The sequence below is a fragment of the Pezoporus wallicus genome, unplaced genomic scaffold (genome assembly GCF_028554395.1).
Source record: "Pezoporus wallicus isolate ANWC-B61680 ecotype Strahan unplaced genomic scaffold, APGP_CSIRO_Pwel_v1 contig_6658, whole genome shotgun sequence".
In the NCBI taxonomy this organism is placed as follows: domain Eukaryota; kingdom Metazoa; phylum Chordata; class Aves; order Psittaciformes; family Psittacidae; genus Pezoporus; species Pezoporus wallicus.
In genome coordinates, this window is record NW_026642312.1 from 1,328,797 (window position 1) to 1,400,885 (window position 72,089).

Here is a 72,089-nt window from a genome sequence, read left to right on the forward strand (position 1 = left end):
CCCATCTGTATCAGCGTAGTAATAAAACAATGGAGAAAATCTACACAGTAACAGGGTAAGAAAGACACCCATTGCTTTCACATACCAGGTGAGCTGAATCTTTGGGAACCACCCATGAAAAACAGTCCAGATTTTGTGGAAGGGCATGGCTGATTACTCAGGAAATCCAGCTTTCATTACAGAAAAGATGTTCAAGCATCTTGCCCACATGCAGTTGTTCCAGCTGAACAAACTAATTTTCTTTTTTCCTTCATTTTAATAGCTTTAATTATTATTTTGACAGCATGATTGTCCTGGCTACAGTCATGGGAAGCTGTACATACAGTCTGGTCCTTAAGTTCACTGAAATGTGGATTAATTTAGCCAAATTAAGATGGGAGGAGTGGGGTAAGCATGGAAATTGTGGTGGTTTCCAATATTTTGATATAGAAACCAGCAGGTTTCGCAGATATTTTGCTCTGAGGTTGGGTGTCAAAAGATGCCAGGAGTCAAGACAGAGTACAGAGGGACATGAACACATGGAGTTTTCAACTAGAAAAAGTTTGAAAGAATCCTCAAAATTGTTAGTTCCTGAGTTTCAAATGAATCTAATCATTCTTATGCACATGGCTGAGTCACTGCAGAGCCGCTTCAAGTGCCCAAACATGGCTGTGTAGAGATGCACAATGACTTGAGAAAGTCTGACTTAGCTTCAGTTTCTAACCTTGTTTCTTCCTGCCCACAACAAAAATGAACAGTTTAGGAGATTGTTTTGTGTTCTGGATTAAAAAAAAAATAAATAAATAAAAAAAGAGCAGTGTAAAATGTTGTGGTTTCCCCTATGCCTATTCCAGCTCTGAATTAACTCAGTACTAGCATATCTATCACAGGCCAGCACAAAGGAAAAAGCAGAGAACAGCAATCATTGCTCAGCAGTCAGCACTGTACATGAAGCAGGGATTTTCCAGGTCATTTTTGTCCAGTTCATCACTACAATTTGCTGGTCCGATTCTGCCAAATCAGCACAAGTACTTCTTAAAAGAAAGCCTTGCCCAGTTTTGCGCAGGCAGCACTCTGAGTTTGCAGGGTTACTAGCACTTTTCATCAGAGATCCATTGTGAATTTCACTTTTAAATAAAGCACACACAGATAGAAAATTCTCACCACTGCTGGACATCTGCATATCCCCAAGTCAATTTATATCAGCTGATGCTCTCGCCCAGTTGAAATAACAATATTGTCCTTGCCAATAGCAGGCTGAGACATGAAGTGCTGCAAAAATATACCCAAGGGAAGATTGTGACCAAAACATATGTTATTATTTCTCATTTGTGGATCGATTGATTGCATAGGGAAAAGCAAACAGTTTTGCCTATTTATGGCCTGGTGGACAGAAGAATGGCTGGAATGAAATCGTGTAAGAGAGTGGGGAAAAGTAAAGTTGAGAAATATTTCATTCTGGGCACTTAGACAACACTTCAAAAATCCATTTCAAAAGGGGATACTCAGTATGCCAGAGTAACAGTCTACAGCTATTGAAGTACTGCACTATGGCTTTCATTTAAGACTGAATGGTACCTTGTACTTCCCTTAGTCTTGCGAAAGGTAATGTAGAGTGTATTATTATGCCATGAAAGTCAACATAATCTAGATCTTACTCATTTTAAGAAAAACTGTTCTCACTGAGACAATCTTTATTTATCACAGAACCATAGAAAACTTGAAAGTCTATGATTTTCAAGTCTTTTAGGGCTCCCCATTCCCCTGCCCTGAGGGAGATATTACCATACCCACTCAATTCCTGACAAATAGTTCTCCCCATTCCTAAGCTTCCTCAAGGCAGTTCTATGTCCTCGCCAGGTGATTTACTGTCTTCCAAGCCAAGTGCCTTCAGCAGGAGGCTGGTGCAGATACATCCCAGGCAGAAGTTGCAGCTGGTAGGCAGGGGCAGGCAAGAGCTAAAGGTGGGCAGCTCTCCTCGCCTGCACCACCAGTCTGGGTCAGGCCAGGCCTGGCAGCACACAGGGCAGCCAGAGAAGTTGCTCATAAAATGATCTCTCCAGGTTAATAAGACCATTGTTGTTTCAGGGAAGTACTAAAACACTACACACCCACCTGTACCTGCACAGTGATAAAACACTGGAGAAAATCTATGTGGTAACAGGGAAAGGCACATGATGATTTCAGATATCAGCTAAGTTGGTATGTCTTTGTTTCATACAAGATGCTTTGAAGGGCAAGGCTATACACGAAGTCTTTCCAGAAGCACAGGAGCTCTATGGAAAATATACAATGTGCATCACATTCCTTTTAAATAGGTGCTTTGGCCAATGTAGAGAAACTTGTTGACTGAAGCATACCTTGGGGACAAGAAAGAGATCTTTGAGAGAAAGGTTAGGCCTTCAGGAGGAAGTAAATATCAGTATGGGAGTGCTGGATTGAAAGGGAACAGAATAATACTGTGTGATTGTCTCTGTGCCTTTTCTTTTCCATTCTCTGCTTGTCTTGACCAAGGAACTGTATAGCTTTTTTCAAGTTTTCAGCTTTTCCACTGAGACCCAGATCAGCATGATAGAATGTATCAGCCACCCTTACTTTTTGAGCACAGGAGCAAGAGGGTGTCAGTGAGATGTGGGTCACCCAAGGCACATTAAAGTCCACTAACAGCTTTTCCCAGTCTCTACTGTTGGTATGGACAATCAAAGCCAAAGGTGAAGAGCTCAGTTACAATGCAGTAAGTAGCACAGAGCTCTGTCTGGGAGTTTGGGTCACTGCCTGTTCAGATCCCCACCAATATAGCCATGCTACTCCTGGCAGATTAAACTAGGAAAACTGGTATAAAAATTAGGTCAGTTATGGCTACAAAAATAGTGGCAGTGCAGTGAAAAGAGAGCTACTCTTTAGATCTCATTCAAAAGTCTAGTCCAGCATGTGTGTGATATAGCTAAGCTGGAACACCAAAATATGGTGCAAGGCAAAATTCAAGCCCAAGGTATTTAAGCACAGCATGATGCACCACCAGTTTAGATTTAACACCTATTAGAAAGTGTATATAACTCCTTCCTGCTATCATTAACTTTTCATCTCCATTTCATATTTACATGCAAATGTAGAAATGTACTATTCCTTATATTGTCCCCCTTGTTTCACAGAAACTGTGAAACATTCATACAAACTATTTGAAGTCTTGAATAAAGCCTTTAAGTTTACTGTTTCAGAACTGATACCACATTCCTAATTATAATTCCATTTACAATTCCTTAATTGCTTCAATTTAAATCCAAATTTGTCTGTTATTAGTTTATCACTAAGTTTAATAGCTTAATTCTCTCATATCCAATCGTTCAATGCTACCTACTATAATGTGACTTATTATCACTAAGTTTTTTTCAGATCTATATGGAATAACTGCAAATAAAATTGTTTTCATACAGTTCAGTGGACCTGAATCAATATTTTTGTTAGCTCGTGAACTGGCCTGCCATGTTCCAGGTTTTCTTTCCTTAGACTGTAATGTGTGACCGGACTCCATTAGACTGTCCATTTAGCTATCAACAACAATTATGCTATAAAACTATGCTTTTATGAATAGGTCCTTGAAAAACTGTCTATCTGGAAACTTTTCCTTTTAAATAAAATATTGGAAAAGATCCATAAGTGGTGTTAGAACTTCTTCTACTGGGAAAGGTTATGCAAGGTTTAATGGGATTGAAATTTTCCTTTGGAACATGCTCATTATGAGCTTCTGGTTTTTTGCCTTTTGAAACAAAAATGCTAGCTTGGGAATGCTGTCATTTATTAAGAAAAAAAAAGAATGAAATGCAGCTGACAAAGTTCAGACAATTGGACAGAGCAGCAGAGCTCAAACCGACAATGTACTCAGAATACTAACGTGATATCTTTTGAAACTTTCATAGGACCTTTTAGCTTGCAGTGAGCCATTTCAGAATCCTGAACCATTGCAGAATAAAGAGTTTGCTTTTTCAGGCTTGCACCAATTTTCAATGAGATGATTATTTCTTCAGCTGCTCTTTTCTACCAGATCAATTCATATTCTACTTGGTAAACACATACATTTTTACAGGCCCAGTCCAGAATCCTGCAAGTAATGCCAGAACTCTACAAAAAAATATTAAAAAACAGAAAAATGCTATTGATGGACCATCAGTGTAGTCTCATTAACACATAATAAACCTAAAACTGTTAGAAAGCCAATATGACAGGGACAGGGGAAAAGGAGTGCTAAAAATGAGAGCCACTGGAACAGATAGAACAGAAGCCCAGCAGCTTCCTGCCACACCTGGTATCAATAGTAGCCCAGTTTCTCAGGGAGGCTGTGTAGCCTGTGATTAAAACAACTATTATTCAGCTTTGAGTTTCAAAGTACTGTTAAGTTTTAAAGACCATTTTTGCAGCTAGTATGACTTACAGTCTGGCTGCTATGAGCTTTGCCCCATTCTCAAACTGAAAAGACCATCTAGGGACAAACCCCTGTATGGCATTGATTTTCTTGAAATATATAGAACAAAATGTAGGGGGAAAAAATGGAATTTGATTACTTTTCCAAATCCTAATGTGAATAGTTCTATTCTGTCCTTGTATTGAGCTCAGTACAATTTGTCTAATTTTCAAGTCTGAATGTCAGACTTCACCAAGTGTTGATCTAAAATTACTGGCCAGCTGGACCAGTAGTGATGTTTAGCAAGTTACTCATTTTGCAGCAACCTGACGGGGTTCCAAATAGCAGACTTGTAGGGCTTGTATGAATACATCACCTTAGCCTCAGCTGTAAATGATGTAGGAACATCATGTAAACACTTTGAATTTTTACTTAGTAAATGAAACAAAGTTATAATTCCATCAAATCTGCACCTCGCTTGACTTAACAACCCCCAAAAATTTCATCTTGGTCAAGCCAAGTCATCAAGAAGAGCAGTCAACCTTCTGATCTAACAGGAGACTCTCAGAGATGTAAGACATTCTGAAAGGAAGACAAGGTAAGGATGGAGGTAATACATTTGAACAGCTATGAGGGTAAGAGCTGGAATTAATGTTTGCTGCCCAGACAACTATTCTAAAAGACAGATAAATATCCTTACAAGGCTTGGTAACCCTGTGGTGGCCAGTTAACATACAATAGTCTTGTCTCCAAGAAACTAAAAGATTGTGCCATGTACCCCATGTCCCAACCCCTGTTTCTGTATTTTGAAACATCCACTCCTTCCCTCTCTCCCTCAACAACAAAGCACAAAAAAACTCAAAACAAGCCAACAGAAAATAACAAAACCCACCAACCCTAAAAATACATCTTTTTGCTTACTTGACTCTGTGACTAAGTCTTGCTCCTGCCATGATAAATGCAGCAAGCAAAGCCCTGCCGGTACTGGAGACAATTTTTTTTCACAGTAGTGAAAGAAAAACATGTTGCTGTTCCTTGTGCCGTGTTTCTCCCATGGCTAGAGGGCCATGATTTCAAAATCCAACTGCCCTAGCAGCTGATATGCGTTCATATTGCATGAAATGTGGTGAGGAGATTAAATATAAACAGGATGTAAAATTAAAAAAAAGTAAATGAAAGGCAGAAAGTCAACCAAAGCAGACACAGGATAAATATGGAGAGTTTGGTGCAGTGAGAATTATGCGGCCCCAAAAAAGAAAGAGCAAACCAAGTGATTAGCATTTTAAAAGGTGCCTTAAAGACTATGAATTCAGTGCAAGGAGACAACAATTAAAGTAGATGAAGAAACAAAATGTACTGTGATAAAATGCCTTCTGCAGCACTGGCAACAAAGGTATTTCTTTGACACACTCCCCAGTTTGGCTAAATAAGCATAAATTCACAGAAATGCAATCTAGTGATGAGAAGCTCCTGAAGCAAGGCTGAAGGCTTGATTCACCCACTGCTTCAAGTTCAGTTCAGTACACCGGCATCAAGCTGGAGTTCAAGCTGATCCAGTGAAGGCAATCGTTAGGTGAGACAGAGAATGGCTAGGCCCCCTAGCTAAGTTCTGGGACAAAGGAAGCAGCAGGAATCTGGGAGTCACCGACTGTTTAGGTACTGTCAGCCACACAGTCACACAGTCATGTGCCTAGAAGCATAGTCACATAAGACACCAACATATCGCACGTTTTATTTTAGTTCACGGAAGTGTCTATCCTGTACAGACTCATAGTAAGTTTATAGAAACCAGCTACAGGACAAGTGTTAAGCATTGCTCCTAGGAATATTTTAATGTAACGTTAGACGTCTCAAAGTGTCATTATAAGAATACCATCAGGTATATTTCAAATAGAGTAAAAAAAAAAAAAAAAAGGAATGGTTAAGTTGCTGTATTTCTCATTGCTGTGAAAGTGCAAGCAGTGTGAGCAAAGCCAATGGCACTGACTTTCCTATTGTCAAGGGAAAGCGATGGATTCTTGACAGTGTCCAAGGCAAAACAAGGGAGACTTTGCAAACATCTCTCTGTAGGGGCTCTAAACAATAGCAAAGGTTCTTTCCCAGGGTTGAATTTCTCTATTCCTTTGGCACACTTCCACAAAAGGGCTGGGTCCTTTGAGGTTATCGGCAATGTGCTTACACTCAAAGCATTAACATGCCTTTTAGCTCTGTACATACCTTAACAGTTATTAAGGAATGATTATAACACAGAAAAAGAGGATCTGACTGAGGTGAAGAAAAGCAGGGCTCCAGGCTCTAACCTGTTCTCATGCGACTTCAGGCAAGCAACATGCTTCATATTTCTATTAAATGTATATGCTTAGTTCACAAGTTCTTTGAACAGAGATGATTTCTTTACTTGCATATGTAGGCATAGAATAGCAGCACTCTTGAGCAATGGCCTAAGCCAGGATGCCTTGGCACTACCAGTTACACACTAAGCACTTTAACTATTGCTACAAGGCTGATTTTGCAGGCCTGTCAATAAAAGAATTAAGTGTTATATGGCAACTTCCCTTTTTATGTTTTGAGAATACTGAGCACTTAAAGTGAATTGATCTTCAGCTGCACTCCTTCCAAAACACACTTGCATCTTTCTTTGACCATATGCTAGTGAGTTCCAGCCACACAGGCCATAACACTCCCTTGCACAATCAACACTGTTGGGAAGAAACTACCGTCAGCAAGGGAGTTGTGAGAACCACAGCACATGTGTTGTTTGCTGTCAACTGCTGCAAAGGCTGTCGGGTTTGGATACAGCTGTGGAACACAGGGGCATTTTTAATTGCGTCAAAGAACTGAAGTAAGACTGCATTCAAGATCTTCTCGCCATCTTTAAGTATGCCAATGGAAGAAAGCTCAGGGGAAAACAAGGCATATGTTAATTGTTGAAATATTTCAGTCATGGAGATTAAGTGCTATTTTGAATATTTTATTGAAAGTGAATGGGGATGATACCAGACAAGGTGTGATGTTTTTAGCAGGTACATTCACGTACCATTCCAGTAAACAAGTTACATACCTTTTGTCCATTGGCAGCCACTTCCAGCCCAAAGGCAGAGCACGGATTTAGTCTCATTAGCTTCAGGTCAATTCACTAGTATATCACCATCAAGTACTGCATGATCCCTGCACTCCTCCACTCAATCCTAGACTCGTCTCAAGAAAATTCATGGGGGAGCTGTGGAGAGAAGTTCTCCCCTTCCAGGACACATCTATTCTGGGAAACAATGACAGAGGGCTCTTAAAGATTTTCAGGAAAGCCACAAACCTGACCACACAAAGATGTTGCAGATTGTGAGAGCTTTATATGCACAAAGCCTGGTGAACTACTGCAAATCTGTTTTTTTCTGTCTAGCCCTTTCCTGTGCTTCAGCTATCTACTATAAAAAAAGTCTACCATCTTTTTAAGCCAGAGTACTTAGCTGACCTTTCTCTGTGCAAAGAAATCCACTTTATTTTGATATGTTATGCATGAAATTGACTCTTTCACATTAAGAGTAAAAGCTTGGTGACAGTGCAAGATTCATGTAAGTGAATGACCTGATCTAAACCCAACAGAACTTTACTCCTGCCTGCTCCAGTAAGGTGCTTGTCTGCCCATCAGTATCTGCAGCATGACACAGGAACCCTGTATTCCTGAACAAAATAAAGAATAAGAATTATGGAAGTATGTAGAATAAATCATCCTCACTGAATGGAGAGTGTATATGAAATAATTTATGTCATTTTAAACCACCAGATTTTTTTTTTTTACTAAGTACAAGTCCACTCATCCCTTCGGTATTTGTATTAAGCTATGTTTCTATTTACCATTGCCCCCTTCTCTCAGAATTTCTTCTCAGACTAAGAGTTTATTAATGGGCAAACCAAATATGCTTTTTTAACTATTTTTGTGAATCCAGGCATCAGCACTGAAATAATTGTCTGTATCCACTAAGGACACCACTCAGCAGAAACTGCAGTTATTCAGCAGTTCTGCTGTATAAAAATTGGGCAAACGAGCAAAACTATTGAAAAATGTTGCTCATGCTAGCCTAAACTCATAACAAAGTGTATCAGCTCTAGAAATATTTTAATAGGACTAGGATTAAATTCAATTGCCTCATTTTAAAAGATCAGCTTCTCAAATACACTTACTCCCAGTTAAAACTCAGTCAGCATGCTCTTTGGAATCACAGGAGACCACTTTTTTCACGCGTCAAAGCAGGAAAAAGCCAGTTCTACTTTGCCTAGGTTAAAACATAGAATCATAGAATAGTTAGGGCTGGAAAGGACCTTAAGATCATCTAGTTCCAACCCCCCTGCCAGGGGCAGGGACACCTCCCACTAAACCATCTCACCCAAGGCTTCGTCCAACCTGGTCTTGAAGACTGCCAGGGATGGAGCATTCACAACCTCCCTGGGCAACCCATTCCAGTGCCTCACCACCCTAACAGGAAAGAATTCCCTCCTTATATCCAATCTAAACTTCCCCTGTTTAAGTTTTAACCCATTACCCCTTGTCCCATCACTACAGTCCCTAATGAAGAGTTCATCCCCAGCATCCCTACAGGCCCCCTTCAGATACTGGAAGGCTGCTATGAGGTCTCCACGCAGCCTTCTCTTCTCCAGGCTGAACAGCCCCAACTTCCTCAGCCTGTCTTCATACGGGAGGTGCTCCAGTCCCCTGATCATCCTCGTGGCCCTCCTCTGGACTTGTTCCAACAGTTCCATGTCCTTTTTATGTCGAGGACACCAGAACTGCACACAATACTCCAGGTGAGGTCTCCTGAGAGCAGAATAGAGGGGCAGGATCACCTCCTTCGACCTGCTGGTCACGTTCCTTTTGATGCAGCCCAGGATGTATAAGATGTGCTGTTCATTCACGACTTCTTCCAGCCTCACCTGTGAATGCCTGTGGGTGTTGAAGTAGCAGTTTATGGCAGTATGATTCTATGATCATGAGACTGATAGCTCTTTCTTTGCCTCTACTTCACTAAAAATTGGAGAGTGAACAGCCCCAGATTTAACACTTCTTCTCTGAGCTTAAGAATCTCCTTCACCTAGCTCCCAAGGGTAAAAGTGAAAAGTTAATCAGTCTTTACACTTTTCTATTTTTTAAATTATTTAACTTTTATTACTGTTGCACCATTTATACAATTACATATAATTTCAATGCATCCATTGTACATTTTGTTTTTTCATTTGTTTTCCAATGAGTGTGTGTTGGTGTCTGTGACACAGAATGGAAGAGAAACTGGAACTGCAATGAACGCAGACTTTTTCATTTCCACTGACCAATAAACAGAACTACAGGTGCACCCAACCACGGACATGCATTAACTCGTCATGAGAAATCTAGGTAGGCTAAGTAGGATGAGAATGCTTTTTACTCCCAAAAAATATTTGGAGAGGAAGAACTGGAGGACTGGCATTGAGAAATATGTGGACAGCTAAGTGGGTTTTGTCTGAAAGTTGGCATTCATCCACTGCATAAAAAAAATATCAAAATAAGAAAGGCTGTAAATAAAAAAAAACACAGAAAATACTGCTTTCATAAAGATCTGATTGCCTTGGCACAAACCTAGTGGGCAGAATCAAACGCATCACTCCCAAACCCCATTACAGAACAAAAAGAAGATTTTGATACATTGGTGGAATGCATTTACAGCAGTTCAGATACAAAAGATGTGCTGTACTTTCAGACATCCATTTATTCTACTTTTATTTTTTTGAATCCAGGACTTGTGTCAAGTTGGCAGAAAGTATATTAGATATTTCCCCACAAAAATACTATTTGGATTCTCCCCCCTCCCTCCCTCCCAACTTGATGGGACATCCTTTTCGTTTTTCATTTTTTTCTCCTTTTCTTTCTGGGCAATACATTTTTGTTATTTCAGATCTGAAACGAGTTAGTATAGCTGAAAAAATAAAAAAAAGACACAGGTTGTTTTAAGTGGTTGTTTCAACAGGCTGTCCAATTTAATCTTGCACTGCTACGGTTTGATCCGAATTAGTCGCTGGAACTTCAGAAGGTTTCGCTTCCTCTGGTGGGGCTGCAGGGTCCGAGGCTTTAGCAGTGGAACTAGGTGCTGCTGTTGCCGCCGTCTCCTTGGAAGAAGGCGCAGCCTCGCTGCTGCTAGGTTTTGAGTCTGAAGCTGGAGCCACTTCGCTTTTAGTTTCTTGGGCTGCAGGTGTCGCGGGAGCCTCAGTCTTTTTGGCTTCCCCTTCCTCTTTGCTCTTGTCATCTGCTTTACTGGGAGCTGTGGCTTCTGAAGGCTGGGAAGCTTTTGCATCATTGCTAGGCTCAGAAGTTTTGGGTGCTTCGCTACTGGCAGCAGGAGCAGAGGCTGCAGTCGGCTCCTCTTGCTTGGTTGCCTGTTCGTTGTTCTTCTGTGGCTCTACTTTCGCATCAACAACAGCCTCTGACTTCTCTGCTTCTGGTTTCTGGGTTTCTTCCTGGGTCACTGGTTTCTCCTTCTCCCCTTCCTTTTCTTCTGTCTTATTGGCAGCGACCTGAGTATCTTTTTCGCCCTTTTCCTCCTTGTTGTTCTCCTTCACTTCTGTGGTCTCTGTAGTTTGCTGGGCATCCGCAGCCTCCTTTGGAGTCTCCTCTTCCTCAGTTGCTGCTCCTTCAGCCTTCTTGTCTTTGTCTTTAGCTTTTTCATCATTGACACTGTACCCCTTCTTCTTCTTGCTCAGTTTGCCTCCCATGTTGGAGCTCTGTTAAGAAAAAAGAGAAGAGGTGGTTACTGAAAGCCCAGTATTTATTACCGAGAGAATCAAAATCAGATCAACTGAGGTGCAAAAGGAAAATGGATGCTGGCTCCTGAAAAAGAGACCTCATCAGGTTTGGTCAGACATTATCAGTTTATGTCCCTCTCAACCCTGCAGCAAGCAAACTCCCTTCTGCTACATCCCCCTATGAACATTCCTTCCCTGAACCCCTTTAACCCTGGTTACCTTTCAGGGAGGAAGGAGGAAATGGAGTAAGATGATGGAGGACTAGTATACACGAAAATCTCTTGTGTCCTGAGAAATGGATATAAGGTATGGAAGCAGGAAAAAGCCGTATTTATATTCAGGCTGGCCACAACCAAATTTGACTGGTCATTCTTGGCATGCACCCCTGGTTAACACAAAGTCCACTATCACTCCAGCAAGGGCTATGAACAAGTTTTTTATGAAGATTTGGAAAAATCAAAGCAAGCCTAGAGTCAGTGAGATGCAGAAGACTGCATCTACTCACTCCGCTCTCACGGTCTGTTACCCACACAGCCAGCTCCCACTGCATAAACAGCCTATGTGCAGGGATAATGGTACCTGGAGGCCAGGAACATGTATTTCCCATACCACCCTCCAGCAGACCCAGAAGCAGGAGCAGCTCCCAGCAGGGACGCCCCTATGCACAGACTCCCATCCAGCCCCTTCCCACCCAGCAGCTCCCATGGCGATCACTCACCAGGAGCCCCACTTTCACAGCAGTGCCCCACAGACCCTCCCCAGCAGGACGGGAAACACGGAGCATGAAACACAGCAAGCCTGAGACAACTGCATAAGACAACAGAAGCAAATACGGGCGCACTGCTGACTGCAAACTTAGATGTGGCATGTGACAGGACACAATAAAAAATTGTGGGTGGAGAGACAAGAGGGATGAATGCTTTGTAGCTTCTGCTCACTGTTTTCAAGCATGACAAGCAATCAGGTACACTGTTCAGATGCTTAAAAGAAGTTGAGCAGGTGTATAACCATATCAGTATTTATATACCCTTCATGTGGGAGTTTTAACTAAGAATATACAAAATCCTGCACAGTACTTCAAAGCAAACTTTGTCTATTAAAATAGGAGACATAGAAACATTGGGTCATTAATGAACAGGAAAACCTCTATGAGGAAGAATTACACTGCTGGTATTAAAACAAATATTCATAGTCAATGAAACCTTAAGGAAAAAAAATCCTAGTTTTGTACTATCTGAAAATAGGAGAAGATTATTTTTTCAAAGTCCTGTCAAACAAATGTTTAATTTGAGAGCTTCTCCAGGGGAGATGAATCATTCTAATTTTCTGGTTTGCAAAGGCAGATAGATACATAGGCCCTATATTTTTCAAACACTTGACAAAATCGCGACTACAAACCAGCAAAAATTCATAAGAGCGCTCATAGAAGACTATTAAATCATTTTTAATACCATTAAGAACCAGCTGCTTCTCAGTAGATTTTCTGCTAACACAGATACAAGGCCAAGACACAGCCCAACCTCAGACTTCCATGTGTCTTGGGCAAAAACGTGATATTATGGTCAGCAGAGACCTTTTGGATTTCAGCTTTCAAAAAGAATAACAATTTGCAAATACTGTTGAAGGGTTAGCACACAGTCCTGCAAAATGGCAGTGCAATGTTACTGGAACACTACTTTGCTGTCTGGAATTTTATGGCAAACAGCAATAAAAGGATTAACTTCCACAGAGCTGCAAGCTGAGCAATCTAATCTTTACCTTCATGGCAGAGATACCAGCTTTTTAGGTATTTAGGGCAGGCTATAGACATTAGTTTATTATCTTAGAAATTTACAGGCTTCTTCATGCTCCATAAATATTGCTCCACCTTATTGTTTATGTACAATTACAACCAAACACTTTGAAAAGACTTTTGCAAGTCAGCAGGATCAGGGATTTGTACTGAAGTCATGTGTGTATCACAGTTCCCAATCCTTAATTAAGCCTGTATTTGTTTCCCAGCAAAGCCCAGATACTGTGAGCATAATTGCATTTGCCATGTCTTTGGTATTTCCCAGGTTTTGCTATTTCACAGATAGTAGTAACTCACTACAATTTATATTTTCTTCCACAAAAAGCTTTTAACCTCAGGTACAGCTACAGAATGCTTATGGCAAAAGGACCTTTAATAAGCAAAGAAGCCTGCACATGAGAAATACGCTTCCAAACTATGAAAAGAGACATGCGCTCTCTTTGCTTGGAGGTATACTCTGAAATTGCGGTGTCTCAATTTGCCTCACAGCCAGCTGGCTCAAGATACTGAAGCAGAAGATGGAAGAGGCTCAGACTATCATTATGACCTGTTAGTAAATATTTGCAGTTACAAATGGACTGCTACCTTTCATCATAGTTTCAACTACTTTATAGAATAGATTCACTCTTTGTGACCCTGCATCTCACATCTCCCTATTTCAAAGACACCCAGATCATCATCATAATAGCTATGCCAGGTTATCATGCAAAAGCACAGATATCATCATGGTCACCACCCAGCCCTGCAGGTAGCAATGCTGCAATGCTCCTTTCACCCTATGTTTGAATTACAAAATACTCCTCTTTGTCTCCCAGGCCTCCCAATAATGTATCTCGGCTCCTCCATCACAATCTCCAGAAACAGCCCCCATGTGCTCCACTGCCCCAAATTGATGCTGATCTGGTCCCTGTCCCACCTCAACTGTGCCTGAAGCCCAGCTCTGCACCGTTCAGTGCATGGAGTTTCAGGGTGCAACAGACACAAAGCAGACCTTAAAAAGCATTTAAAAAATTACAACCAGCTCTACCTGGAAGTGTCATGTAGATTCAAGCCACTTAGACCACTGCATCCACATTATAAATGACAGATCCAGGAAAAAAATAAATGCCTACAAATATTTACCATACAGGCTAAAACTCAGTATGGCTTTAGTTATTTTCACTACAATTCACATGCAGTGATTTTGAACTAGCTCTAGCAGGCTACCAGCTGAGTGCAAAGCATGTCCAAAAGGAAGATCCTTTAAAATATTGTTGCTGAGCACCACTCCTGTAAAATGGCACAGCACTTAATGTGCCTTTTCTTTACTGGATAAAGAATGATCTACAGCAAGACTGCCTAGAAGCAGATTTCATATGAGAAGTTGCAATTTATCAGCTATTTTCAGAGAACCTTGATGAACCATTTGGCAGACCAGTACTTCAGAAGAGCAAGGTTAAATACAACGCCTCTCAGCACGCTCAGTATTCTTTGACTATACTGCTCTTCTCATGGAAGAAGAAACAGATCCAGAGACCACTGAGGTAGACTTCTTCAACACGAGCAAGGATTTCTCCAGTTTCAAAGTGCAGCTGTTCATTGTGCTCATTAGGAACTGAAGAGTTTACACAGGTATCTTTCTTATTATGTAAAAGAAATAATCTGACTATATTTGCATTACAAAATATCATGTCTACAGGTGACCTAGAGCACATTAAGGACTTAGAAAATTCAATATTCATGATAACCACGATTTTGAGAGATAACTGTGCCAAAAAAAGAGTTAATATCCGTAATATAATACAACAGAAAGAACTCACAGAACATTTCAGATTTTACACCTGAAGACTAAGCTGATCTCATGAACATGAGCCCCTGGAACATAGGCAGCACAAATTTGTACATCTTGGGAAAAGAAATATCATTTTGAAGTATTATATTTCAAATTACGCTTTGATATTTAAATAGTCTCTAGAATTAGACTCTTACTATCTCTTGTCTGTCCAAGTAGATTTCTTACATGCCTATAAATTCCTAAATGTTTCATTTAGCATACACTTTCACACTCCATGAAAGTGTCTGGCTTTTACAAGAATGGACTGGCTATCACCCTCATTCTCAGTACAGAGTATATCAGGAAAGCACAAAAACACAAATATCACCTGTATAATGCTGTAGTCTGATTGCCAAAGCTAAGCTTCCAAAGCTCCTGTTCAACTTCATGTGAAGCGTGGGGAGCTCTGCCCACCTCCAGAAAAAACAGTTCAGGAAGACAATAGGTATCTTCTGAAATCCCACTGCCTTCAGCACAATGTAGGCATGTGTGGTGGGTCAGGCCAAAGTAGCCCTTGCACAAGCCTGTTCCCAGGCATGAGTTATCTCACATCGCCTGCAGACAAGTGTTGTAAAATGCACAAACCTCCCGGGGCTGGGTTTCAACACTCCAAATCAAAGGAAATACCAATCCCAGAAACTGCCCCACCCCCAGCTGCTCAAAATAAATAAAAAGATCTTGAAGAAACCTTTATATCTCTGAAACCCACTGATTCATCCTACACCTCTGTTTAAAAACAAACAAATGAAAAAACACCCCCCCCCCCCCCAAAAAAAAAAAAAAAAGCAAGTTTTTACAAAGGGAGATATATAGGAACTGAAGGCAACAAGGAATTTCCAGACACAGTTTCTGAAAGATTTTCTGAAACTTTTATGAAAGAAAAAGTTAACTTACTAGTTCTCAAAATATGCAGTACAATTTCATGCTTCCCATTACACACATACATACACTCAGAGACACTCCTATCTCACCAGCCCAGGTCAATCATTTTACCAGATGAGTGTTAGAAGACGTCTGTAGCATACCCCTAGAATGAATTAGACTCACTAGCCTTGTATTTTAGCAAAAAAGTCATGCTTTTCTCTTTCTAAGTTATGCTTACACATCTTCCTTTTCCTCTGATATTACAAGGAATTAGCAGAACAGAAATGCTAGATGTCACTCAGGTTCAAGCCTCTTCACACCTCAGTAGTAGAAACTTCTTGTCTTGTCTCGCCTTCCACTCTTTTTCTCTCTTTTCTCTTTTCCCTTTCTCTTTCTTTTTCACTTTATCTTTCCCTTTCCTTTTTCTGCAACTTACTTCTTTTAAAGGAAAAAAAAGAAAGAAAAAGTAGGAACTTCAATTTTTATATTATTTTTAAAATCCTGGGGACACATAGACCACACAAAAATGGGAAGGATTATGTGCTTTTTTAATATGGGCCATTTGTCATTAACATATCTGAATTATGATAGTTGCTAATACATGCCAATTATGACAGTTATAACAATCTGAGCACACTGCAGGCAGGTATAAAATTGTGCCTAGCTATTTAAGAACTTGTGCATGAGTAACTGTTTCATTTGAGAAGCGTAAATAATAACAATGAAGCACCTTCTCCACAAAGTTAATAATCACGACAATTTTTTTGAGAGCAAATTAAAAAGTTGTACCTGAGATATTACTGATTCATGTGAAACACTTGAGTTCTGACACGTATTAATTCAACAATTAGGAGCCTATTTTTCCAAGAACAGAACAGGAACAAAGACCAGCAGTTTCATTACTGGCAAAGGTTTTGCCAAAACTATCAATCATTTAATAGCAATCTGAAACCACAAGGATTTCACACATGTAATTCATCTTTACACTCTAGGTAGAAAAAAGCTAACTAGCTGAGCAAAATTCCTAAGTAAAAATACAATTTGTCCATTATTTGATCAAAGATTGATGAAGATTTTGAGGGTTACACTGAAAGCAACTTTCAAAGACTTCGGACCTGTATCCTCCTGACTTGGATTACTGTACAACTGAAGAACCTGGAGACCCATAGTGACTGAAGATCCACTGCCCAGCCTGATTCTGGTCAGATACCAGCACTACTTTAGCTGTAGGAGAGTCTGCAAAAGCAAACACACCAAGTTACTGCCTTGTGCAGTCTCTGTGTGCGTCACCCTGTATTAAAGCCACTTTAAGTGAAGCTGCAGAGCCACTCTGTAGGACTGTGCTCTTGAACATAACATACACCATTTAAGCTGATACACCATTAGCTTCTCCAGCTATATCTGCAAGCCATCTTGCAGCAAACATGAGCAGAACTTGGACCAGTCTTGCCTTCCTGAGTCAGCAAGCACCATGGAAGAAATGTTCTGCTGTGTGCAAACTCCCCACTCACCCCAGGCAAAGCTGTGCTTTGTAGGTTGAGATAATATCTTTTATTAGACCAGCTAACGTGGATAGAAATAACATCACACCTATTATCTTTAGACAATTGTCTACAACTGATCTATCTTGGTTTTAACGTTATGTGATACTTTCCTATTTCTGGTTTCAAATCAGAATTGCGCTGTTTTGCCACAAGTGTTTTTTTTCCAACACAACACTACATTGCCCAGCAAAATAAATAAAACTTCCAGTGCCTCCAGTTTCACCGCTGGCAGCTCCTCCAAGGCTGTTTTGCATTGTTTGTAACAGAAACTCAAGCCATATGAAAAACAGAGCAACACAGAAGCAGCATAAAATGCATTATTTTCATGATGCCATGCACGTGTTGCTCAGCCTTGAGTTCTGACTCAAGCTCTGACTGCTTAATTAAAAATGCTGCCCTGTTCAGTCCATCAGCCTTCCTACAGACTGGAGACCCCGCTAATGTTCAAAGCATATCTCCTATATTCAGATTAACTGCATATGTTCTTTTTTTGTTGAATAATAAAAGCAGCTTGCAGACATGATCGTGCAGGTACACACACGCAGCCAGAAGTCAGTCTGCCCCAGACTGAGATCTTAATCGCACTATTGTTAGGCACATGGTTGGAAGGGGAAACTCTGCTGTAAACACCTGCTTTGCAGAGACTGAGATTAATTTTACAAGAACACCTCTTGTAGAAACAGTTTGCAGGCTTTAAAATAACCCAAAAGGCTAAGCCAAAAATACAAGCATGTGCCTCCTCCTTATTCTAAGTTGCCACATCACTTTGAGGTTTGTGCATGACTCCCCAGGAAGCAGCTTAATAAATATTTTACATTAGCTAAAGTTTTCTAACCTGTACCCTAGAATAAAGTTTCTAAATAGGAAATTGTGTAAATTTCAGAGGTGGTTATTGACCACATCTTTCAAACTGCTCAGGTCCTAGGAACTTGCCCAACCGAGGGAGAGGCGAGATTCCACACATATTATTCCAATTATGGCCAACCACTTTTTGCCTCCCTCAAATACCTAAGACACCACCATCATGCCTAATTACAAAACCACACAAAGTGATAAAAGCACAGATAATGGGATGACTTCCTTCTAACTCACATTTTGCTTGAATTTTGTCCCTCTAGTGCTATCTTTAACATGGATCTCAATACCACAAATATGCTTGGCTTGCAGATATCTGAACTGGTTTGGGTCCCTCCAAAAGAGACACTCCAAAAATGTAACAGTCAGATGCTAGTTAGCAATGAAAACATTAGCCTTCTCCCCACTACAATCCTAGAGAAGTGGGAAGACCTCATTCCTGGAGGGATTGCTCTCTGAGAAAGGGAATTTTCTCAAGCCTAACACCTATACCTTATATTTCTGTAGTCTCAACCTGAACAAAGAATATACAGTACAAAGCACACGAAGAGATTTCAAATTCATGCTTTCTATACCCCAAATTACTGTACAATCCTTTTTTATATATATTCTTCAATAGCAAAGCTTTCAGTTACTGCTTGCATAAATAACTTACCTGCCATTTCCTTAACAAGAATGCGGAGAGCCACATTCACTTTTTGAAAAAGGCCTTAGGGTATTTAACTAGGTAACTGTCACTGGAGATAGTTATTTATGGGCATCTACATTTACATTGTATCAGTTTAATATTCCACACTTTAAAAACGCTGCATTACTTTAATGCCCATTTCACTGGTCAGAGTAGTTTTAATCAACTTTGGGACAGTCCTTAGAATATAAGTTACAGTGTGCTATAAGAAATGGATACATTAACTTTGAAATCTTGGAACTATCAGTTTTATTTTGAAAATAGATTCTCCAACTGACAGCTAAATTCTTCAGGTTTTGTTTTTTTTTTTCCATCTCTGGGGTGCTCCTGGTGCTGCTCACTGGAAAAAGCACTGGGCATACACCCTCGCAGTAAGAAAACATCCTATGGCTAGAAACAGAACTCTTCACAGTTCAAGCCTATGATAGATCATGGCAATCCTTAGACTATGTATTTTCCTTCTTCTGGTTGCATGACACCCTCCCTACAGGCAATGAAACCATGTTTATAAATGTGAACAAAATCCAATTATCTTTTTTTATTATTTTAAATAAAACCCACATGGACTGCAGCACACCATTTCTGACTGCAGCACACCATTTCTGACCTTAGCACGTGACTCCCTCCACAATTACACCACAGCAAAGAGTACAACAGGGAAACAAGACCAGCCGCCACCCACCTGAAGCAGCGCTCACCACTATAATGCTTGCTATGGTGTTCCTGAGAACATTGCAAACACTTCCTTTCAAAATATACAGTATCTATCTTATTCAGCAGAACAAAAAATTAGCAATTTGAATGAAGTATTTGTTGTTGACTTACTCATTCCAATACTTCTTCCATTACCATTCCATTAAGATACAGGATCTAGTTAACACCTCCTTTACCTGCTTTTATCCGTTTCAGCTCTACATTAAGCTGCAGAAGTGGCTTTTCCCTATTTTTCCTTCAAAGGAAATGATCACACATCCACTTGATGCTCCAGGAGGTACCGCAGCTTCTCATTTTAACATTAGAAGAGGTTGGCTGATTTTAAGAAAACACCCACAGTTCTCTTCTTCCAAATCTCCATCATAGAACATCCAGCTGCTTCAGTTACTGGTGACATGCCCACCTTCCCGATAACCTGGGCCCTGAATTTAGCATCCCTCAGAAATTAAGGTATGTGCAAGAGAACAGGATTAAAACAATTTCATCATCCAGTTAATACACGACTGCTAATGACAGTTGAATTAGTAACTGGAAAGTTATTCTGAAAATACCTGCAAATTTAACATTGCATTAGAAAGCTAAGTACACTTACATCTTTAGGACAGTACTACACATCATACCTCTGGTGGAATTTAAACTCCTGCAAGCAGCAAACACAAAACCCACTTATACCTCAGCAGCACTTACAAGGTATTTTACGTTGACTTCCTGAAGAGATGCTTTTCCTTGAAGCAATAACTTTTGACTTTTAGTCTTGTGTACAAAGTTTCATTTTAAACTAAAAATTCCGTACTGTAGTCAATGTATACAAGTCAAGTCATGTTTTGCGTAACATCAAAACTACTTATAATTAAACCTGCAAGACTTTGGGCTGAATTACAAGTATTTTTCATGTTGCTAAGAAAAAACTCCTCCTCATGACTACAGTATCAGTGTCAGAACCTTATCAGCTCTCAGCTTCTCACGGCTCTGTTGTAATAACGTCTTGTAGTAAAGACATGCTCAAGATAAATGAGAGAAATGTAAGCATGAAAGCTCAGCATCTTGGAAAACTTTTTAAATTCCTGTTCCTGGACACTCCTTTGTGCATGTACGTTTTCTGCCAGGATGTAGCTTGGTCTATATTATTAAGTTTGTCACTTTGGTCATTCTCACTTCCTGGTTCTCACACAGGCACAATATGTGGGTTTTTTTGAAACAGCATACATATAACACAAAAGAAAATCTCATGTTCCCAACCTTCTTTGTCTTATTTAATATGCATGTTCATAATGGATATTTACTTTTTTCCCTTTCCCCCCTTCATTTTTCAAACAAGCAGTCCCCGCAAATAACCCGGCTTACCAGTTACTTTAGTCACTTGGGAGGATTATCAAAATAACACAGAACCAGTACACAACAATCACTGGCAAGTAAAAAGCATTAAGCAGCTGATTTCTATTTGTGTCTTACAAATATCTCTCTCCATCTTCTTCACCCCTACTCTTTTACACTCCTCTAATGGCTGTTCAAAATGCCAAGTCATCTTAGGCAATCTCTAATTCTGGCAATATTCTCCAAAATTTGAGGAATTGTATTTCTTGATCCAGATGAAGAACTATACATATGCTGTCATGTGGAGCCTATTATGCTACTTAAGCGCCACATTTTGGTAATAAATTAACACTTATTCAGAGTGTACCATAGATGATTGAAAGGAAAGAGGCAGAATTTGTTTCTCGGTTTCAGTGTTGCAATCTGACAGAGGGGGCTGCAGAATAAAACTGATCTCTATTAGAGAGTTTTGTCTTGTGTCCCAACAGGATGATGGTTTGCTTTGAGAAATCAACTTTGAAAATATAAAGTGTTTCTAAAATTCCCAAAGTAAGAGCTCTGTCAGGCAACAAACACATGTCATGTACTAAGATGTTAGATATGTCACCTTGGATTCAAGACTACCAGCTCTAGATTGCCTAACTCTCATTCTGACAGGTTCACTGACTTACTTTCTCCTTTCTTTTACTTGGTTTTGGTTCTGGTTATACTGGATTGGCTGACAAGCTCTGCTAGAGCGAAGGTTATGTGTAACTGGAGGCTAACAAGTCCATTTGTCAAGAAGTAAGCAGCTAGTGCAATCCATGAATTATACTGAGATTTATGTTCAACCCAGGAAAGGCAGAAATCTGATTTAATAATTACTCAGCCAGAACCATTCCAAGCTAGCAGCTGCCCAAAAAGAAGAAATAACAATACAGCAGGAATGAAATGAAAGCTAGAAATCAGGAAAGGTCATCAGGTGCCTATCTCCTTTCAATAAAATATCTTGTTTTGCTTTTCCATTTAAGTACCAGTAGGAAATCTGTCCATCTGAGAGCTATCAAACTTAAAAGCATCAAATGAAAGCAAAAGAAAAATAACTTTGCAGGGATAGCTGCGGAGTTGGATGTAGTCCCTTTCCCTCCCTCTCACCTGAGCACTGACTTGCATTTTGTGTCAGTGAATGCAGTTAATGCTTAATATGGCCACAATTCAATTTCTGCAGTTCAGAATGCATATCAGTTGCCTCTAGATTATATTACTCTTGATGTAAATGAGCCTTCCATCACAGCTGTATGCATGCCAATTTGCACTTTTGGTCAACTCAGACCATATTACAGAAAAGAGCTTACTTTCCAAGGTCCACATGCTGTATGGAAAGCTATTTATAGAGAACTCTTAGAATCACTCCTTCAGTTTAAAGAGCTTTCAGTCCATGGCTATTTGAAAAACCATTTATTCTAACCAAGGAAGGCAGGCAGACATCAAAGTCTAACTGAGCTTTTTCAGGATTAAAATAAGAGAAGTCTATCAAAGCATTGGAGACTTGAGTAATATGGAAAATTGGTTTTTGGTTTTCGTTTTTCAAGACATCCACAAATACCGCTAGGAAGGTTCTGTTAGACCTTTTAGCATTACTAGGCTTCATTAGTAGACCATGTTTCAAACCAGCATTGGCATCCCATTTTACTGTTCCCCATATTAACACATACATGGGAACCCATCCATGACCCAGGATGTCCACGTTTTAGAAGAAAGAGGATATCAATTCATTTTAAAGCTGTTAACAGAACACAGCTGCCAAGACTCCCAACAGTAACTGGCTTAGTTCCTGAGTTTTTTGGTAATCTATTCCCTATTTGTTTGTGATTTTTTTTACTTTTCACTGACAGGTTAGCTGGTGGGACAGGGGCCCTGCATTCCCCTGTGAGATCTCATCAAGGAATGGGAACTGAACGAGTGCCTCAGCTCTGCTGCCTCAGCTCTGCCTCCCAGGGTTTGGCAATTCATTTGCTTGGGGGGTGGGGAGAGGGAGCTGTGCTTCATGAACTTTAAAATGCTGGCTGTCACAAGCCAAGAGGCTCTGCAGAAATCATGTATACAGTTCTGCACTCTGCAGTCTTCTGGGTAATCCACCCACATGTACAAGTCAAGCACTAAATTCACACGTCTCAAATGGGGGCTGGGTCTAAATATGATTCAAGTGCATAAAAGTCTCATACCCATATTTGGAAATATTACTTTCGGTGGTCTCATATTATTTCAGAAATTATTAAGGAGAGCTGGTATCAAGGAATTTTTCTCAAGAAACACATAACTATTTCAAGGGTATTTGCAACCTCAAATCTTCATTTAAGTCTCTTACCTACCACAATCGCTTACTCTCTTGTATTTCTTCTATTTTTAACCACAGATAACTGGTAAGCCATGCCATAGTTAAGCTTATTCTGTGATGTAGACATAAAACAGGATAAAAAACTTTTTTCCATAAATGGCCAATTTCACTACCAATTTCAGCTCAGCAACTCTTCACTATAAAAGGGCAAGTCTTCTATTTAAGTATTTATTAGCTTTTGCAAAGGAATGATTAAGACAAGGTTTCTTTTCAAAGTCTATTCTGTGTGAATATATGGGGTTACAAAGAGGGGTCCTTTCATGATAGCTGCCAGTGACTGCAAGCTTCTCTCATATCACACACTTCTGACAGAATCTGACATAACCTACTTCATTCAAACACAGAAATCAAATATAGAAGAAATTATTGTCTTTATTCAGGACAACATAGAGAAGTACTGCAAAACTACCATCACACCTTTACATTTTGTCATACCCTGCTAGTCACACTTAGCTTTATGTGTGAAGCCTGTCGCAGCTCTTCATCTTTCTGCGAATCTAAAGAACCAACCTCATATCCCTAAAATCACATGATTGTTGGGAGCAGGAGTTATCTTCTCCAGGTGAAACTGCCACCCTAGAGCAGTGAGACGATATTCCCCTGGTTTAAGTTTCTGGTATATTTTACATACCATGGTAAAAATAACAGATGAGACCTTCCCTCCCAAAGCCCAAATACAGACAAATATTACTGCAATAAAAATGTAACGTAGTACAAAATCATGAGACTATCTCTTGTTCCCTGTTTTTTCAGGGGTTCACAGCAATCTGGGAAGATGTGAGAGCCCAAAATCTAGTCAGTCTCTTCCAGCTGGTGTTGTTTTAAAAACCAAGTTCATTCCATATGACTTCTCAAATTTCTGTTAGAGAATGCTCTTTTTCTGCATATTGGCACTGTACTGAATTACTGTCTCTGAAGCTTACATTGTATCACACGTACTAGAATAGCATAATGAGCAAGTCACTCATCTAGATTTTATAGTACTGTGCTAATTTTGCAATACAGAACTGTAAAGCATCTCCTAACATTTTCAGGTATTGCTGAAAGCTCCTTCTGGGACCAAGCTCCTTTGCATTTAAGCCTCTAGGCTGGGAACATCTGTACATGGACATGATGATTTATAGTTCCAAATATGCCCAATTCACTCAGTTTTGGTTCACTTGATGATAAGGATATTTTCTCAAGCTAAGAAAGCTCAGGTGCATCCAGCTGGATGAAGATGAAGCTACTGCTTGGCATCCATCTTAGTGCTTTATTCTTACATCTTACAGATACAAGAAAACAAAGTAATTTTGCTTAAACAGAACACTGTGAATGCTTGAAAAACTACAGTAAGCCCATTTTAACCTGCTTTCATTAGGGTTTCAGGTGTTGGACTGATGCATCACGGTCAATGCTATGTTTATTCTATGTTTATTAACTAGATGCATGCCTTTCTTTGTTAAAAAGTCACCCCTTTTAAGAGAATTACTCAAATTTGAACAGATGCAAGAGGAAGCTCTAAACTGGTTCACTAACTTTCCAAGACCTTTTTAAAGACTTTTAAAGACTACAACTACTGAGTTATATTTGTCACATACTGCAGAAGCTGCCTTTTCTACCTACAGATCTGAGCTGTGGCAAACTACATTATTTCAGTCAGAGAAAGTCATGGCAATTACAAAGGCCTCCCTTTAATGTGCAACAAAGTAACAACTAGACATAGTAATGCAGTATTGCTGGAGATGATGCTCAACAGAGCATGTTATGAAAGGATCTTCTGCAAGGAATGGCAAGAATTAGGGATCTGAAGGGTGACAAGTTTAGGTAGATTCCATTGAGCCGCAGCATTTTCACACTGTCTACTCAAACTAGCCTCTATTCTGGAGTTCCAAAAGCCTATTAAGTAAATTAAGATCAGCAGTACAAATGTAGCCAGAGAAATAATACCAGGGGATTGAAGAATGGCCATGTAGGTCTCAGTGCTTAGTATCTCCACCGAGGGCCAAGTGGCTACAAAGGACTGAGCTGTGGGCTTAAAGTCACAGACTGAATTTGCAAACCTCTAACTCTGTACCCATTGATTGATGCAATTTTTTAATACTTTTTTATGTTATTTGGTTTTTTCATTACAGGAAGATGAAGGGCACACACGTGCTGTTGCAGAGACTTCTACTTCCATGACATTCCATCACGGCAATTGTGTAAACACAAGGCTTTTGAAAAATTTCACATCAGTGTCAGTTGAGAAGATTCACAACCTATTTTTGTAGTCACTGGTTGGATAATATATTTACCTTAAAAGCAAATAAAATTTGGGAATGAATTTTAAAAATAAGCATAATTCCCATGTAAAGAATTCAAGTATCTGTTACAGAGGAAGAAAAAAAGACTAAGAGGATTTTTTTTTTTTCTTCTTTTAAACTAAAAGTAAACTACTTTCATTATCGCATTTGTCAAAGGCCAGTCAGGAAAAATGTTATATGTGCTGAATAATTTTAAAGAGTCTAGCCTGGGAAAGAAATGAGGTTAAAGTAACTAAATGGCATGGGATCATAGCCATGCAACACTTGGTTTCACATGAACTCAGTTTCTATGAACTCTTATATTTGTAAATTGTCAGTTCATCATTTTATCATAACCTCGGAGTATCTGGATTTTTTTTTAAGTATCAACTCTAGTATTTATTACAAAAATAACTTAATATTTCATTTCTAATCCTCATTTTAGCAAGAGAAGTCTGGAAAGACTCCTCAACCCAGAAGGCATTTTTGTCTCATGATTTCTTATGACATCACTCGTTTTAAATGCTGAAGACTAGGAACACTGCATGTTCACAAGGAAAGATATCTGAAAAATTCATTTAAAAAATGGGTGTCTGTTTATTTCAGTCATTCAAACCTGTTAGCCCAGTGTTCAGATAAATTCAAGAAACACAAGTTTCTTTAAATTCATTTAAAAATTTGTGTGTTTCTCCTTAGCATGCTTTGTCCTAACAAGCTAAAATATTCAGGAGTCGAGACATCTAGCACCATTTGAAATAAACCTGATAAAGGACTGTTCAACAAGGCCACAGGGAAGACAGAACTGTGGATGGAAAAAAAGAAAACTGTGTCTCTGGTAAACTAGTATGTCAGGAGTGCAAAAAAGTGGGAGTCTGACAAAATTGGTACAGGTAGAGAAAAGAGGAATTTCCAACATCTCTTCTATTTCAAACTGACAGGCAGAATCCAAAACTGCCCTAAAGAAATAAATTAAGCTGAAAAAGTCAAGAACAATTTTGCTGTCTACAAGCTAGCTACAGTGCATCACTGCAAGATGCTCCATGCTGTTAGCTCTCAATCTGCAGAGCTTCTGGACTGTTTTGACATAAAATCCTTTCTCATTTGCACATAACTGGTATTTTTGGTGCTTTGAGTGGTTTTCCAGCTGGAGCACTAAAACAATCGTTTGATTTTATTTATGTTATTTATAGCATAGAATTAATGAAAACAAGAGAATTTTAAATTGGCTGCCTGTTAAGCCACTTCAACTGTTTTGCCTGAACATTTTTGACCATTTTTTTCCTTCTTCATTCCTTTTTTATCAACTGGCAAATAACTATTTTTTATCAAGCTAGATTAAAATAAAAGCAGTTCTAAAACTTGTTCAGGATAACGTGCTAATATTATCTGCTATACGAAGTAATTCAGATACAAATCAACATGCAATTTGAATATTGCTGGAGACATGGGAGCTTCCTCACTTCTTTTGAAGTTCCAAATTTTATTTTCATGAGTTACAATTTCTAAATTCACTGAAGTGCTCTTAAGAGTTTCTCTTTACAATCTTTCCCTCAAAGGTAACTATAGATAACAGTGTGAAGCAAGAACTCAGTCCTTACAAAATGTCATCGTCATTAAGAATATTTTTGCAATTTCATTTGAAGAACTACAAAGAAATTCTTAGAAATGCTAAACAAAAGTTAACCTGCAATGACTGTCTGCAATTCAGTACTTTCAAATGAGTATTAAAATACTAAGTTTTATATGTAGAAGACTGAAATTTAGCTGGGATCTTTGATCATGTCTCTAGCATTTGCCAGTACAATTCTCTCAATAAAAAACAAGAAGAGAGACAGAAAGACTCCAACACTGTTTGGTAGCCCCATGAATGAAGTTAGAAGGTAAATCATGGAACACGGAACCAGAGGCACTGAAGTCAGCTGGCTTTGCTGAACCTCACATTCAACTATTTTATTTTTTTCAAAAATGAAGTGTTTCATATGCAGCCCAACTGTATGACATCTACACTTACTCAAATATGCTCCTCAGTTACCAGAAATGTGCTCACACTAGCAAGCAGCAGCTGGAAAACATTAGCATCAATGGTAAACCTGGATGGATATCAATATCTGCAAGCTAATAGCCAGAGAAAAGAAGTATTACAGTTGTACATGGCCACCTGCCTGCACAGACCAAAAGCGATTAACTCTCTTCTCAACTGAGCGTCACCCTCCTCAGACTGCTTTAATGACTTTAAAACACTGTTTAGAAGGTTATTGAAAGCGTATTCTTTACATTTGAGAGGTACAATACCATTTTCTTACTGTAAATTGCTGAGATTTACAGCCTCCCCTTGACTAGCACCTCACCTCAGCACAATGCTGCGGAGCAGAATGAACCAGGGGGCTTACGAAGATTCGGCACATGTGTTTAAGCATGTGAAACAAAAGTCTTAATGGTCAGCTGCAAAAACATGCAACATTTAATTAAATATTTGGCTACAGCAAGATGATATTAAAAGCTAACTTTCCATTAGCACTCTGTAACTCTAACTTGGAATAACGTCTAAGAAAATATAGAGCCCTGTATTCCCTAATGTGGCATTATCAAGCCGTTGGCAGTACTGTTAACAAATAGAAAAGAGCAATAAGAGAGCAACTTTGTGCACATACACATTCTTGTGCTAAAAAGAGAGATATTAGACTGTGACTAGAATTAAATTTACCAGGAAACAAAGTCTGGAGATTGTAAAGAGGTAATAAGATTTGAGAAAAGGATGTTCTTTCCCCTAGTTATTTGGTACTTGGAAAGGCAAAGGAAAAACAAACAAACTAATCAGAACACCAAAATGTTTACCCACAGAAAATGGGAATGCATCACAGAGCTGATTATTTCCCATTTAACACTCCACCTAGAAAGATCGGCAGTCTTGAAGCTCGGAAAAGCTTCCTGCTCCATTGCTGATCTTGTTAATGTTTGAGAGACAGCCAGCACTCAAGAACACTGCGCAGATTTATAGACACCGGGGCTGAGCAACCAGTCACAGCCTGAACGTCAGTATCTAGATGGAGATACTGCCACAGAATTATTGTATGAACACCTCCAAGCTGTACTTTTGTTCTTGGAGTATAATGCTGTTGGGAAGTTTCTATAGCACTAAGAAGACTTCTTTGATCAGATACTAGCACAGATTTGGTACAATAGGGTCATGAAGGTTATCATTCATATCTACCTAAATCCTTCTAAATGAAAAAAATTAACACTACTTTAAATGCAAAAATAAAAGAAAAAAATAATAATAAAAAAAGCAAGCAATCCTACCTTTTTGTTTCTTTTTCCCTGAGAAGCTACAGCATTTTGCATCTGAGTTGTAAATAACTATTCAGTATCATTGGATCACAGTGCATAGCAGACCTTGGAGTCTGAACAATCTATACTTGCTAATACATTCCATAGAAAAGTGGCATAAAAATTGTGAAATAGTTCTTTCATTCTAGGTATGCCTTAATTCTTTTCTAATCAGTGTTTTAGATCTCAGAAATATTAAGGTATTAGGGAACCAATCTGGACATTACAAGCATAGCCGTCAAGGAAGTCTGATGTGTAGAATCTGAGAGCTGAAGGTACCAAGGAAAGTTAAAACACACATTTAAACTAAAACCACTAGCCAGAACATCAGGTACTGAAGCACAAGGAAATATTATAATTCAGAAAAAATAAAGTTAATCAATCACTGCAATTGTCCATACTAAGCATGGTCTAACAGCAAATATGTAACAAGCAATGCCAGGAAAAGGTTACTTATTTTTTTCCTATGCTTTTCCGATTATTCAAATGCTGTGTAAGTATCAAACATATAGTAGACATCTCTGCAGCCTCCAGGATTAGAAGCCATTTTAGGATGCCACTGCTTATTTCTGAGGTTAATATGTGTAAATGTTAAAGACTGAAACTATTTTTATGTGCAACAGAGTCTGCAAGAGAAGGGGAAAGGACAAAAAGGTGATCCTTTCCCTTTAGAACTTTTCTAAAGAAAGGATGTCTCATCTGCTTCTACAGCAGATACTGGAACATGGCAGATCATCTCCCTCCCACTGTCTTTCCCCCATTTTTTGCTGCGTCACTCACTGAAGGAATATCCAGTAAATTATCCTCACATACAGAGTAGTGTGGACTATCACACAAAGAGGTCCTTTGTTCTAACTAAGAACCCAAAGCAACTTATATACAGGGTAAGAATGGTCTGTATTGCTGCTTAGCTCTCTATTACCATGACAGAGTACCTTGGCTCCAAACTGTCTTTATGCACGTTCAGCAAGGAAAGTGCCTGGTTCTCCTATTCCTGGTACCAGTTAACATCATCTTCGTGCTTCATTTGCACTGGCATGAAGCAAAAAGACCCCATAGAAGAAGCTGGAGTTACTAAATGAAAACATTCAGAGAAAGAGATTCAGAGGAGAGGGACAGAAGAGAGAATAGATAACTAGATAAAATGATTTATAGGAAATCTATCCTTCTCATGTTCAAAACTAGCAAGAATATTCTGCCACAAGACCACCCTTCACCTTATTTTCTATGGGGTCCTTGCAAACAAAAAGCACTCCCCACCTACAGCTTTAAGTCAGATAATGTACCATTACACTAGATGTTGTACAAAGGTGTAAGACATTGTCTAGGACTAAGTAAGAAACGTACAGCATTAACAAAACACCAAAACAAAACAGCAAAACAGCAAACGAAAGCTCTCTAGGCCAGTAGTATCAACTCCAGAACTGGATCTCTGCATCTGCTGGGACACAAGCCTGGCTTGCTGAAAGTGCCTGGCGTCTCTGAGGCAGTGACACAGTCTGAATGCACAAGATTAGGCCCAGCAAGATATCAAATGAAATTTAACAGCAAAGTATACAGAAAAAAAGCAGCATACCTAACTCATTCTTGATAAACGGGTATTCAGTGTAATTGAGCTGAGATGTATAGCTGACCTAGGAATTAGAGCAATCTATATTTGCCACTACATTCAGCAGGAAAGCAGCACAAAAATTGTTTAATGAGTTAAAAAACTCTCACTTTGAGTTTAATGTAGAGCAGATAGAAAATGGTTTGGTCACTCAGCAACATACTTTTTATTATTATTTTAACAGATATCTGAGACAATAATCTGTACCTCTCTACTTTTATAATTGTTCATATTGCTATAATTATATAAACTGCATTTATATGCTGGAACTGATTTCTGGTCGTGTTTTCTGTGACAAACAGGGATAATAAATTGCACAGCCTTCTGTTCTTCACTGTCACCTTCTGCTGCATGTCACATTTCCGTTCATAAACTACTTTTCATAAATTACCCTCCCCCTTCACTTACAGTGCCCCATCACTTTTATGAAACACAGCTGTCAAGGACTTCAGTAACAAAGAAATTCCCAAATCCTCCCAGTCTCAGGCATTTTTCTGCCTATTACAGTACTTACAACATTAGGGTGGCATTATGCGAAACAAGGCTGCATTAAGAGTGTAGCTGCCACTGTCTGTTGACACAGGACACTTTAAAATGAGAATGTAGTAAGAGTCAGAGTTCAAAAATCATGAGCCCAGTCCAGCTGGATAACATACAAACATCTTACAACTCTGTCTCATTAAACGAGTTCAGGGAAAGGGCATTGCTAAAAATGAAGAACAAATGTCTCAATTTACAGACCTACACAGCATTTGTTGCAGTACATTAAGCAGTAAGAGAAGTAATTTTTAATGCAGCCTCTTCCACTGAGAAGCACGTAATGACATGGCATCTGTGCTGCTAAGGAGGAACCATGAAAGGACACATACAGCATAAGTCATTTATGCTAATTTTCACAAAAAAGTCCATACCAGTAGAAGGTAATGACAGCAGTATGGTGATGTACAAAATACTGCTCCAGTTACTTAGAAAGGGATCTCCAGTCCTTGCCCTACTTTCCTTATCGCTGCCTATCCAGCAGCCAGCTGTGGACAGCCCAGGAGATGCTCTCAACATTGCCGGAGTTGCCCAATGTACTGTATGTCACCAAGTTTAAAGGCCTCGAATTCATGCCTATAACCAACAGGGTAGGAAATCAGAGGCTAGACATTCATGTTTTTACAGCAGGAACCAATTTTACCAATAAATCAACTGATCCATCACAATCATGCCGTTTGAATAATGGGTTTTGTTGGGGTTTTTTTGCTGAAGTATGTGCAGGTCTCCATGAAAGAGCTGAGTCAGGGCAATCGCTTCCGAATCCTTACTCCACTCTTTCCAAAGAAAAATAAGCCACTTTCCACACCATTGTTTGTTTCTCTACTACTGCAAAACACCGTGCAGGACAGAGCACATACCCCAGATACCACTGGGATAGACATGAAGCACTGCGAAATGTGTCTGCGGTGGTGGAACTGGGTCAAAATGCTCATGGTTGATTCAAAAGTGAGCTGCCTTGATTTGGCATTCTGGGAGAGGGGCAGCAGCTCATTTCTCTTAGGCACAGAGTTAGTTAACTTCCTGCAGCTAAGCAGACGATCAGAAAAAAACTCACAGGATTACAAGGATCATGTATCCATGGTGATTTTAATAAGAAATCTTAGTTGCAGTAGAACAGATAGAAGTGAGAAACAGAATAAGGCTTCACGGGTGATTTATTTAATTCATCTCCTAGGAAGTAGGATGTTACTGTTTTGATTTGGAGCCAAAACTTGTAAGCCTGGATCAAGCTCTTGCAATTCAAACTCAAGTAGATCCTGCTCTCAGAAACCAGGACACTGTGGCTGTCTTTATCTTGAATATAACAGTTCTCTTTGGTAAATTGCTTACAATGTATTAGGCCAAGTTTTGACGGTGTCATGCTATTAACATTAATTTTGTCAATTATCTTGCTTCAACTGCCCTATTTCTTTTCCTGTAGATTTCTGGGACAGCAATATTTATGGTACTTCTGCTCTTTCCTGAGGCTACAGATGTTTAATAGTGCTCAGGTAAAGTAGCCTAATATAACATATACCTAATTTTGTAAATCTTTCAGCCAGGAAAATACAAGAATTTTGTAGCATATGTCAGGATGCTGTGCAGAATAAAAACCATTAAACAGTTATAAATTTCATTTGTTTCAATTTAAATTACATTATTTTTAAGAATTTTTATATATATATATATATATATAGGCCCTTATTCCTTGCAGCTGATTGCTACATTTTCTGAAACACAGTAAGTTTATTATTACTATTTATTTTAACAAGCTCTTCTAATTACATCAAGCATTTTTAATTGTTCACCAGCACCATATTCTCTGAGATCCAGGATAAACAGAGCATTTGTGCTAGCAGCACACATGCAATACTGTGACTAAGCAGCTCAACTGCAGGGGTGTCCCAGGCAGTGAAGCTATTTGTGATGCTAGAGAAACTATTATTTTTGGTTTGCCCATTTGGTTTCCTCTGTTGTCTATAGCTATATTATACTCAGTGTCCTTGCTCAGTCAAGGAGGAAGAAATCCCAAGAAAACTAGGTCAACAAAGTAGAATTCGATAGATTTGTAAGAATGTGGAGAGAAGAGACCTGTTTGCCTTGAGACTGACTCTGTAGGAGACAGATGCCACAGCTAAGAGTTTTAAGCTTGAACAAGCTAAGACCAGAATGGAAATTATGTTAAGACTTCTGAGAAAAGGACTCTGACAAATGGCAAACCAGAAGTGAAATATTTGCATTCCTTTTGCAAGGCCCAATAGCTCTGTTCCCATAGCTACTGTATGTTGAGATGGATGATGTAGCTACAGCAACAGAGCCAATATCCATGTTCACTGTAAAATTCCTAGGTCATTACTTAATCCTTCTTTTACCTCCTTCCAAATTTCTGAAAGAGGAAAAAGATAGTGTTAGGTTAGCTTGTTCTTTGAATGAATTGAAATTATACTAAAAATATTAAAATTAAAAGATCCACTGCAGACAACTGGAGCTATAATTTTGCTTTCCTGGCACAAATTGCATCATTCCCTGATCCCCCTTTCCACACTGACTGGGCTAAAAAGAGCATTACACGAGTGATGTTTGGCACCCTGTGGCTCATCCAGGTCCCACCATATTCAAGTGTAGCACCCACTCGTTTATAAGCCAGTCCTTCCATCAGGATACTATTCATTTGCTTCTTATTTCCCACCACCCACCATTTCTATCCCACTGATATTTTAAAGAAATACTTCTACTCAGAAAATCTGCACATTTACATGGCAATTATTTGCCTCTACTTAACAGTGCTAATTCCCCACATAATTAAAAGGGAAATACTGCATCAAGCATGGAAAGTGTTGTTTAAAGCAGAGAGTCTTTTAACCTTCAGCATGTTGTTTGCCATGTGATTGCCAACTGAATAATGTTTGGCAAGCCAAGGGCATGTTTTGTTATACGCATGTACAGCTAAGCTGAAAACAAAGTTTCAAGTTTAACCTACTACAATGATTTGTGCCTTAACGCCCCAATTCAAGTCTCACCAAAAAAAACAGGAATCACACTTAGGGGAATTTATACTGGGCCCGTAAGAGGAACAGTCAGCACAAGCCTTGATTTCCTAAGGGCCCCACACAGAAATATGCCCTATTGTTGCAGAATCCAAACATGGAGATATCAGAAGAAGCCAACACCCTGAGCTCTACTTAATTTTGCTTCAATGTCCTATTTCAAACTTCCTTTTCAAAGCTACATAATCATACCCAAACGGTCAGTCTCTGCTAAAGCTATAAAAGGATTAAGCAATACTTAAGCCCTGATATAATGTAAATTAATCTGTAACCATCAATTAGAAAAGCACTGAGGCAGTTTTATGTTAAAATGCCAATCCTAGAATATTCTCAATTAAAAAAAACAACCTCAGTGCTCACAAGAGTCCAGAAGGCAGCAGAATCTCAGTGTAAATATTTAAAGTTTTAATAGCAAGATGTTTATGCAAGCTCATAAATCCATGCGTGGCATAACTACCCAATGTTGTCTACACCGACACTGCTAATTTTGGTTTGTGTGAACAGAAGGAAGGCTCAAGTAAATACTGCAGAGAATTGTCTTTACAGACCCTGGTTTTTTTTGTCAGGTCACAATTGCTAAGGCTTGCAGGGACTTCTGGTTAATGTCGGGATAATCTTTTTCCTATCCAGGAAAGGTACAGCACAGGTAGCACATATGCAGTTTCTCCCTCAGCATTTGGAATTCTTCAACAGTTTTCCACTAAAAAGTAAGTGAAGAAAGGGTACAAACACAGCCCAGGTTTCACCTCTTTCAGAGGAGAAGATGACCACTCCGGTTCTGAGAAACAACCATTTTATAGATGAGGCTGGCTTGGGTTTTTTTTTTTCCCTCCCAGCGTTAACAGCCTATCTTCTCCACTTCCCAAGGCACACCTTCTGAAAGGAAAGTTTCACCACACAGCATCAGCAGAGCAGGCATGCATACTGCACACCAGCCTGGGATGACAGAAATTGTGCAGGAAATGAAACCATGGTAAATTCAAAAGTTTTCAAATAACAGCTGAATATAGATACAAGCTAACTGAAAAGTGGAAGAAAAGTAGATAGGGTTTCTGCAACATAGTATGAGACAGAAAAATGCACAGTAAAGAACTTACATTTTTAAAAATCACTTCATGAGTACCTAAACAGCTTGACATTTCATGTGTATTAAGTTCTTTTAAGCCAATCTGCATTTTATCTAAAGATCTCTATCAGCACTGGGTAATCTAAGAAAATAGGAGTTTGGTAGGTCACCAGGTCATCATTAACTTTGGTGTTGGAATACCTTTAAAGTACTCCTGCAGAACTCATTCAAACATCTAAGGCGAGATATCAGGTTGCACTGCTAGAGGCCTCAATATCTACAAATTTGGGATGACTGTAAGCTCTGGATGAATTAACAGCAGAAAAGGAGATTGGCTGTTCCGTACAAACTCTCCATACAAGCAGCCGCACAGGCACCACTGGAATTTGAATCAGAACTAGGAAAAGCTATCTAAAGGCTGCACAGAAGTGTTTGCCATCACCCTGCATGTAACAGTTCTGAGGCAAAAAGTAAAAGAAGTAGGAGATCACCAACATTTCATCTTTCAACATACAAAATTCCACCTGCATACCAGAGTAGTCTTGAAATATGGCTGGTACAAGCCTGAGCAAGAAAAAAGGATCCAGAGGGCATGTGTGCTGCTTCCTGACCTAAACTGGTTCAAACCTCAATTTTAACGTCAGGTTTAACAACAGATCCTGCAAGAATTAATGACCTGAGGGATCAGAACCGCCTCTTCTTCAAGCTGTGCCCATTCTGTAAAACCAGCAACTAAATGTTATAAGAAGTTGGCCCCACCTCATCTGGATTTAGATTGCTCTATTGACTTGAAAAGACTTTGAAATGAAGAGTCCCCAAATGACAGAGAAACCCCTAGGTTCCAGAGAAACCTAACCTTCCCTCCTACATGCTGACCATTGCAAAGAGATAAAGACAGGAACTCCAAATGAATATGACCATTTCAATATTAGTAACAAACCCTGCAAAAGTGAAGTACAAAGCTCAAAAATAATTTGCTGTGGGACAGCTGCAGGCATGCTAAAAGAAAGGAGTGCCACTGCCACTTCTTCCTGAAGGAGAGATGGAAATTACCTTGGTGAATTGGATTACAATACCAGAAAGGCAGTATGAAGACTAGCAATAGGGAATAAATCATACACTGTGAAATATAAAATATATTTAGAAAAAGAAATCCTCCAAATTCAAGAGAACCTAAAATAAACTGCCACTCTATCATAGAAGCACTGGTCTTATTACTAAAAACAGTTATGGTGTTTACTCCACCCTACGCAATAAAAATGAGAGATCCAGAATTACATTTCCTCTGCTCTTCATTAAATTGACTCCTTAATTTTTATACTCTGATCCCTGGCTTAACTTGCAAAAGACCTTCCACGCATCTGAATTACATTCCAGTGCATTCAGCATAAGCAGTGCTTTCTCACAGTAATGCAATGGACTTCCAGTGCACCAACAGAGGCTCAGCACAACAAGCTGAAAGAGAAAGTAGCACCTCACAGACATAGCCAATCTTACAACTTCCATCCTGCATTTATTGGGAGAAATTACGTAACATGGTCTTGTCCACCTATGCTATAAGAAAGGTGTTTTACATGCAAAGACATAAGTGCCATAGCATTATTTGATAAGTATTTCCAAGCAAGCAACTGTCACCTTCTGATCACTGTGTCAAAAACGAAGCTTACATAGACAGTAATGAAAATTCAAGCATAAACAGCAGCTGGCTTGCACCCATCCAGTAAAAATAACACTCAGTGAGAGAATTAGTCCTAACTGGTATTTTGATATGGAATCTGCAAATGAGAGAGGCAGCATGGAAGTTCATCCCAGAAATACTCATCTCAGTAGCCTTGACATAGTTTAAAAAAAGTCTGTAATTTTAAGTGATTCAGATTTATTGGGTCTTCAATAAAGAAAAGTAAAATTTAAAAAGTGATGCGGACAATACTTACTCAGTATTACCTTGAAGGAATCAGCCACACCATCATGTTAAGATAGAAATATAGACAGACAGCTCCATCTTTATTATTGTGGGTTGTTTGCGTGTGTGCGCACCTACAGATTAGAAAGCCCTTAAAGAGCCAAATCGATGCAAACAGAAGCTATTTATAGTGAGTGACCTGAAATGACTGCAGGAAAACTCATTATTACTCAACACTGACAGTGACAGCAGTGAGGTGATCCAGGAATGGGAGGGAAAAGAATCAGGAGTTCCTGATATGGGTGAAGTCATTCGTTTCTAAGAATGTATCCCAAAATGCAAGAAAAAAAACCACCAAAAGCAGCAGCTGAAAATGTTCACTTAAGAACAAAAAATGTCTTAAGACAATAGGAAAAGTTCGTAACAGACCTAGAAGTTGCCAAGAGATGAATGGTCTGATACACTTCTATGTTTTCATCTGTATTTGCAAGGTAAAAAAGGATCTTTAGGCAGTAGAGCAGGATTGAGCAAATTCAGGTCTCCCCACATGCCTGTGAAACTGTTATGTAATTTCTTCCCATTTTACATACCTTAATTATTTATTACTTTCAACATACCAAGCACACAGAAAACTTTAATATTTAAATGAAAGTGTTTGCAGCTTGAGGTACTCATTTGCAATTGTCCTGGGGGGAGTGGGGTGAACTATCCCCGAGAATTTTTTAACCCATGAGAGAATTTCAACTCAGTGTAACTGAAGCAGCGGCTAATGGTCAATGAACAAAAAGAACTTGCTCAAAGATGTGCTGCACTTGTTACAGCACATGGTGAATGCCTACCAGGCTCCATTCATTGCTAGAGCCCTTAGCGGAAAAAATGTTGTGATAAAGTTTAGGATGAGTAAGCAAGGACTCAAACCGAAAGTAAGGAAGGACCAGTACTTCTAGAAATACTACAAGTACACAAAAGAATCATTGCCAGCTGGCAGACTATGGGGCAGACAGCCTGCCAGAACAAACTATCCTATGCCCTGGTGCAAGGGTTTTGCAAGCTTTGCTCTGTCTATTGGAAGTCTATTTTCCATGAACCCTGGCAGCACCAGGCAGTCCCTCACCTAAGCTATGACCAAGCAGGAGTGAACACAGGGCAAGGGGGTGAAGGAGAGGACCTGAGCATGAAGGGGAGCCTATAGTCAGGCAAGGACTATCTCACACCATGTGGGACTAAAAGAAGTAGAACTGGGATGGGAACTGATTACAAGAAAAGCTCTGAGATCCAAAGACTTGAAGGTCTTGGGGGAAGGATGAGGAAACCACTCGAGGGATTCCCATGGCAGAGATGTCTGTGCCAATAATTAACTAGAGAGGGCTCTGCACACAAAATCAACATCTTTGAAAGGGGCCGTTGTGTGATAAGAGGTAGGACAATCATGCCAAGGCAAGGGCAATGTCCTCACAGCAAGAACACAGAAGTGCCAGACAGGGGAAAATCACCCTGTTCAGGACTGGAAGATATTACATGGTGCGTTGAGAGCCTCTGGTACAAAACAGTCTTTACTACCTCCTTTTGGTTTGGAGTCTGGGGGGTTGAGGGGCTCAGGAGGGAGGAAGATAAAAGAGGCAGGAGATTGTTCAAGGCAGCAAGGCCATCCTTAATTCATAGAGATTATGGTCTCTGTTCCAATCCCCTTAGTGAGGAAGAGTAAGTGTCTGCACCTGCATGGTGCCTCCCAAAGGGCTGAAAAAGGTTGGGTCAAGATACAGGATGGCTTGCAGGCAGCTGGATTAGGTCTGGCACTGAACAGGAGTTAAAATCAAGGAGTTTTTTACAATCAAACTTTTCTCTACAAAGCCTTCCTTATCTATTTTTTTTTCCCCTTTCCCATTATCTGAGCTAATGAATCATTATGTTGGTCCAGCCCCAACGCAGTTGCCCAAAGGGAGCAGAGGTGAAACAGTCTCTGAAAAAACCTTGAAATGTTGGCAGACAGAAATGGATTAAATACAAGCACAGGGTTCATCTGTTTTTCCATTCACTTTTGTATTTAATTCTATTATTTTAAATACAGAGACCTCACTCACTACTGTAGTGAGATATTTTTTTTGAAGTTGTTCCAGAATATTTTTACTGCGCTGATTTTTTTTCTGATTTTCCATTCCAATAGGAAAACCTCACAAATAAAAAAAAATAAATAAATAAAAAAGGTCAATTATTTTATGTCCTCAAGGATTTGGCAAGCAGGCAGATTTGGCAAGCAGAGTCATGGCCAGGAAGCAGCTTTCAAGTTGATGGACACGAAGGCCAGTGACATAAGGCACACACACTCTGTATGACAGCTGCCTGCTACTGAATTCCACGGAGGGTCAGTGACTTGATTACATAAACAGTGGAAATAAGAGATCAAATCATCCCCAACACAGCCAACCTATTAATTAAATAAAGCCTTGTTGGGTATGAAAAATCAGGAGCTGGCAAAAGACAAGCTAGGAAGGTGGCATAAAAGACAGCACAGACCTGAGTTTGAAGTTACTGTCTCCAGCATACTTGGCTTAAATCAATCCTCAATATCTATAACTTTTATAAAATATCATCCACAGCTTCACTGAACATATGGTGTATTAGGATTCTGGGCATACAAAGAGGAAAGGCAGTACCTTAGAGAATCTGTTTCTAACTCACATTTCTCATCTTTGCTTCAAAGAAATCCTCCGATTTAATCTCTGTCATACCTGAGGTATGACAACCATATCTAAGTACAGTCAGCTAATTATCTTCAGGAGCTAATTAGAAGAACTGAGGAGCTTGGCTTTCTCCACCAGTGGTAGACGTCAAAGCTTTTAATTTAGGCATTCAAATTTGTTTCTTAAGCTACTCAGTGAGAACTGCAACACTACGTTATAAATTTCTATAAAACCTACAGAACAGAGCAAAATCTTTAAAGTAATAATAATAATGTATTTCAGAGCACTACTAGTCCTTTCTTGTAAGGCCCTTCACACATGATAACTAAGGCTTCAAATCGTCATACAACCAGGCAAATAACTATAGTTGAATTCAAATAGCTGCAAAACACAGATAAGTTCGAATTCACTATTAAGACTCAGATCACATCAAAGGGGTAAAAACAAGCAATAAGAAGGGAGGAGTTAAAACCTCCTTTATAACAGTTAGCTGAATATCTTAATCAGCTGTATTGTATGATTTATTGCTTGGCCTAGGCAATTTGTTAAAAGCATTGGGGTTTTGTTTGTGGTCGAGGAAATTAAATTTCAGGTACCAGTATCTAATTGTCTTGATATAATAACTGATACAGTTTTCCTGGAAGCATGGTCAGGGAATTTCAAGTTGCCACCATACTTGTCTGGTGAACCCTTAAATAAATAAATAGTACCTGCAACATACCCTTTAATGTCTTGGAGAGCTCCATGACTGTTCAGGCAGCAGCTGGTTGAAAAACAAAACATACTCTGATCTTTGCTTTGTTGTTCATCTGCATGATGTCCTTCTTTTGGCTACTTTACGTGTTGTTCTGTGCAAACAATTGAACTATTTGTCTGGGAATAGAAATATTCTGTTATAGCGAGAAAATGGTCTAATTTTTAATTTTCTTTTAAGATGACATGAGGAAATTCCTTCTGAAGCAGTGCAAGTTACATGTACAGTTGAAATGGAAAATGAAAACACTGTTCCAAAAGAAAGAGAAAACAGTCTTAAAATACTTAATGAATTTTCCATGCATTGCTCCATCTGACCGGTTGTACAAATCACACCATACAAGATTCATTACACCTTCTCACCTCCCAAAACTGCACATATTTTAGGCATGAGAAAATTAAACCCATGTAAAATTGAGAAATTGCAAGCCTCTGAAAACAGGTGTTCAAAGATTCTTGTCAATCATGCTTGTAGCAGTGCTAAGTTTGAAGATCTTGCTCTTAAACAGACACTAGTGACTGATTTGACTTAGATATTGAGAGGCGTTTTTTTATTTCAATGTTTGAGTCTTCATTAGAAGTATTTGTACAAAATCTGGACTTGTTAGCTAGGACAAAGCACACAAGCAAGTTGCTGAGGCCAACAATACCCCTGAAGCAATGTTTCAGTGCTAGACTGTGGAAATAGCAGAGCAACCCAAATGAACCCAGAATTTCAAGGGAGCACTCTTTATATCCCTCTAATTGGGTGGACACATCAATCCTTGTTAGGGCACCTCAGTGATTCATTTGTTGTTTACTGAGGCATCTGCTGGAAGAGTCCACTGGCATGCCTTCAAGGGTCACAGAGAATCCTCTTCTATTGAAATTAAAAATCTAGTTGTCTTTAGCAGCATTTTAATAAACAGGATTTCCATTTGACCCACATAAGAAGCTTGCTCTGTTGAGATTTAGAAAGAAATGTTTGTCCTTGCAAAAGAGCACAGGGGGCTGTTAATATTTAGATTAGATTTCTGCAGTGATTAGGTATTATTTGTGCTTGAGTTTCAGCTCAAATTTAATATCATTTCTTCGTTGTCTCAAGAAGTTCTTCTCAAGGAATCACCTTTCTTCCTCTCAAAGGCATTAACCTTTATGGACAGTAAAGTCATTTTAGCAAATAGATTTTCAATCAGACCTGCATTAGGTGAGAAGCTGAAGTGCTCTGACACCTCATTGGGCATAGGTTCGTATAAGACCATCTGAAGCACAGATGCATTCTACTTAGCTTCAACACCAGCTACTACCAGGTGCTGGTAGTTGTGTGGCCATCCCTCCAAAGCACACTGAGGCCTAACTATTTGTGTATTCACTCTGCTGCTTGCATGGGTTCTGCAAGTTGTTGAGCTCCATGCTACCATGAAACTAGCATATGACTTGAGCTAGCTCAAGTGGTGCATGTGGCGCACCACAAAGCCATCACAGCAGTGCCAGCAGTGTAAATGTGCTATAAAATTCACAGGCAGAAGGGGAACGCACCAGCTTTTAATTCAGCAGTGCAGTTGTGGAGTTTGCCTGACAGGGAGAACAGGTAAGTCCTCATGCTCCCAACGCTGGATAGTTTCACCACCAAGAAGGCACATCGCATCACCCAGGAATGGTCAACCAGGAAGCTTCATGGGATCCAAATCACAAAGTATTTTTTCAGCCTGTTTTTCTTGATAGCTTTTAATATTTATACCAGAATTTATACATTTACCTACATACTTTTTATCTGAGTATAAATTACATCATATTTTTTAAAAGCCAACATGAGCTTGTTTTACAGATGCAAAACCACTAGAAAACAGGAGTTTACGTCCTGTTCCCTGTAACAGAAAGACATCAGCCTGCTATAAATGACGTTTATGGTATCTGTGCTGAAGGAATGCCATTGGACCCATTAACGTTTGTATGACAGATTCAGTCTTCATAGTGCCATTCATTTGTAGACGTGCATATATAAGGTAGTGAGATTTTCACCATTACTGTCATACCTCGTGTTGCCATTTTGTAATTATTCAGTCATTTAAGGTTGAAGAGGGACTGTTGGATTTTACAAGCATTTCTGAAGAGCTATGTGCACAAAAAAAAAAGCTTTATTAAGAAAGATAAAACTGATAAATTTAACTTTTTTTTAATGTTATTTTTATTTAATTTAATTCTATTGAGAAAAATGGATACTTGCTGCTCCAGGCAATTCAACACTGAAACTAGTACTGAAACAGCTGGAAGGCAAAACCATGGAGCACGGAGCAGTGTAAGATACTGGTACCCATGTTAGTGGAAGCAGTAGAGTAAAATACATGTGAAATTCTGCAGGAGGTGTCTAAACATTCTCAGGACAAAATTAGCTTCCATGGAACTTCCTCATGAATGTGGTTACGGTGCTGCTGGGAACATAGCTAACACCCATATTTCTAAAGCTACTAAATGCATTACAGACATATTCCCACTTTTACAGCTGCAGTATAAATGAGCAGAAAATTGTGGATCTATAGCTGTAGATCTGATGAATTAGGATTGGTCCAACTCTTCTTCACTTCCAGATAAACTTGCAGCTTAGTTTCTAGAAAATCCCATCAATAGTCCTTTCTTTTTTACTGCATCGCCTCAGGACATGGTAGAAAAGACTTCTCAGTGAGCTTCGGTAGGCAGGAAGTACCCAATGAGTTATTGTATGAAAAACCAGTATGATAGCTGGGCTCCCCTCATAAAATACAGCTTTACACAAGAACAGCACACTTACCTCGCTGTCCTGACAAACTGTCTCCTACAGTGCTAACTTCCCCTCCCACGAGCAAGTGGTACCGTTTTCCTGCAGCCAAACGGCTGACACAGTAGACACAGATATGAAAAACCTGTACAAAATGATGCTCAGTTTTATAGCCATCTTGTAAGTACAGAGTGAGAAAACTACACATATTCATAAATTATGATGAGCCGCTATCTACAGCATAAGACATTTCATAACAAGTGCTGGGTTCCTCTTTACAAAGGATTTCAGCATCGGCGTAGCAATTTGTTACATGCAACACATTTTCACTGCTGCTTTACTGATCTAACTATCAAGGATCACAGCCTGTAGTCTCAACAAGCTGTTTTGAAGTGGGAATCAGGAATTACAGATGAACTAGCTGAACTAAAATATCCTTTATCTTTTGAAGCAAACTATGAGTGTGTCTTACATTAATGAAAAGAAAAAAAAATCCTTTGAAGAGATCATAAATATGTATTAGGAATTAAAATGTAGTCTCCTAGATTAAAATTGATGGAAATCCCCCAACTCTCCCAAGTCAGCATTAAATGAACATTAAGAAACACTTGAAAGCATGAACCCAAGTTTCCAGTCCAATGTAACAGTTTCATCCTAACAACCTACTCACTATTTTTAATATTCAAATTAAAAGACAACATTAAAGTAAGAATTTTCTAAGCCTTCTGCAGCTGTCCTGCAGTGCCAGGATCACAACATCCCTTGAGAGGTCTGGCTCCCACGCAAGGCACAGAAGTGTCAGACAGGCTGAGGCACCCCTTTACTAGCATACCACTTTACTCACACCTGAGTTTTACACACGCATCTCCTCCATTTAAATGTAAACAAAAGGATTGCATCGTAAACCATAAGAGTTCTTGCTTTTACGGGAATCGAAACAGCTTAAAAAAAGACAAAAAAAAAAAGGAAGCTTGAGATTTGAGTCAGTCTTCATTTACTCAAAATAGATACAGATGTTAAGAGATGTAGATGGTCATTAGAGGTCAGTTTGAGTTAACTCACTTCTGATTTCCCACACTGAAACTCCCTTGTCAGTTCAGACATACAGCGATCTTTGGACAAAGTTAGGCCTTTGGCATTGAGGCAGTTCACCTATTAGATTTAAAACCAAAAAGCATTTTACTGGAAGACTTCACAATTGGTTTTAATCTGAAAAAGTCTGTGCAATTTTTGTTCTTTTTTTAATTCCATAATGCAATGTCTTCATGTTCTGGTAATAAGATGGATAGTCTTAAAAACGTGGATTCAGATGAAAAAAAAAAATGCTTAGAGGACTAGCATTAAAAATCATTAAAATCTTGAAATTAAGGTGTATTTAGGAGATAGAACAAAGGCAACTTAAATAGCTTGCTTTTTCAAGTGGGATGGGCCCACCGCCCACTCTTGTTTTGCAGCTGGTGTGGCTCTCAGCTGAGCCCTGGGCGAGGTGATTCAGCTCACTGAGCTGGGAGAAAAGGAGCCCAGCCAGCAAAAAAAATCCAACAAAGCAAAAGGGAGAGCATGCGGCCAGCCCACCCTGAGGAGCTGCTGATTCACTTCAGCTGTCCTATCTGCACCCTTAAGTATCGAACACCATAGATGGGATTAGTTCTCAAATAAGGAAAAAATCCCACTCACAACATAAATTTAAAATTTTGATGCTATGTAATTTGCCTCTAGCATAAGGAAGCGAGACCAGCTCCGTGGTTAAGATTCATGCCAGGCACTTAATTGGCAACGAGGACTTGAACATCTTCCCAGAAACTCCTACAAATAAAATACCGCAAAATGGCAGAAGGGGTAGGTATTTAATTTGTGACTCCAAACAAAGACATTGACATTATACTAGAGCTACACGATAAAAAGCTGCCCAGTCTCCCAAAATATTTTATCACATTATCATATTTATCACATTTTTACATCAGCTTCTGGAGTCAGACAAGCAAAAATTTAACCATAGATTTAAAACCTTTGCTTAAAGAGAGTCACTTTACCTATTAAAAAGCATATTTCAACTTGTCTCTGTCCAGTTCCTACCTGAAGCTCAGCTTTCAATACCTCAGTAAGTGCTCTGAACAGAGATGTTCTCTCACCAATTGGTTGTTCATACAGCATGGAACCAGCTTCATTAGTAGAGACTTGAGACCAACCCAACCAAAACTAGACAAGAGTCTGCTGAATATGTTACTCACTTGTTTTACAGGAGACAAGTCTAATACCCCAGCAAAAGTGAAAGTTTGAATTGTGGTTGCCCACATGGGTTTCTCACACACGAAATGATTAGCTAGCTCAAAGTTGGTAAGTCTGATGTTTTTTCTTTCAGCTAGAAATATTGAGCTACAAAAACTCAGATGTTTTCCAGTAGAAAACATCTCATTGAAAGACTCCCAGACAGCTCCACTGTCATGACCAAATCACATACCTTTTTGTGACAATCTTTTTAAAAAAGTAAAAGAAAATGAAACTTACAAAGTCAAAAGTACTCTTCACTCGACTAGGAACTGCTGCTGGATTTAAATTTTTCCTCCTATCAGTATTACACTTACCATTTGATGAAAAAATGCAACGGATGTGGCACTACACAGGAAACTATAAAATCTATTAAAATATGTTCAGATTTCAAGTAATTCACATTATTGGTTTTGCAACAAATTTTCTTACAGCTGCACATCCTCAGGGTGCTTTACCAATAGGCATGTGATGCATGCTTTTCTTTAACTAACACTCATTAGTCCATAGGGTTTGTATGCTTCAAAACTCTTCGAACTGTACTTTTTATTAAGTAGCTAGTTACTTTATGATAGAAAATGGAAATGTTTCTACTATCCTACTATTGCAGACCGTAGTCTCAACAGCATACTGTAATCCTGTAATATAAACTTGAGGGTTGATTTTGAAGTTCGTGTTTATTTTCATTGGTCTGTCTGGTAAGTAAAAAAGGTTTTTGTAGAAGCAGACTAATTATGCCAGCCACGTTTGTTTTACACATGTCAAATATTTCTCTATGACAAATCCACTCATCTCTGGAGTTTAAACATCAGCATGCACATAGTACTTGAAGAGAAAAACTATTTTCTTGGGCATATCAACCCACGAATGAAGTTCCAGTATGGTCATTTTAGTACTCCATTTTGCTTACCTATTGCTTGTGACGCACAGCTCCATAAGGCAGCTGATGAAACAGGCTTGGTTAGATCACCTGTGGATAGTTTTTTACCGAAACCAGATTCACCACCAGAACACAGCTGAAGCCTATTATGATGCAGAATGTTGACTCAAACCCATGACAAGCAGTGAAAGCCCCACAACCACCCTAACCCAGCAACCTCATTCAATAGCTCCCACACAGAGATCTACCGCAGAAAAGAGGGCACTGCCTGTATACAGACTAGTACACACTCCCTACCTACCCTAGTATATACTACTGCACAGTAGTATGCGCTTGCATATCCCAGTATATGTAGGACACACTCCCTTCCCTCACTGCTGTAATCACTAGGTCTGCTCTTTCTCATCTACAGGGCCATGTAGTGGAAACACAAAAATATTCCCTGCTTTACAGACTATACTGCAGTGCTTTGTGCCAGTTTATCTGAGCTTACTAACAAAACCTAATGCCAGGGATTTTGTCTCTGATCAAAATAATCCTAACCTAAGGCATATTTTTTTCTGACCTACCTACTCAACATGAAAACTGCACACACTTACCATCTACAGTTTAAAAAGGTAATCCTTCTTCCTGTTCAGGCAGTACAAAACTCACCTTCAATATCGATACTATCCAAATTAGCCTACCCTTGGTTTCTCAAATGACCCAAGGAGGAAGACACAAACAAAAGCAAACAGATGAAAATGCCAGGATTTAATGTTTTGGTAAATGAGTGTGTATTAACGATTGCAAACACAAGCACTGTTATATCACATACGAGCATCAGACCCAATCAGTGCTGCCCACTTAACCATCAAAATTACTGTGGAATTCTAGTGGCTCAGAACCCTGACTTTATTAGTACACCTTAATTAGATTCAAAGCAAATACTTACTGATCAACAACATGAATAAAACTGAAATAAAGCCCACAGCTCTAGCTCTGCTCCCAAACATGCATCCCACATTGAAAGGTTCACCTTACAAAATGCCAAAACACCTCTGTGTGGCTCAAAATCCATACATTGCTGAATAATCTAACAACTAACAGCTAAATGAAGGTGAGCATTCCCTCATCTCTAATAATACCAAGATTTGGGCAGCTAACCAATAATCTGGTCCATTAAACAGAAACATGCAAATCCTACAAGTGCTTCTTAAGAGCACAAAATTACTTCCAGTAAGCGCATATGGAGTATGTGCATAAATATCAGGTTGCCCTCAAGTACAGAAGTGTTGACTGATTTCAAACACGCAATCCATAGCAGCCACAGCATGCATAGCCCCTGGTATTGAACCAGGAACTTCAATGGCAGCTGCCCACCTGCACACAAAAAGACAGACTGCACAAAGATATTTGTTCAGCTAAACATTAAGTCTATTCAACCTATTTATGAATATATACCAAGGATTTCTTTAGAAATTAGCCTAATTTATATCAGGCTTAACCTTCAAAGCTACTGTTATTTTGCCATTAAGTTTGAGCAACCATGTGTTGAAAACGTGTGTATAGCCTTTGTTACCCAGTTAGATTCTCCACTCATCTGTGGAACAACCCAGCAAACGTCTCTGCAGCCTATGGATTAAGTAACAAAAGACATCCTAGTGTCGTATTAATCAGAATTACACACATGTCCCCAGATGCAGTCACAGAATTTCATCCTGGGTTTACAATCTATAATTTTCAAATACATCCCCATGATCACACATCACCATCTTGAAACAAAATTTAGGAGCTGAAAAGCCTCAACCATTTTGGCTTTACTCCCCTTCGTGCACATTAGCCCCAATGTGAAGAATAGCCTCAAACTTACAGCGTATTTCAGGAATTCTGTCAAGAGCGGTATGACAAATCTCTGTTGAACAACATATGCTATTCAGGATCAATAAATTTAATCTCCTTTTGCCAGCTGTAGAAAAGCCTTATTTTTATATTTGTTTCTAACATACACCATGTCCATAAAGCATCTTAGCAGAGGGTTTATCTTTTGGTCTCTGTTTTAATCGAACTCATACATACTGCTAATAAATTAGTATGCTTGGGAATGATTTCGTTTCAACTGAACTAATCTCTGCACTCAAGAACAAGATTGCTCCAAAGGACCTCCATATGCCTGGCCCCACAAACCACAGGGCTGGAAGAAACCTCAAGAGAAGTCTAGGTAGTCTCCCTTTTTGTAACTCTTCTTGGGTTACATTTAAGTGATCTCTAGCTAATTATTTTCTTATCTCTTCTTAAAATAATCATTCTCTTCTTTACACTGCAGAGAATCAATGTGTTCCTTTTTCCCCTTCATAGATCCTGTTTGATCACTCTTATTCTTTACCGGTGAAGCCACTTGAATGGTACCTCTCTTTTATGTGGTGCATGACCCATGGAAGTATTATCTTTATATTTTCAATGCACAGTATATGAAAGAAAATTCTTAGATGTCCATTTTAGGACAGCTAAAAGGCAATGTATTCTATTTCATTTGCAAAATAGAGAGTGGACCTCTGTTATTCTTCTTGCCCCTTTCTGGTGGACAAAATCTTCTTTACGGTAATTCTGATCACATTCTTTATGGCTACCATATTCCATCTTTATTTGAAATAATTCCACAGAGCGGGAATTTTTACTCTGATTTATTAATTTCAAATCATTTAAATTATTTTTACTCAGGTTACTGACCTGATCTGTTGCAGAGCAAAGGGCAAATATTTTCCACACACAGTCTTAAGTTATGTTTATCTATTCTGACAGTGGAAATCCCATTTCTTGTGTGCAATACAGTTACTTCCTAGTCCTTAGTGGTAGAACAGAGAAAGATGTCTCCTTGTTTCCATGGAAGACTTTAATGTGATTGTAAGTTATGAGGTGTATTGCTAACATAAAAAAATATTCAACCATGTTAATTAAGAAGAACTCCCTGTATTTTTTATTGCAGATGAAGGGCAGCTGGAAGGTATTCCTGGCTGTGACTCCGTAACTTTGAATATATAGTCTCTTAGGAACCATGAGCAGATTTAACCACAAATAGCTGAATGTGCCTAGATACATGAAGTTATATATAACTATCTCCCTAGATAATTAGATCAGGGAACCAGACTCATATGGCTAGATTAATTAAGATAAAACAGGGCATTTGTAATAATTAAGCTAGCTATTTGGTCTCCTTTCCAGTGCAGGGAGTCAACAAACATCATCTGTGCAACAGCCAATGCGTGGCACTTCAGACCACATATGCCCCATGGATGCAGTCCCACCAAAGCCACAGTATTTGCAAGACAACACAGAAGGCTCCCGTGGACAGCCTCGTTTTATTTGTTTGTTTTAAGAAGAAGACCCAGTGTCCACAATAGCTCCTTCCCTGGAGAAGTCCTTGAGTCTGCTCAGAGGAGGGAAGGCTTCCAGCGATGGCACGGTGAGACACGCAAAAGATTCATGCCAGGAACGTGCAGCTTGGGAACAAAACCATAAAACTGCTATGAAGAGCATGTAGCAGGCCCGCAGTTGGACGCCAGAGGTGTTGAAAAGGAAGTTCGAGACCAGGGAGGACTGTGGAAATTTGTTCCAATCCATAAAACCACTGCGTACTTGAAATCAGCATTAGTATTCAAAACTTGCAAGGGCTCATGGGCAGAGATCAGGCTGTGAATAAAGCCTTCATCTATTATTTTGCTTCTCTTATTGCTGTAAGTTTTCTCTATTTAAAGAGTTAATTAACTGAGATGACTAGTAGTAATTCTAATGAAAATAACGTCCTTTGAGTTTTTTGGTCTCCTTTGGGAGCAAAATGTACAGGAGATCACCTAAATCAATCCACTTCAGTTTTCTGGCCCCCTACCTGGTGACCCTCCACAGTGACCAAAGGCTATTTTGCCTTCACTCTGTAGCCACAAAGTTGTACTTCAGAAAAAAGGCATACATATTTGCCATCATGAACTCATTTGGCCTGAACATGGCCCTCATCTTGACGGCATTCATAATGAATTTGCACAGCAATCATGTTGTTGTCTCCATTATTTATAGATGTTATGCTTTATTTGGACACAATTAAAATCTCAGGCAATTAGAAGTGGGTCCAAAGAAGGGTTTCTATATGAAAGAAACTCATGCCAGTATGACTGTGACAGCTACTGGACTTTATGCAATATGCAGGCCAGCAAAGCCAAGCTTAACAGACAAGCTTTGTCTAATAGTAAATGTTTCCCCTAAAAGTATATTTTGGAAGGTTTTGCAACTCACTAATGTAATTTAATTATGATCTTGCAGCAATTTGGTTTATGTCCTACAGGAATCAGACAAATCTAGTTCCTCTTGAAAAGAAGACTGACAATGTAAGGTATCACATTCATGTGGAATTTTTTGGTTTTTGTTGATTTTTTTTTTTCATTTATTCAAAAGCCAGTTTTGCTTAAAAGCAACATGTAAAAAAAAAAAAAATCTATTCCCTTTCAGTCAGCAGGAGAAGAAATCACGTTAATATTTCTTCAAGTGATAAGAAGTTGAAAGTGTTGAAAGCTTTTGTTTGGCGGAATTCCAAGATTTCCATATTGTACAGAATTTGCATAAAACTTTAAGACCAAGTTCTCATGGTGATTATGATCTCACTTTAGTGAATGTCTAGATGTTCATAGCCATGCAAACTGTTGGGGTCTAGTAGTCTGAGAGTTTTTAAAGCTCTGCAATAAGTGGTTCTGTTCTCATATCTTAGTCGACCACACAGGAATGATAGCACACTCTTGAGCTTATGACATAGATCTTACTGTGTTCTGTATATCTGCTAATGCACACATCACATGTTACTGTGTGATTCACAAGGTATTCTTTGAAATAGGCTGAGTTAGTTCACAGCAAAAAATACAGACTTCTGGAAAAAATAACCAAGGGAAAAGGCAATGTAGTCACTGGGATAATTTACTCAAAATACGGATAAATGATCTACAGGAACATGGCAAGGAAGAATACAGAGCCAAAGCTAGCTGAAAAGAAAATGTAAGTATTAGCTTGAAGACACTGAAAGCTTTTAAACTGTGACACATTTACAAATATGCACAGAGATAACAAGATATACCTCAACATGTTAGAATACAAAGTTTCTACCAAGAAGCATACCGAATGGCTTCAACTAGGAGAAAATGTGCCAAACAACTTAGGGGTTTAAATAGAAAGGAAATAAAAGCTGTTGAGACAAATATTTCTATTCTCAGACTATAAATTTAATGTCATTGTTTCACAGCAAACTCCTGGACAGACATTTTTTCTGAACCACAAATCTGACAGTGCAGAATTTCCTTCACTCCTTATGGCCTCTGTGTTTCAGATGGTGAGGCACTCAGATACTCAGTCTCTTGCCTCACACAGACAATGGCTGTTGGGAAGGCATGCAAAGCCAGTCCATCTGCCTCAACTCCACCCTCTATATATCAACCCCAAGTTAAAACAGAGATGGCAAGTATTTAAAGGCACAATATTTATCCTGCTTCAGGCAAGGGGGATCCATTCTACTTGTCATCTGTGGACTGATATGTTTGCTTTTCTCCATAATGCCTTGGTGACAATGTTGCTTTAAGAGATGTTTACAAAAACACCTGTGGGTGATTTGCAGTATCATTTGAACCCTTGGTAACAGAACCTACCTCAGCACTGAAGGTCACTTTCAAGACATTGTGATGTAGTGAACTGTCAATACAGTGTATGGTTCTGTCAGGAATGAGACACCACAAGGAGCGCCACAATTCTCCTGCCATTACCACCACCAATTTGCTCATGAATCTGTCAGTTACTGACTCATCCACACAAGAGGATGACAGCTGAACTTTCAATGACCTAATAACTGTTCTAGTGTTTATAAAAAAATACTGTAATATTAGTCTTCTTGAGCTCTGTCAAAGCTTTTACTCAACATTACACGCATGGGAAAAGGTGAGTTATCATTTTTCAGTGCAAATGGCAGCTCTCACTTAGATGGATTCTTATTATTCATTAGGACAATGTTATCAGTTCAAGGCAACTGGATGTAAAGGACAGGCCACTATGCAGAAAGTATCGGGAAACAAGCACTGAAGAAATTATTAAAATGTACATTACTGGTGGAATACCAGATGGCCACAAGCAGCTTAAAAGGGTTCTGCTTATACCTCTGCACTGTAAGATGGTTTTCTTCAAGGTGAAGACCCCTGAAGGCAGGAAATGAAAAAAGAGAACAGCATTCAGGGACAGAGAATGGATAAACCCTTCTTACCAAAATCCTTCCCTGCGAATGACATCGTATCCATCAGAAAAAAATTGTCTGCATGGACAACTTGTCACTCTCCTTGAATTCTCACATACTACATGCAGCTTTCTAGAGGCATTAGGATGCTCTTAGCTATGAATGCTGCATTTATGCAGAGCATGTATGGACTGCAAACAAGGAAAGAGCTTCCATATTTCCACATTTGCTTTAGTCTGCTAATTTAGGCATTTGAATTAAAGGCCCAGGGTCTATCTTGAGCACAGTTACACTACAGAGGCCTCATAGGGTCCTGCTGAAAGTTCCTAGCAGAACAAAGTAACAAACCAACAGTACACTCTCCTCCATCCCAAGCAAGGTATGGAATGGAAGAGCCTGGAAAATCTGGCCAGATTTCATTTTTACGCTCTAGGGAACAGCTGTCTCCCTTGCTTCACAGGGCTTGTAGATCTGAAAAGGAGAGCGATCGTCAACAGGCAGCTTTCACCCACTCTTCAGTGAAACCAGCTATTCCCAGAGCAGGCTGTACATTCAGCAGCGAAGAGTTCACACACAGGGCTGAGCAGTACTGCTGGAGGATAATAAGCACTACTTTCTCAGCCCATCTGGTTCTAAAACCTGTTGGTAGTGCAGCTAGCACGTCTCCCCCATTTGCCTCAGCTTTTGTGGTGACGGCAAGAAACCCAGAAGGGCTGTTTTCACCACCTCAGAGCTTACTGAATGTGCTTCCTCCCACCAGCTCAGCACAGTCAGTTGCAGAAGTCAACCATGCACTTACCAGTGCTGGCCGAAATACAAGCAACAGGAAACTTCATGTATAAATGGGAAATTCTAAAACCATCTGAGTACCACATCTCGTAGTGACAGGTTTCACCCCATCCTTTTCCAGACTCCCAGTTTTATAACACTTCTAGCCTGGTTTTGGTTTTATTTTCTTTCTCCCTGAATGACGCGTTTCACTGCTGTGAGGAAGGATGATTACAGGAAACTGATGTAGCAATTCTAAGCTCCAGCCTATCTTAGACAAACAGATGTACCAAAGCGTTTCTCATGGTTTCACTCTTCTGTGTTGATTACGTTTTTGCAACTGGGTTTCACTGTTTTCTACATCCTTATTCACATTTGTTCTGTATGTGCTTTTCTAAGGTAGTTAAATGACAGAGTCATTTATTAGTTCTCTTATTGTTTATCCATACTTTGTTTTGTCTAACTTTGCATCATTTCTTCTTCATAGTTCAGCAGTCATCTTAAATTTGCCTAGCAGATACACTTCTATAGCATCCTGCTATGTGACCATTTTTTACTAAATCCTAAAACAGTTAATAAGGTCAAGCTGTAATTTTGAATATGAGCCCCTCCTTCACCAAGCAATCACATAAAGAAAACAGTAATATCAGGCAATAAATTCACAAGCTACAAGCAGATCCTATCCTTTTGCAGGGGTTATGCTCTACATCCCATAGAATGTTTAAGGGCTATTGAAACAGGAGATGGCCAGCAGCTCTCTGGTTTTCTTTTTGAACAGAAGCGGCTTCCATTTTGCATGTAAAGTCATAACGGCAGAGATTTCTGTCATTAAAATTAGTCCTACAAGCAGCTTTGCCATAATAGTTACTAGGCTTTTGCCTGGGGTAACAAGTTGTGCTTCAACACTGCATTCACATCTCCTTCATGCCAATCATTAGCAAGCATTCATCAACATACTCGTACATGTAGCAAAAAAGGCAGGTGGTAAAGGCCCAACCTTAGTACACGTTCAGTGTTATACCCTTTGTGAGGAGAGGAAGTCTCTAATCAAAAAGAAGCTCCTACCTTCAGTCCTATGGTATACATTAAGCATTCACTGCATATAATCTGAACAATTGCTAGGACAGTGTACGTAAATATAAACCTTCTGAAAAGACATTCACATTCCTACAGAGTAAAAAAAATAAATAAAAAAAATCCCTCCATCAGCAGGTCATTATCATAAGTTCCACTACTTACCAGGCTAAAATCTAAACTATGCAACATGTGACTAAAAGGCATGCGGCTTTCCCAATGCTACAGCACTGGTGAGGCTCTTGGCAGCATACACCCTACAAGTCAGATCAGCTATACAGCCTACTTAATTTCTATTCTGCAGAACACAATACCAAACACATCAAAAGGGGTCAGACTCTGATTTATATCCTTAGACAGAAGGTTTTTATTAAGAAAACTGTTTCCTTGGAGTTAAATTCCATTAACTATGCTTAAGAAGGAATTACTACACATCTTGCTCCCAGGCAAAACCTGACCATTCCACATGTGTTATGAATCAGTATCTCTTTTCATTTATTGGTATGCTAAAGAAAGTCAAAGGATTTTGTTTTCAGATTCTGGCAAGTCAGGAATCTTTCATGTTTAGGGAATCATGTTGCTATCAATCAGTTTCTATTTTAAACTTATGAATTTTCATATCAAATAACCAACAGCTACATTTTTATACTAACCGCACTTCTCCATCTTGTAGCAAAAAGCTTAGCTGGCATCATGCTTTTAAGAAAGACAGCTGTGAGATACAAGATGCTGTAGAAAAGATTCTAAAGTCCTTTCCATTCTGCATGAAGTGTTTTCCCCCTTCTTCCTTCTGCATTTTTTAATCTTGAAAGTGTTTCCTACTAATGCATAAAAACTCTATTATGCTGCATATGATTTCTATTTTCAAGTCTCTAATGCATTCAGTTTTTCTAGTTCTTACCTCACTCTTATCATTCCTGATTGACACAGAAGAAGCAACTCAAGCCCCTCCTAAGTTTTCTTTCTTTGCTTATGAAGCTGTCTTTACACATCTGTACAGTACTCCAAAATGGCCCGCTCTTCACTACCCTTGTAGTAATGACGGGACATGAATATTGGTTGACAGCTCTTCATGATATTTGAATAGTATCCTGTTTTCTGACTTGAAGAATTCACGGTGTACCCAAGGATACTTCATTTACACCTGCAGACCTATATCAAGACCTGGGATTTGGGCATACGCATGTAGCACCCTCTTCTTGCAGAAGGATGAGAAAGAATAAGTATTCTGAAGTTCTTCTTTCCAAAATAAGTGAAAAATTAGCTTTTAATGGCAACTGTCTGAATAATTAGTAGCTCAATAGTAGCTGAGTGCCTGAAAATGTAGCCACACAGAGCTCTTCCGAGATTTCACAGGAAGGCCTGTTTCTGCCCTGCAACCAGCTTCTGTCCCTCAGTGTATACCGTGTCTGGGCATGGGTGGATGCCTGCACAAGAAAAGAATTCAGCATTGCTCAGGTGGAAGCTACCCTGTACACAGGAGGCTCTGCTGAAGGACTTCATGGTTCACTGCATGAGGCAACCCACCAGCAGAACGCAGCACAAACACAAGATTTTATTCCAGAGAGATCGAAACACACAAATAATTAAGGACTAGAGATTGCTCTAGGGATGGTTCTGAAATTATGGAGTGTGCGCAATCTATAATCTCAGTGAAAGGGTATGATACAAAGGTACGACACTCTCTGAAATAAATCAGTCTTTTATCACCAGGTTACTTCAGTGGGTGTTGCATTTCAAACGCAAAGAAGCATGGAAAGGGAGGGGGTAGGGGGAAGAGGAGAAAAAGCACCTGATCATTGCTTCATGCAATAACTGGAAGGGTAATTTTACCAGTTTTACCTTTTAATGTTGATTTTATTTTAATTGGATATGCTCAGAGGTTGTATCAACAGAAACAACTGCTGCGTGATTGCTTTTTGATTGCTTTTTGGAAGCCACACGCCGTTTTCCTGAATTACACAATCAGCTATTTCATATATGAAGCATACAAGAATAGACAGAGCCACCATGAGTTTCCCAATGCTTTGGGTTTATTCTGTTCACAGACCAGAGCTGGTGATCTCCACTAAAACTGAAAGAGCAAGACAAAAAGAAAATATACACTGCATCCAAACAAGCAAATAGGAAGATCACAAAGCAAATCTTCTTTCTCATGCGAGTGGAGACAGCAAGTGAAAAACCTTTGGTCATGTCCTTACTTCTTCCTGTTCCCTCACCCCTATAGCTTTGAGGGTCTGCCCAAAATTCTCAGAATCCCCCTGAATACAAAAGGAGTGTGTGGGTCAAGGTATCTGTGGAGACAGCAGTAGCAACAGATGCCGCATCTTGCCCTGGGCTGGCACTCCCACCCCACGCCCTCACTGCTGGAATGGGAGAACAGCTACACCAGGAAAAATCCCTCAGCTTTTGAATCCTGGCCACAGGTCTAGGTGGTGCCTGGCAAGCATATGGCAAGCAGAGAGGGGATATTAAGCCAGATTTTAGGGCTCTGATGACAATGCTTCTTCAGAAGGGACTTTAATTGAAAACACTGGAAATATCAAGTAATCGCCATGCAAGGAGGGGGCCTTGGAGATGTATGCTTTCCAATGACCGTTCATCACCCTAGAGAGGAAAAAATAAGCCCTACTGCTATCCTCTGCTCCCATTGCATCCACTGCATCCCCACAGCCCACTGCATCCATTGCCCTCTTCCAATATTCTTGTCATCTTTAACCCCAGACTGACAAATACACCAGTTGCCTGGGCTCTTGAAATTAACAAATCGTTAGCTTGCAAAATTCCCCTTTTCCAAAAGGCTTATGCGTGAACACCCTAAAAGAGAAACATATAGCCTAATTTTGGACAAGAGCATCTGCTGGGAAGGGAAAAGGGGAGGAGGAGGAACGAGCGCCGGTGCCAGCCGGCATCGAGATGCAACGATTGGAACAAAAGAGATTTCAAGATGTCGCACTAACGCACACACTAAATAAATAAATAAATGAATCTTTCTCTTGGAGGGCTGCTCCTCCTCGGCAGAGGGGGATGCTCCAGGAGGAGGCGGCCCGGACACGCAGAGCACCCCGCGCGAAATCCGACTGCGGGTGGGGCGGGCAGCACCGCCTTCATTTTCCTCTTCGAAAAGGGCGGATTTTTGTCTCGGCGAGGTGGGGGTTGCGCTGCAGGGGGGCGTCGGAGTCCACTCCGCCGTCGCGCACAGTCCCAGTGCCGAAGTTAAGCCGGGCTCAGCGTAGGGACCGATGTCCCCACCCGGGGCCCGGTGAAACCCCGGCAGATCCTAAGGGGAAGCTGCGGGAGGGGTCGCACTGGAGGTCGCAGCGCACCGCAACGCATCGCCTTTGTTCCGCCGCCAGCCCCATCCCCGCCTTCACGCATGCGCCGGGCACAGACAAAGGCGCGGGCAGCGGCTCCACCCGCGTGTGGCGGGAGGGTGGGTGCGTGTCTGGTGCGTGTCGCGTGTGTGCCTTCCTCCCCCCGTTCTCGTTCCCCCGTGTGAGCTGCCGCGCCCAGCCGTGGCACGGGGAAGTTCCTGGCTGGAGCCGAGCTCCAAAGACACGCGTGTGCGTGGGGAGAGGAGGCACGGCGGAGGCGGTCGGGAGGAGGAAGGGGAAAAGGCCGCGGGGAGGTGCAGCTTGTTTCGGTGTTGGGGAGACAAAACGGGGGGAGCCGTGGTTAAGAGGGGGGCGGCATTCGATGAATATTCATGAACCGGCGTTGCGAGCGCGGCGGCACCGGCCGAGGTTGTGGGGGGGTATGCAGTGGCTGCCGGTGGGCAGCCCCTGCCCCTAGAACAGTGCCCTAACGCCCAGCCGAGAGCAGGGATTAAAACGGGCACACGCATTTACGGCGGAGTCAGGGCCGCTCCTTCCCCTCCGCCCCGCCGAGAACAATCCTATTGTTGCCAGCCACAATGGGCACACGCCGCCCCGCGCCTTGCCTCGTCTCCACCGCGGGCTGCGCGCCTCCGCGTACCGCGTCCCGCCCGCCGAGCTCCCTGCACCGCACCGCCGCTCTCCCGGCGGCGGGGCGCCCGCCCCACCGAGCCCAGTCCCGCCACTGCCCTCAGCCAGCCGCCCTGCCATCTTCCTCGCGTGGTGCGTTGCATCCTCCGAGCGCTTCTTTTCGTGGCGAGGTGGGGGAGGGGGGTATTCTATTTTTATTTTCCTTTTTAGATTTCTTTTTTAAGCGGCCTCCCTTTGGAAGCAGAGTCGAGGTGCCGAGAAGAAATGGGGCATATAACCCACGGTTATTCCCAGCACACCCCCCCGCTGCCCCACGTCCTCCCCCAAGAAAGCCTCGTCGGGCATTTAAATCCCAGGGCAGAGCCGTCAGCCCGATCTATGCCTCGAAGTCGGTCCCGGGCGGGCTCCCTCCATCCATCCCTCCCTCCCTCCCTCCCTTCCTCCTTCCCTCTCGAGGAATCCAGCTCCTCGCAGCGATATCCCTGCAGCAGCATGCCCGGGCGGGCGGCTCCCCTCGCTCCGCTCTCCCCGCTCTCTCAGGTTCAAACGCACGTCTCCTTCCCCCACACCCGGGACACCAAGGGGAGAGGGGTAGAAATTATAAAAATCGCGCAGCTCTCGGGGTCTGCTGCGTAAAATGCCACAAGTGCGATAGATACACAGCTGCTTACCTCTCTGTGGTTCTCCTGTGCCCCCGCTCTGTGTGTCTGCGCGCTGGGGTATCACCAAGAGAGTCCCAGGCACCCCGGAGCCCGCTCCGCTCGCTCTCGGCGCCGCGCTGCTCCCCCGCTCGCTCGCCGGGACCGGAGTGACTAGTGCCTGCTGGAGCAATGCCGCCGCTGCCGCGGCTGCTGCCTCTGCATTTCTCGCTCTCTCCCCCTCCCTCTTTCCCTCCCTCCCCCCTTCCCTGTGACAGTCTGTGGGCAGTTCAAAAGCCACACGCACTTATTTATTTATTTTTTCCCCCTTTCGCGAAAGGGGGCGCACGGACCCGAGGTTTTAAATACTGGCCTTTAAATATTGGGGGGGTGGGAGGGAGAGAATCTCCCCCAGGCCCGCGAACGCACCTTGCCCTCCCCCCCTCCTTAAAAACACTCTCAGGGAGGATGCCGGAGAGGAGAGGATGGGGACCGGGAAGGGGAAAGACAACCTCCCCGTCCCGAGGGGAGCGGGCCCTCCGCCACCCTCCGCACCCGCGCCGCGGCAGGGCCGTGCCCCGTGGGGCGGCGGCGGGTTCGGTCCCGGTCGAGCTTGGAAGCTGCGCTGCGGCGGGAACGGGCAAGTAGAGCCGCGTGTCTACAGGTGCAGCCCTTTCAGGGTGCGCGGGAGCCCGCTTCACCGGCCGAGAGGGGCGGAAGGGATTAAAAAATCCCAGACGTTTATGCTTTGGGCACGCTTAAGGAGACCGTCTGCACGTTAAACACAAAAGAAAAATGAAATAGAGGGAAGCAACTCGTTTCTGAAGAGTACGGATCTTTCTCAGACTCTCCTGCAGCTGAAGAGCTGGCTTGAACGTCGCTGGGGGCTTCAGGTCTGGTATCCCTCCAGCCCACTACACCCTGTCCAAAAGCTTCCCTGGGGTCGCCACAGCACCCCCTCACCTTCCGCCACAACCCAGGGCCCTGTCCTCACCTTCCCACCTCCCTCGTTTTAAAGCTCCGAAGCCGGGCATAGCCCAGCCCGCCGCTCTGGCTGCGGGAGCCTGGTGGTGCGCGGGGCTGGGGCGCCCTCTGCTCCCGGGCGGCGGCGGTTGCTCTCCCGGGCCGGCCGCTGCTCCCGTGTGGACGACCGCCCCCCTAGCCCCACTGCCAGGGGAGGCCGGTGGAACGGACCCGCCGGCATCTCCTCGGGGACGCTGCGGCTCAGGGGCGCGGTGGGGCTGCGCCGCGGCTTCATAGCCAGCAGCACTATCTTTCAGCAGGGACAATGAAGGCTATATCCCATTCATTTGGGGACAAGGACCGAGTGAGAGACGCATGGCTGGCCCGTGATAAGGATAACCCCGGGCTGCATTTTCGACAGAGACCGAGCGAAGAGGGCTCAGGGCATATGGAGAGGGTGGGCGCGGCGGCGGAGCCGAGGATGTCTTGCTGCAGGGACGCCGTGTGCGGGGCGAGGAGTTACGCTTCCCATACATTCCCATGTAGGAAAACTGTCGGGCAATAAAACGCATGTGGGATTTCTGTGTTCCGCGCACAACACCCATGCAGCCGTAGCCGCGCCGAGAATCCAGCCGCCGCCTCGGAGACGTGGGGTTCGAGGACCGGAGGGCAGTGCGGAGGAAGCCCACGCTGTCCCCCACGGTCACAAAAAAAGGCCCGGGCGTGGAGGAAGGGAGAGAGAGAAGGAAGGGGCGAGTGCGCGCATGGCGGGTTCCCCAGGCGAGCGTAAGGACAATTCCCCATGTTTTCGTGCAAACCTTCACATGCCAGCCTTTACTTCAGCCTTTTCCTCTCCTTCGCCCCCTCCCCTAAATTATCCTCCGCATCTCCGTTCTTTCCGTGGCGGTTTAACCCTCGCTCTGCAGCTGTGGGCCGCAGCAGCTCGCCGTGCCACACCTGCCTAAATGCAGCATCCCCCCCCCCCCCCGCCGTTTCAGGCGCGGGGCGCGGCTGGCTGAACCCTGCCGCAGCTGGGGGGAGGGAGGGAGGGAGAGCAGGCGGGACCCCCCGGAGCCCTACCGCCACACCCCTGCGCATCACGGTAACGGGCTGATGGGGGGGTGCGAGTGCCACTGTGAGCCAAGCAGCGTTTTACTGTTAAATTGGGTAATCGAGGAAAAAAGAAGAGGCCGAGGAACATCCCCCCACCCTGCCCGGCTTCCCGCCCGGAGCGCAGCCTGGGCGAGCTGCTGTCCACCCTCTCGTTTTCCCGGGAGCATCCCTGCAGAGGGCGCAGTAGCACCGGCGCTGCCCGTCGGTGGCCTGGTGCAAGGTGGAGAGGGGAAAATCCCTCATCCCATGTTTTTCTGTTCCTGAGCCACGCGTATTTGTGAGGTAGGGCTGGAGAGGAGCGAGGGGATTGGGTGCACCCTCAGTAAATTTGTACCCGACACCAAGCTGGGTGGGAGTGTTCATCTGCTGGATGGTAGGAGGGCTCTGCAAAGGGATGGGGACAGGCTGGATGGATGGGCTGTCGCCAGCGCTATGAGGTTCAACAGGTGCCTGGTCCTGCATTTGGGCCACAGCAACTCCATGCAATGCTACAGGCTTAGGGAGGAGTGGCTGGAAAGCTGCTTGGTGGAAAAGGACCTGGGGCTGCTGATTTACAGCCACTGAACATGAGCCAGCTTGTGCCCAGGCAGCCAAGAAGGACAACGGCATCCTGGCCTGTGTCAGAAACAGTGTGGCCAGCAGGGCCAGGGCAGTGATCATCCATCCCCCTGTACTCGGCGCTGGTGAGGCTGCACCTCGAATACTGTGTTCAGTTCTGGGCCCCTCACTGCAATAGAGGCACTGAGGTGCTGGAGCATGTCCAGAAAAGGCAACAGAGATGGTGAAGGTTCTGGAGAACAAGTCCTATGAGGAACGGCTGAAGGAAGTGGGGTTGTTTAGTCTGGAGAGGAGAAGGCTCAGGGGGGACCTTATCGCTCTCTACAACTATGTGAAAGGATGTTATAGTGAGGTGGGGGTCAGTCTCTTCTCCCAAGTAACAAGCAATAGAACAAGGGGTAATGGCCTCAAGCTGCACCAGGGGAGGTTTAGACTGCATATTAGGAAAAATTTCTTCACAGAGAGGGTGATCAGGCGTTGGAACAGGCTGCCCAGGGAAGTGGTGGAATCGCCACCCCTGGAAGTGTTCAAGAACCATGTAGGTGAGGCCCTCGGTGATATATATGGTTTGGTGGTGGTCTTGGCAGTCCTGGGATAATGGTTGGACTTGATGATCTTAAAGGTCTTTTCCGATATAGTTGATTCTGTGATTCTATGACAGGCAAGATGAGTCCAAAATCCAGTATCCTGGACACATAATACCTCAGCCAGGGTCTGAGGGCATAAATGGGTCCTGGACCATGGGGAAACCTCTGGGGAAGCTCCAGAATAGTCTGGGCATGGGCAGTCCACAGGGCCATGACATTTAGACTGTCAGGACTGTTCTGTAAATTTGCTCAACCACTACGGAAGCAGTGTGAAATCGACAGAAATAGAAAGGCCAGTATTTAAGCCTGTATTTGAAGGTGGGGTTAGGCCATGAATGTTCGCCTGCATGAAGCCGAGCACTTGATGGAGGGCTTGATGGAGGAAAGACAAGTTACACAGGGTTCCCAATATATCAAAGAAATAGAATTCCTGAGTGTGTATTGAGTCATTTGCTTGAGAAAGTCTGTACAACGAAAAGTGGCACAGAAATAATCATTGCCACTATCAGTTTGAGAAGGGTGCTGATTCTTTTACTGTTTTCACCAGCCAGAGGGCTGAGATGATAATCATGGTTTACCAGCTCGTATTCTTTTAAATACACCTACGTGCTAAATTATGCATCTCCTAACAACACCCCTCAAATTCAGAATTCATCAAATGCTCCCATTAGTTACTTTGCTGCATGAAGATATCATACATACCTGGATGTCTCATTTGATAAATGTGATACACTTATCCAAATGGGGATTCTATGCAGCCTTTAAACAACTTTATAATAACAAAGGGTGTGTAAAGTATCTCCACCTTTTCCTCATATGTTGAAGGACTTGAAAGAAAAGGTTGCTATCAGGAAGAAGAAAGAGCCCTGAATAGGGATGTCTGTGAAAAGATGGAGAACCAGGTCTGTTCTGGAAATGTCAGTATGCTTGGGCCTTTCTGTGTCATGTAACAGTTCACTGCTTTTCTGATATCCACACTGTTATTCTGCTGTGACAAACACCCAAAACTACCTCCCTCTTCTTAGCCAGCTCCTCTTATCACCTCCTGCCAGTTACTCCATCTTGGTGCCTTTCCCTCCGGCTTCAACCTTTCGGTCCCAACTTTGCTTAGCCCTGTCTGTCTTCCAGGTCTCACCTGTTGTCATTATTTCATCTTTCCCCTTAAGGAACAAATCCAATCGTAAATTATTTTTTTTTCCTTTTCCTCTTTAATTTATGTTCAGTTTGTTCTTCTGATTAATAATCAGCTCTTTGCTCTTTGCTCTTTGATTATATTAGGTCTGACAACAGAGCCACAAGCCACAGATCTTAGCTCAGCCTTATCACAGCGCAAGTCTGAAGTGCTCAGACAGCCACCTCCCCTCTTCTCCCACCCTGCCAACATCCCTCCATCCCTATCGTTCAGCACCTCCATTTCTGTGTCCGATTGCTGTTTGGTCTTCTTCCTGAGGGGAAGCCAGTATAAATAAGGAGTGCGTACTCTGGGGAAGTAGGGGCCTTTTCATTTTACTCTTTCAGAATCAGCCTTTCAAGAGAAACGCCTCCTCGCACTCACCGTCAGAACGAACCAACAGCAAAGCCATACTCGTAACAACCATCTCAGGGCTCCCCATTCCTGCCGACTTGGGCTGTATCTACCCCGGGGCAGCCTGTCCCCACCTCGACCCTCACCTGCTGCTCTATGTCCGACCTCACACCACGAGAGGGAGCAGTTTGTTCAGGTTGGTGGCGGAACCTCATTTCTCCTGTACCGAGGCGAAGCGAATGAATGCCCCGTACACAGAGCCTCTTCTCAGCCCGTTTACCCCGAAAGCATTTTCTTAGTCATTGCATGGTAAAAGACAAATGTTACATTTTGAAAAAAATCATACCATTATTATTCACTTGCAGGAGTTTTTAGAACGAATATCTAAAATGTAATTTGAGACTAATGCATTGTTTATTCACCCAGGTACACAGTCATTTATTCTGAGGAAAATCAAAGATGCCAGGGTAAGAAATTTAAACCTTTCTATTTGCAGTGGATATCATTCTCCTCATCAGTGTAATCCCAGCCACATTAATTTCAAAGCTCGATTGCAATAGCATAGGCAGACACAAAGTGCTTTTTCACAAATTTGTAGGCACAGCACATAAACAGTGTTGATAAAATCCTAAAATAATGTCTTTTATAAGTCGCTACTGGAACACCTCAACCCAAATTTAAGTCCTGACATGAAGACAGATACAAACCTCTGATAAAAATTTTAATCTTAATGACCCAAGGCTGTATGGTGGTGCGCAGCTAAATCTAGTTTTACCTGGTGATTCTGTTTCTACCATAAAAGGTAGTACCTATAGCCAGGTAGGGATATGTGGGTTGTGAACCCTGCTTTACCCCGGCCTCAGCTCAATTTATAATGCAAAGCATATGTGCCTCCCAGGAGGTCCTGCACTAGCCATTGATTTTAAAAGGTTTCCCTGCTCCACAGAGGTCTGTATGCAAGTTTTCCCACAGATGGATATAATTGCTGTTCTGACAGTACAATTATCTGGGTTATTTCTGTCTCTTACTGAGTTACCCTAAAGACTTAACGCTTATGTACAAAAGAAGCAAACGTCCTCAACTGCTATAAGCTCCCTTATGATTTAAGTATGCCAGGCTTCTCTGTGACCATCTGTAGGTTGGATCTTGGAGTCTCACTCTGTTTTCACTTGCAAGTTTCACCAAAACAACCATTGAATGAGATATTCACTGTTTGGCTTCTACGGCCACAAAAATGTCTTTCAGTTAACAGCTGGAGTGACTATCTCTATATCTTGATAATAATCAGAATTGGCTTCTCATGTAGTATTTTCTTCTGTTCTTGTTCAGCTACAAGAATGTCAGAAATGCAGGATCAAATGCATGACTGACTGGATGATCTAACTAATGTGACAGTTACAATATACCTCCTACAAGGTAGGAGAAATGAGATGCACACAGAAAAGAGTGTCAAATACCCTGAGAGACGAAAAGCATGATTTTCTGCTCCAGTACTTGGTATTTTGATCTCTGCAATGAAGGCTGCTTATATACTTTACTTACTGGACTAAAACGTTGCTCTGTTTGAAGTGCAGGTTGTTGGATTCCTACCTTGAGAGATTGCTTCTGTCTGTGAACCCCAGGGCCGTGGCTCTGAGGGCACTGTTAGCCTTGACTGTCCCTGCCAAGCTTCCCCTGGGGCCTCACCCCACACTAGCCCATGGCCCGGGACACCATTGCGGCTCAGCACAGGTCATTAGTCCCTGTCCTATTAGCACCACAGTTGTGCCTGATCCTGTCCCTGTCTCTGGCCCCATGCTCTGCTGCTTCTGACTGAGCCTCCTGGATAGGCCCTGCATCTGGTTTATCTCCTTACATCGTCCGCCTCAGCTCCCAGCTCCTCCTCCCTTGAGGAGCAGCCCTGAGCTTGCTGCTTCTCGATATCCAGTTTGTCACAGGTGCCTCCTGGCAGCCCAGTTAGTTGTGTAAAGACTGCAAAATTGCATTTCCTTGAGGAAACTCAAGCCATCAGGTTTACCTGACAGCTTGCTCTCTGGTCAAGGCACTCATGACATTGGTACCGCTGCTCTGCTTTCAGATTCAAACTGGGTCACATGAGGACACTTGCAGAAGCACCTGCATCTGTACTTTAACAGACTTAGCCTTACAATTATAACTCTCCTAACTGTGTCACCACACAGTCAAAACAGAGAAAGGACAACATCGACACCCACCGCAAATCTGTCTAACAGGAACAACTGTTGCCAACACCTATCTGTTGTTGCTGCCACTCCTGTCCTGTCCTGGAAACTGACTGAGGGAAAGATTGCGGCACTCATTCATATACCTTGCCTGACCTTTTGCATCCTCTGCCAATGAAGGGCATTTCTAGGTCAGGAACTGACTGAAATGAGGTGTTCTGAGGATCTCTGGTGATTGACATGGTCACGGGAAAGAGTTTAAACCTGCATAAATTACAGCAGCTCTAGTCCTATACAGCCACCTTTCTTAGTCCCCTTTATTGCTTCAACTTGGAGGCACTAGATTTAAAACTGCCTCTCATACTTTACTGTGCTATTTGTGACAAGCACAAGCTGCAAATGACTTGTGGAGAGGCAAATTAAATAACTATGTTTGAGGCAGCTAAAAATGAAAATATTTTTAAACTTGGAGATGGAAGTGGCTCTCCCAGAACATAAGAGCCAGATAATACTCGTGCCTCAAAACCATTATTCCTCAACTAACCACCAGATATGTCAATAGCGCGTGTGGTCGAGACCACTCCCATGCACAAAACCACTCCTCTGCTTCCAATCAAGAATCAGTTGTGGAGATTTCTCTGAAACTGATATGTTAGCAGTAGATAGATCATCACAGAAAGGACCCAGTGCTTTAGACTAGTGAATGCAAGTGTGAGAAGCTACGTGGCAAGCTATGTGACCACACCTAGATGACCCGTCCTTTCCATACCAGAGATGGATACATTCTCAAAGCATGCGCCATGCATTCAGCCACAGGATTCTCCGTGTTGGAGCAAGACATGCTGTCTGCTTCCTGAATGCTTCTTTGAAATGCTACACTATGATATTTTTATTTTCATGTTTTTATGTGCCAAATTTAGTTATCAGAGAGGGTAAGTGAAAGTACTTGAGCTTTAAATAAGCCCTGTAATGTACACTACCAGCTGTTTGTAGCTGAATGACAGAAGATCTGTAGCCAGGCTGTACCTTTTGCCTTTATGGAGTGAATTCTGTGGGTACTACAGATGAAAGAACATACAGAGAGTCCTGACATATGGCAGGATCAAGGTTGTTAATCAAACACTTGCACACACAAAATTATTCAAGCTTTAAGAAAAAAAACCTTCAGAAAGAAAAAGATAAAGGCCAGTGGCATCTGTGGAGATCCAGAAGCCGATAACTGATTGTGCTCCAGCACAGATGTACCAGATATTCCCTGCTTTATCAGCTGCAGTTCAATGATTAGTGTAACCAAATGGATTCATGTAATGGAGGCAGATGCTGCTTTTGCTTGCCCAGCAGCTAATATTTGTTTGGAGACAGGTAACAGCCTGGCAACAGGCACAGTTTGCTATTGTCACTGCACACTGGTCTGTCCTTCAGAGAAGATGAGTTCATTGCAGCAACATCTGACCATGCATACAGCACCTCCAGTAAGTTAAAAAGCTGAGAAAGAACTTGCAGTTGGACAAGGAGGGCATCTTTTCTCATTAAAATCACTGAAAGAGGCCCCAGTGTTGCTAGGTCTGTCAAACAGGACAAGCAGCCTGTTTGATGGGAAAGTTGTAACTTTCTATAAAGAGTACTTTCCTCAGTGTATTACCTGATAGGACTTCTGTGAAGAGGCATAGGATTTTACTTCTGATAAATGAAGTTCATAGATGCCATCTTGTATTGACTCCATCTGCTCTGTAGTCTCAAGCAAACTTGTGTATTTTAACTTATCAGTCGGGAAAATAAGGCCAATACCACAGCTTAAGTAAGTCACAGTTTGGTAAATATATCCTGAATTCCATGAGCTCCATAAGCCTGAGATGGAGGTGTTAATAAGCAAAGGTTGAAAGCCAAATCATTACAGGGGTTTTGTTTCAAATATGGTAGCCATTGCAGTAACAGAAGGGCTTTCAAGCAGCTATTTCTTTTATCTGAGAAAGTAAATTGGGCAATGACATATTAAAATACAGTTCCCAGATAGCAGAATGATGAAATGTTTAAGAGATGTTTTAGCTCTTCTTTATACTCTCCCTGTCTACTCTCCCCTTCCTTCCCTTACAAACCAGCACTTTCACTTCTCAACAGGCAGGCTCAGCAGAGAGTACTCAGCATGGCTAGAGCAGGAGTTTATACCATCTTTCACCAATGCAAAGGGAATGTTAAAGATCTGCAGGAATTCATAATGTAAGTAAAATTAAGTCATAATCAAAACCCAAAATCACCACAGTCACCTTGCTTTTCAGTCTTTCATATGGTTGTTTCATCTGCACAGCGTTAGGTTTCTGTGACAAGGCAGAAACCTTTCCTGCTCATACACACCCGTGTGTTGTAGGTCCTAGTCAAGCCAAATAAATCAGTAAGATTGTAATGCTGGCTAGGCTCCTGTACAGTGCAAGTATCATAGAATGCATAAGGATGTGTGATGTCCCTATAGTGAGAATAAAAGACCCTAAGAGGAAACAATGCTGGATTTTGTGGGGGCTGTTCTCCCCTGTTGTATTGGTAGCTAACAACAGGAAAGTTGACTCAGTCACCTTCTACTGTTTGTCCCAACACAGCCAGCTTGATCGGAATTATGTATCAGGGATACATAAAGCTGACCAGAGCATATTGGGCAGTCATATTATGGGTAAATACTGGTTTTTCACAACAGATGCAATAGACCTACTTTTGAGAACTTCATGGTGAATTTGCAGTGTTACGTAATGAATACAGTGCATAGCCATATGCATGGTCTGAAGCTCCAGTCTTGTTCAGTCTACAAACTACACCTGGTTGTCTTGTTCTGCCACTGATGCCTGTGTCTTTTGTTTGTAGAAGTTAGCATCATGACTTAAACTAAAATCCTGGTGCCTCCTTTTCTTTTTTCTACATGTAATTTTTTTTTAAGCCTTTTTTTAAGCAGAAGTTACTGTATATTCTGGGCTGAACAATTAAGCCTCTAAGCATAGATGAAATGCAGTAGTAGAGGACAAAGAATAAACTTTCCCCTATTGCTTTCTCAAACACTTTCTTCTCTCTACAGTAGCAAGCAATTTCTTCTACAGCCACAAAGCAATTTAGTTACAAGAGCCACTAGATGCCCCAACTGGATAAAGAAACAGGAAGCTTGAAGGAGGCTGTCTTCTGTTTCTTGTAACCACTGACATTTGTAAAGCTGCTTTCAGCACAAACTGCAAAGGCACTTTGAGCTGATACGGCTCATTCCTATTACCGTGCAATGAATGAAAGATGCTACAGATTTGCCTCCACTCTTTTCAGTCTTCTTAAACCAAAAGTTTTACCTACGATACTCAATAAGCAGCAAGAATGTTGAGTCCCGCAGTTCTGCTCTGAGGAACCATGGGAAGAATATACTGGATATTCCTGCACCATTATGACAGAGAGGCTGAACCAGACATTTTTTTACCAGGGTATTACAGAGTTAATATTGTAAACAAAAAAATAAACATCAGCAGTTTGACTTCAGGTTGCTTTCTATTTGGTTGCTTAATTATCAGTTTCAGGATTTATGTCCATCCAAGTTTATTGATTACTGAGACCTTTCAAAATAAAGTGACTGAATATTTCTCTTCTTCCTCCAAACAAAAAACTCCAAAAAATATCTGTTTTGAAACAGAGGAGAAAATAGACCATAAGCTGAAATGAGTGCCTTAGCCAGTTTTCTCTGACAATCTGAATTGCACAGACTTCACAAAAAAAGGAGCAAGAGGAGCAAAATAAACTCCTTGAAGTGCAAGATTTCAGCTTGGACTAGAGACACATCATAGCATATTACAAAAGCTGTTTTGATGGAGCCTTGGGAGATTTCTAATTCTGTCTTCTGCTTGAAGTAGGACAATCATTAACACTAAATTAGGCCCATCATGGTTTCATCTGTCTGAGCCTTGAAAACTTCGAAGAGTGGAGACTCTGCAGGGTCTCTCATAGCTTCTTCTAGTGCTGCACTACAGTCTTGGTGAAGAATATTTTCCTAATGTCTTACTTGAACCTCACAATCACGAAATATGTCCCTTACCCTTGTCTGCTTTGTGCATGCTATTGTGAATAGAAACCTGGCTTTGTCATCTTCATAACCTTACTTGAAGTAGCCAATAGGCTATTCAGTCTCCCCTTCATCTCCTCTTCACCAGACCATACTTCAAGCCCAGCTTCCTCAATTCTTCTTTGTAGCAAAATGTCAGAGAAAGGGTAGGTGGATGAATCAGGAGACAATCTAGTAACAAACATGGAAATGACTGAAGTGCTAAAGTCCTATTTTGTTCCTGTCTTCAAACACAAAATCTGCTCCCAGAGCAATGTGTGGACCAGCACAATACTTGGAAGGAGGCTGTGGGTAGGGGGCACAACAGCTTGGTTTTGTTTACCTACAGAAGTTAGTATTGTCTTCACTAGAGAAGCTAGTATTCATACTAGGCTACCTACAGTTCAGTCCATGGGAGGAGGTGGGTGCTGAGAGAGATGGCTGATGAGATTGTGATGCCTCTGTCCAGGGAAAATAATGACAATCAGGAAAGGCAGCTTCTCTTTGTTTCCGCTTCTTGTACACTCCTTTTTTGTGTGTTTAAGTTCATTGAGAAGCTCCTGTATTAGCCAAGCAAGGTCCCTGCCAGAATTCCCGGTCTTCCTGTACAACAGGGTGGTTTGTTCCTGAGTGCTCAAAAAGTTTCCTCTAAAAATTAGTCAGCTTTCCTGGGCACCTTTCCCCTCCATGGCTGTTTCCCAGGGCACTCTGCCTAGTAATTCCCTAAAAATAAGCCAAAGTCTGCTATCCTGACATCCAGAGTCCAAACCCTGCTGTGTTCCTCCCCAGCCTTCCTTTGGATGCTGAGCTCAATCATCCTGTGGTTACTGCAACTCAAGCTGCCAACCATGACTGCATTTTCCACTAGCTCTTCACAGTGAGCAGTAGGTCTGGTAGAACATTACCTATGGTTGAGCCTCCAATATTTCTGTTATGAAATTATCACCAACACAATCTAGGGTTTTCCTGGAATGCTTACATAATGCTGTGTTATCAGTGTCTAGAGGGTTGAAAACATATGAGGATGAAAGGCCTTTACCAGTCATTTTAGCCTCATCTGCTATGTCCTCTTGGTTAGATAGTTCTTACAGACTCATCCTTCTGTTCTTGACCGTGCCTGACCATGGGCTTCAGTTCACAAGGGATTTATGTTATGCAAGAGGAGAATACATGATCTGCATTCACGTTGTCCAGTGTTGATGTTTGTTTATAGCTAGCTTACTGTTCACTTACACAAGTTATGCAAAATATTCTGTGGTAAATGTTGTTTCACATTTAGGAGGGAAAAGAAATCTAGTACCTGTCCTTCTTACCCTTCTGCAAACAGGAGTGGATGAAATTGTGATCTGAAAGGAGGCAACCCAGCTCTTTCCCATGACGTGGCTCACAAGAGCAGACAATGTGTGAAATAAGCCACCAGAAATGCCCCAGCATTCATATCCAGTTTTCTACCCACACCTTCATTGAAAAATACGGGAACGATTACAACAGCAATGACGTCACCTGCACTGCAATACCACAATTGGCTGCATATATGACTGTTTAGGCTGAGGAAGAGCAGAAGAGAACTTGTTCTCAACTTCAAAGTAGTAAGCACATTCCTTTAACTTAGGAAACTCTCATAAAAATGTAAATATATCCTATTTCCAGCTATATTCAGTAGTGCTTATATACATACAGCAATACAGTTCACTGCAATCTTTTATAGGGCTCCAGCCAAGCTAAATGCTTTTGAAATGCTAATGAACACAATGATCCAATTCTTCATAACCCATGACACTGCCATGAACTCAACAAGGGAAAGCATCTTTAGGAAAGGCTTATTATCCCCCTTTACATTGGAAACACATTAGATTTGGGCTGTAGATCTTGTGAGAGCAAATCCAGAGCCACCTTCGGGTTAGTATTCATGTGGATTTTGTTGCATGCTTGATTATCTGTAAAGCAGCTAATTTAAAGTGTATTTCAGCTACAAGCAAGGAAAATTGCATGTTTAGTCCATGTAATAAACTGTGAGACTGTATGTGGCTTGCAGATCCCTCTTGAATTTGTGATACCACGATCTTGAGCAGTGCCTGGTTTCCTGACCACCACAAATAGGAATGCAACACCCTTACGGGAAAGGTATTATATATATATGTGTGAATAAGCAGACATTCCCTGAAAAGTTAAGAATCACTAATGAAAATGCATTTTAGTTTACTTTGGATTTATTGTCTTAGTCTTAGAGTGAAAGATACCTGTGGAGGATGCATGTTTTCTGCATTTGTT

General features: G+C 41.3%; 1 protein-coding gene across 1 annotated transcript; it reads right to left on the reverse strand.

The window, feature by feature from the left end:
* Positions 1-9,506: 9,506 nt before the first annotated feature.
* BASP1 (brain abundant membrane attached signal protein 1) lies at positions 9,507-59,090 on the reverse strand. The gene is made up of 2 exons (XM_057428837.1): positions 58,869-59,090; positions 9,507-11,122 (listed from the first exon to the last, which is right to left on the reverse strand). The coding sequence occupies exon 2, from the start codon at positions 11,111-11,113 to the stop codon at positions 10,382-10,384; it is 732 nt and encodes a 243-aa protein (XP_057284820.1). The 5' UTR covers positions 11,114-11,122; positions 58,869-59,090; the 3' UTR covers positions 9,507-10,381.
* Between the last annotated feature and the right edge of the window lie 12,999 nt (positions 59,091-72,089).

Bases quoted from the DNA above. Each gene is read 5' to 3' on its own strand.
- BASP1 (XM_057428837.1), bottom strand. From the start codon at position 11,113: ATGGGAGGCAAACTGAGCAAGAAGAAGAAGGGGTACAGTGTCAATGAT.